The 70518-nt window shown below is 41.5% G+C and overlaps 4 protein-coding genes and 1 non-coding gene across 8 annotated transcripts; 3 read left to right on the top strand and 2 right to left on the bottom strand.

Moving 5' to 3' along the window:
- Positions 1–2726: 2726 nt before the first annotated feature.
- Positions 2727–9405, top strand: EIF2B2 (eukaryotic translation initiation factor 2B subunit beta). Its single transcript, XM_021679572.2, has 8 exons — positions 2727–2947; positions 3061–3181; positions 3311–3459; positions 4362–4525; positions 5382–5477; positions 6215–6352; positions 7383–7449; positions 8719–9405. The coding sequence occupies exons 1-8, from the start codon at positions 2785–2787 to the stop codon at positions 8874–8876; spliced, it is 1056 nt and encodes a 351-aa protein (XP_021535247.1). The 5' UTR covers positions 2727–2784; the 3' UTR covers positions 8877–9405.
- On the top strand, positions 9124–9196 carry TRNAE-CUC. The gene has a single exon. It is a non-coding gene; the product is annotated as a tRNA-Glu (tRNA).
- Positions 9406–17149: 7744 nt separating the features above from the next.
- MLH3 (mutL homolog 3) lies at positions 17150–43850 on the bottom strand. Of its 3 annotated transcripts, XM_021679573.1 has the most exons (12): positions 40553–43850; positions 37853–37951; positions 37077–37162; positions 36218–36322; positions 35025–35097; positions 29184–29255; positions 27804–27915; positions 26612–26771; positions 19942–19965; positions 19757–19835; positions 18535–18686; positions 17150–17522 (listed from the first exon to the last, which is right to left on the bottom strand). In XM_021679573.1, the coding sequence occupies exons 1-12, from the start codon at positions 43848–43850 to the stop codon at positions 17400–17402; spliced, it is 4383 nt and encodes a 1460-aa protein (XP_021535248.1). In that variant the 3' UTR covers positions 17150–17399. The 3 variants fall into 3 exon arrangements, with proteins under 3 accessions (XP_021535248.1, XP_044773892.1, XP_044773893.1); XM_044917957.1 differs by lacking the exon at positions 29184–29255; XM_044917958.1 differs by lacking the exon at positions 37853–37951 and having other exon boundaries at positions 40553–40883.
- A 3126-nt stretch (positions 43851–46976) lies between these two features.
- ACYP1 (acylphosphatase 1) lies at positions 46977–61007 on the bottom strand. Of its 2 annotated transcripts, none has more exons than XM_021679574.2 (3): positions 60723–61007; positions 54816–54913; positions 46977–47389 (listed from the first exon to the last, which is right to left on the bottom strand). In XM_021679574.2, exons 1-3 carry the CDS (start codon positions 60883–60885, stop codon positions 47174–47176), a joined length of 477 nt encoding a protein of 158 aa, XP_021535249.1. In that variant the 5' UTR covers positions 60886–61007; the 3' UTR covers positions 46977–47173. The 2 variants fall into 2 exon arrangements, with proteins under 2 accessions (XP_021535249.1, XP_021535250.1); XM_021679575.1 differs by lacking the exon at positions 60723–61007 and adding an exon at positions 55327–55401.
- Positions 61008–62138: 1131 nt separating this feature from the next.
- Positions 62139–69223, top strand: ZC2HC1C (zinc finger C2HC-type containing 1C). The gene is made up of 2 exons (XM_021679576.1): positions 62139–63440; positions 68960–69223. The coding sequence occupies exons 1-2, from the start codon at positions 62139–62141 to the stop codon at positions 69221–69223; spliced, it is 1566 nt and encodes a 521-aa protein (XP_021535251.1).
- The last annotated feature ends 1295 nt before the right edge of the window (positions 69224–70518 follow it).

Raw genomic sequence — 70518 nt, 5'->3', positions numbered from 1 at the left:
ACCACTTTGGAAGACGAGCACTATTTGTAAAGCTGACTATTCATATAGACTATGCCCTAGTTGTTCCACTTGTATGTATGCCAAAATACACGTAAGAATATTTATAGTTTATATTCTCCCACCCCCCCCCCAAAAGATTGGAAACAACCCAAATATCTGTTGAAGAAAAATGAATACATAAATTGTGGTATGGTCACATGATGAAATATTATGCAGCAGTGCTAACGAGAGAACCACAGATACATGTAAGAACATAGATGAATTTTAGGAATGTCATATCAAGTGAATAAAGCAAATTGTAGAAAATTACATTATAATGTCATTTGTAAAAAAAAACCTCAAAACCAAGCAGAACTAAACAATATGTTGTTTAGGGATTATAAATATATAATACATTTTTTTTTATAAAACAAAGCAAAATCAATCAAAATTTAGTGGTTATCCTTGGGTATTCGAGAAGACAAGGAAATGGAATAGACAAACACACCCATCAATGAGATGGTTTTGGCAGTATTTCAGGGTTTTTTTTTGGTATATGTCACATATTTTTTTTTTAATTGTGGTAAAATACACAGAACATAAAATTTGCCATTTTAACCCTTAAGCGTGCAGTTCCGTGGCATTAATGTATGTCCATCATCCACCATCCATCTCTAGAACTCCTTTCATCTTGTAAAACCGAAATTCTGTACCCATTAAACAACTTATGCCTCCCTCCAGCCCCTGAAAACCACCATTCTACTTCCTATGTCTATGTATTTAAGAATCTTTGTTTTTAAGTTGAGAAATGGGTTCATGTATGTTCATTTTGTTGTCATGTTTCATAACTTGTATATATATATATTATATATACACACAACATGTATTATTTTGTATATATAAAATAGTACATACCTTATTTTGTAATGGCTTGATGCCTGGAAAAATAAAGAACAATATCCAAAATTGGCCAGAACATGGTGTCAGCAAGCATGTAAATTGGTACAATTTTTAGGACAATTTAAACTTAACAGAAACAAAATTGACAAATATATTATAGCTTTTGGGAGGTATGGTGTTTTCAATTTTGGTTTCCAATTATTCATTGCTAGTATATAGAAATAAGATTGATTTTTGCGTGTTGAGCTTGTATCCTTGCTATATTCACTTACTAGTTCTAGGAGGTTTTTTGTCATTGTTATTGATTCTTCAGATTTTCTGGGTGGACAATGTCTTCTGTGAATAGGGAGTTTTCTCTCTTTCTAGTCTCTCTGTTTGTAAAATTTCTTTTTCTTTTCTTACTGTACTGTCTAGGACTTTTGAGTATCAATAGGAGTGGTGAGAGTGGACATCCTTATCTTGTTCCTGATCTTAGAAAGAAGGCAGTCTTTCACCATAAAGTATTATGTTCAGTGCAGGCTCTTGGAGATGCTTTTTACTAAGTTAAAGAAGTTCCCTTCTATTCCTAGTTCTCTGAGTTTTGTTTTGTTTTTTTTTAATTCAACGGCTGTTGAATTTTGTCCAATCCTTCTTGCATCGATATGATCAAGTGGTTTCACTTTTTATATTGTTAATATGGCTTGTTAAATTGATTAATTTTTAAATATGAAAAGAGCTTTGCATTCTGGGTTTGAATTCTATTTGGTAATGATGTCTTAATCTTTTTTATATATTGCTGGATTTGATTTGCTAATTTGTTACAGGTTTTGCATCTGTGTTCGTGAGGGATACTGGTCTGTAGCTTTCTTTTCTTGTACTAGCTTTGTCTGATTTTGGTAATGATGTATCTTTTTGGAGGGCAATTTGTCAATAGTAACAAATGTCTTTAAAATGTGTGTGTCCAAAGATTCTAAGAACTTAAAGAAATAGGGATTCTCATTACACACAGACTTTGCATTCAGATAGAGATTTAAATACGAATGCATCCCCTTACCAACTGCTTAAATTTTGTGGCTGTTTTCTAACCTGTAAAATGAGGATAAGAGGACCTACCTCATAAATTGCAATAGATGAGATCATTCACACACAGTGCTCAACACCTAGTGAACTTTAAGTCAATAGTAGCTCTTGGTATTGTTATGCTTCCCAGCCTCTGTAGTCTGTCCAAATAGAAGGACATCATCTTCGCTCCCATGTAAGCTCCCCCTTTGAATCTCCTTACTGGGGAGTATTCGGTCTCCTCATCCCTGATTCCTGTCTTACATTAGGTGTGTGAGGCGTTGGGAATGCAAAGACAAAAAAGGTTTGGTCCCCGCCCTGAGGGAGCTGAATCTATCAGAAACACAAAGGCGCAAAGGAACCAGTTCCATGCAGTAAAAGAGCATTATGACGCGTCTGCCCAAAGTGCAGCGGGTCCTAGACCCGCAATCTGAGCGTCTCGGTCAGGAGAGCGGGTGCTCGCTTGGGGACCAGGACCAGGGCGGCAACTTGTGCAGCGCAGCCCCGGGTCTTGGGGGGTAGGGGGACGCCGAGACTGGTTGTTTCCACAGCAACGAGACAAGCCACCCTCATGGGGCCTCACTCCTCACCTCTATTCCGCGTCTGAAGAGCCACTAGAGGCCACTTCCGGTCCTCCCGCCTCCGAGACTCGTGGTCGCTCTGCTGTAACTCAGTAACTCGAGCTCCTAGCCTCTGATTGGCTCAGGCAGATGAAGGAGGCGGGATGTGGCACCGAGGGGGCGTGGCCTGTGGACCCTGAAACTGGAGTTTTCCTCGCGGAGCGGAAGTCGACTTCACCCGCCCCGGAAGTGCAAGGACTGAGGTCGTACAGGTGTGGATTCCGCCGGCGAGGCGGCTTTTTTCGAGATGCCAGGAGCCGCGGCTAAGGGCTCGGAGTTGTACGAGAGCATCGAGAGTTTCGTGGAGGCCCTGAAGCGGGACGGCGGGCGGCGCAGCTCCGAGGACATGGCTCGGGAGACCCTGGGGCTGCTGCGCCGGATCATCACGGACCACCGCTGGAGCAACGCAGGTAAGGCAGGTCTGGTTCTGTCGCGTCCCTAGCCACTGTCCGACCCCGATCCTCAGGCGGAGAGTGGCCCAGCCTCATCGCGCTCGTGCCCTCTCTCTCTCCCTCGACTGCAGAGAAACTGATGGAACTGATCCGCCGAGAGGGCCAGAGGATGACGGCTGCGCAGCCCTCAGAGACCACAGTGGGCAACATGGTGCGGAGAGTGCTCAGGATCATCCGGGAGGAGTATGGCAGGTCAGGATGTGGGCCTTTTTGCACAAGCCCCTCTCCCTGCTTGAAGCCTTTAGTGGAGCTGAGCAGCTCCTCTTACTTAAATTACTACACCTCCGCCCCCTCCCTGTTTGCGTCTTGTTGCCTCCCTAGACTCCACGGGCGCAGCGATGAGAGCGATCAGCAGGAGTCCTTGCACAAACTCTTGACATCCGAAGGCCTGAGCGAGGATTTCAGCTTCCCATATGCCCAACTCCAGTCCAACATCATTGAGGCAATTAATGAGCTTCTTGTGGAACTGGGTAAGAGTCCTGATCCCTGATGGACAGGCAGATGAGGGAAAAGAAGACCCTGGAAGTTGTTCGTCAGTAGAGATAGGAGATAACCAGTCTCGTGGTTCTCTGAGCTTTGTGCTCCATCCTGATTAAGAGAAAGGGTTGGAACGGGTGGCAGGACTAAGATAGCCCTCTCTACATGTCCTTACAGACCAGCCCTTGATAGATTGCAGATCCACTGCTGCAGAGACTGTTAGGACAGAGCTTTATTTTCATGTTAAAGATGAACTCCCCAAAACCACAGATGGTAGACTCTTCTTCCCTAAATTTCCTCTTGAATTTTATACACACAGATGCACCACCTCCTTTCCCCTTGTCTTTGTGACCCAGGAGACCTGCATGTATTCATTACAATCAGAGTTCCCCAAGGGAGGAAGAAGCTGGGTCTGTGTGTCTGTAGCTGCTGCTTCCAAATTCCTCCCGTTTTTCTTCTGTGGCCTCCTTTTCAGGTGGGGGTGTTGCAGCCACCTTTTAGAGTTCTTTTAGGGGGAAACTCTGTTTACTCCACTCTCAGCACCTTACAGTTTCTCAAATTGGACCATTTTTTTGCCTGAATTCATTGTCTTCAAAATGAATTCTAAGGAGCTGGTATCATGTGGGGCAGAGTTGGGGGTAAGTGGATGAGTAGGGGTTCTGCTGGGAAAGAAGGTAGGCTAAGAACTTGGGAAGTAGAAGATCCCAGAGGAGCGCGGCTTTTAAGAAAAGGTGACCTTCACATTAAGTCCCTTCACCCTGTGTTACCACTAGGTCTGCTAGGTGGGCTGTCTGTGTGAAGGGCACCTGTCTCTTTCCATGTTCTGTCACGATTGTCTTGTGTTGTGGCATATGGCAGTTTCACATTTTCCTTGCCAAACCGGCTGTTCTTGCAGAAGGGACTACAGAGAACATTGCGGCCCAGGCTCTGGAGCACATCCACTCCAATGAGGTGATCATGACCATTGGCTTCTCCCGGACAGTAGAAGCCTTCCTCAAAGAGGCTGCCCAAAAGAGGAAATTCCATGTCATTGTGGCAGAGTGTGCTCCTTTCTGTCAGGTAGGGGGACTGCTGGAGCTGCTAAGAAAAATGAAAAATGAGGAGAGAATAAAGAAGAGATAGATGGGCTCCATGCCAACTTTGACTTGATAAGTAAGACATTGAGAACACAAAACCGTGAAGGGAATTTTCAAGTTGTTCATCCTGTCAACATTCTTTTTTTTTTTTTAAGATTTTATTTATTTATTTGACAGAGAGAGAGAGAGAGAGAGCACGTACAAGCAGAGGGAGGGGCAGAGGGAGAGGCAGACTCCCTGCTGAGCAGAGAGCCCAACGTAGGGCTCGATCCCGGGACCCTGGGATCATGACCTGAGCCAAAGGCAGACACTTAACGACTGAGCCACCCAGGTGCCCTCATCCTGTCAACATTCTTAAACATTGGTTTAGGAAAGTTAGAGGAAATGCTGGGCCCAAGAAAAGAAATATATTGGTTCTTTTAGGAATCAAAATAGGGTAAATTACCTTGGGGATGACTGATGCTTGCTCTGACCTCACTCAATCCCTACGTAAATAATAGGTCTCTAGAAAGGAAATATGTAAGGATGCAGGAGGTCATAAAAGAATGAGCCAGGAGCTGTGCTGTCAGCGCTCCCTAATTACACAAGCAAGCAGTATTTCCAGTTTTCTGGCTGCGCTAGTGCTCCTGTGGAAAATTCAGCATTTATTGGCTTCTCCTGGGCTTCTCTGCAGTGTACCAGAGAATACCTACCATGAGTAGAAAAAGGAATTACCTGTTGGCAGGTGTGTGTTGGCTGTGCCCAGTATCACAGAATTCTCCAGATCCAGTTCCACTGGAGATGCCTTCCACTCTGTCTCACCCTCTCTCCTAACATCAGGCCTTTCTCTCCTATTGTAGGGTCATGAAATGGCAGTCAATTTATCCAAAGCAGGTATTGAGACAACTGTCATGACTGATGCTGCCATTTTTGCTGTTATGTCAAGAGTCAACAAGGTGGGTGTATTTGGAGTTATACTGAATTCATGAAGATTATACTTCTAAAATACTCATTTTTTTTTTCTCCCTCCTATAATATACATGAGAAGAGAAGAAAAGTTCTAGCGCCTTTTAAAACTACATGCTGGGCCTTTTTAATATATTAACCTGATTTCTTTTCCCTTTATCTGTATCACTGTTCCTCACTTAGAGTAGCTTCTTTTTGTTTTTGTTTTAAAGATTTTATTTTTAAGCAGTCTCTACACCCAACATGGGGCTCGGACTCACAACTCTTGAGATCAAGAGTCCATGCTGTACTGACTGGGCCAGCCAGGTGCCCCAGGGTAGCTGCTTTTTGGTGAAAGCATTGAAGAGAATGAAATAAGGCTAAGTGTGGCAGCTGCTAGGGATTGGGTAGAGGGTCCCTGCCTTCTGCTCAGAGAGCTTGACAGTGATGGATGGTGAATAGAAAGGCTCTTAGCTTTCTCAGGAGGTGTGGCAAATAGCTTCCAGAAAAGGCAGGGCTAAGAGCAGGAGATAGTGAAGCTTCATGTCACATACAATATTCATTCTTTCTTTGGGAAGTCACTCTTGAGCTAGAACTCATGGTTCTTACCATAGAATCCCTTTTCCCTGACTAGCGTGTGACGCTCACAATGTTGAGACTGAGGCCTGAGCATTTAGCCTGTGGTGCCCAATGGCCCATTTAAGGCTCCATCCCTAGGATGACTCACATTTTGCTTCCTGTTCCAAAGGTGATCATTGGCACAAAGACCATCCTGGCCAACGGTGCCCTGAGAGCTGTGACAGGAACTCACACTCTAGCACTGGCAGCAAAACACCACTCCACGCCGCTCATCGTGTGTGCTCCCATGTTCAAGCTTTCCCCACAGGTATGTCTGTCTGTAGCCAGCAGAGAGAAGGAAGCCAAGGAGTAGACTTGAACTCTGGGCCTTCAGCCTGCTCACTCTGGGGCTTCTCTTTATCTGCGTTTACTAAATGGATTAGACCCCATAGAGGCCAGAAAAAGCCACAGAAGTCTTGAACCAGGAAAAAAAAAAAAATTGATAGTTATAACTTGTCAGTTTTGAGAAATCAAAATTGTAAGGTCAGGATAGTACATAGCTGGGGAAGGCCCTTTGTTGACATTGCCACCATTGCCCATCACGCTGATCATTTCTGAAAATGCCGAACAAGCTGAAACCCAGAACACAGAATCAGTTTTATTTTTCATCGTTGGAGGGACTGTCCCCTATAGCCTAATACAAGCAGTATTACAAAGTGAAGAGCCACTTCGTTAGCAATAGAAGCTGTTTGCTTTGAAATACCAACCTATTTGCAGTTCTCTTTTTTAAATTGAGGTGAAAGTCACATAACATACAATTAACCATTTTAAATGTACAGTTCAGGGGCATTTATTACATTCACAGCATTGTGCAACTACCACTCTCTGGTTTCAAACCTTCATCATCCTAGAAAAAACCCCGTACCCGTTATGTAATCACTCCCTATTGCCCCCTCTGCCCACCTCCTAGGAATCGCTAATCTGCTTTCTGTCTCTGTGGCTTTGCCTGTTTGGGATATTTCATATAAAAGGAATCGTAATATGTGCCTTTTGTTTCTGACTTCTTTCACTTAGCATGTTGTCAAGGTTCCCAGCTGTAGCACAGCACTTGGTTTCTTTCTGTGGCTGAATAATACTCTGTTGCAGGGACCTACCACAGTTTATTTATCCATTCACCTGTTGGTGGGCAGTTGGACTGTTCAGCCCTTTGGCTTTTGTGAATGCTGCTGCTGTAAGCACTGGTGTACCAGTTTCTGCGTGGACGTACCTTTTTTATTTCCCTTGGGTGTATACTTAAAACTGAAATTTGCTGGGTCTCTCTCACTCTTTTTTTTTTTTTTAATTTTTTTCTTGTCTAGTTCCCCAATGAAGAAGATTCATTTCACAAGTTTGTGGCTCCTGAAGAAGTCCTGCCTTTCACAGAAGGTACAGAAGGGTGTGTTGTGTGTGTGTGTGTGTGGGCGTGTGCGCGTGCATGTGCACGTGTACGTGTTTTGGTCTCTGCTTTTGTTTTAGTAGTCAGTGGGGATTGAATGCTGCCCGGTTGTGGTTTTTATCGTAATTCTCTTGGGGACTTCTCTTTAGCATCTTAGAGTGTGGGGGCACCTCATCTAGTCCATGTTCATTTTGTTCTGAGACTAATATATTTCACTGAGTACTGGGGCTATGGTGGGTTGGACCATTCAGCATTGATGGGGTCTGGCTTCGCACATTGCTTGACACACACACAGCAGCCCAATGGGAAAATGTACTCATTCTCATTTGCTGTAGGGAGTCATTTTGGTGACATGGCTGCCAAAGGAAGCATGCTCTAAAATGTTCCTAATATAAAACTTGCCTGTAACCTGGATACCTTCATGTGTTGGGGTCCTTTTCTCTGATTTCTGAAGGCAGCAGCTGTGCTCAGTGAGCCTGCCACCTCATCAACATAAGATGGCCTTAAACGCCTTCTGGGAGGCACCATACTTGGGGTGTTAATTCTTAGAAGTTGAATAACTTCATCCATTTAATCACACATGCATTTTTTCAAGGATTCTTTGTATCTTTTGAGTACCCACTATGTATACAGCACTATTCTAGGTACTAAGGATGTAACAATGAACAACACAGGCCCTGCTCCCACGGAGCTTATGTTCTGTTGCAGAGGACAGACACGAATATGTCAGGTCATGGGATGTTTTGGGAAGAAAACAAATAAGGATGATGGGATGGAAAGTGGTAGGAGACTATGTTAGTGGGGGAAGGGTCTAAATGAGAGGACATTTCAGCTGAGTGCAGAATGAATAGAGCCCCACCATGTAAAGATCAAGGAGAGTCTCCCCCCAGGCGTTGGTGCAAAAGGCCTGAGTTAGGTCCAGGCTTAGCCAGTTGGAACAAGATGGCCATATGGCTGGAGAGTAATGAGCACGAGGGAGAGTGGGATAAATTATAATTAGTGTAGCACAGTGGGGAGGGGCCAGATCTTGAGGGCGACTCTCCCAAGATGGAATTATTCCTAGGGCTATGGAAAGGCATTGGAGAGTTTGAAGCAGGAGTGCCGTGACGTGAAGTCATCTCTTCTGGTTTGTACTTTGCTGCAGCTTCCCTTTCTTGGGGTAGCAAGTATGCCTGCGTTATTGAGCCTAGAATCTGTGTGCGCTTAGTTATTAGAGCAGGACCTCGGTTTTATCTTTAGCACGTGTGATTGCCTTTCAGGGGACATTCTGGAGAAGGTCAGCGTTCACTGCCCTGTGTTTGACTACGTCCCCCCAGAGCTCATTACCCTCTTTATCTCCAACATTGGTGGGAATGCACCTTCCTACATCTACCGCCTGATGAGTGAACTCTACCATCCTGATGATCATGTCCTATGACCACCACCTGTCCTAAGCAGAAGCTGCTTAGCCAAATACAGAATGGAGAGGGACTTCAGTGTGACTGCTGAAAACATCGTCCTTGTAATGGGGAGTGACCTGGAGTCAATCTAAAAAAACTTAATACTGTTTCCTGCTCTTTTAGTCATCCCATGACAAGGATGCACATTCAGGACTGTCTCTTGCCTTTCTGATCTTAACAGAAGCAGCAGGGCTTGACCTATAAATTTTGGAAGTCTTTTGGGGCACCTGGCTGGTTCAGTTGGTAGAGCATGTGACTCTCGATCTCAGGGTCGTGAGTTTGAGCCCCACGTCGGGCATAGAGTTTACTTAAAATTTTTTTTGGTGGGGGTACCTCTTAGCCGCTTAGTGACCTGGGGAGTCTGGAACTTAAGTTTCAGGAACTTAAACTTTCTGGTTCAGTGGGGTGTTAAACTTAACACTGAAGACCTTGCTGGGATACAGGTTTTTGCTCAGAAATGGCTACCACACCTTTTCCTGGGCTGTGCCAATAAAAGCTTCTTAAAGATTCCTGAGTTGGTTTATTTATTGTTCTGCTGTGATTGAACTGCCTGAAACAGTGGCGGCAGAGCCCTTTTTGTGCTTTCATGGAGTGCTGTAATTAGAGGGAGCCAGCTAAAACAAATGCAAATGAAAGTATTTACAGTTTCCTTCCTAATTCACTGGCAGTGGTCCCAAACAACTTGTTAGTAATCTAAGACAGTGGTTCCAAAACCTCTCTGATCATCAGAATCATCTGGGAACTTAAAAAAATGTACCATCTTGGGTTCTATCCCAGACGTACTTCATCTGATCTTTGGGATGGCACCTGGAATCTGCTTAAAGCAAGTAAGACATACTGTGGAACATTATGTATACACTGCAGTAGAGGTTTCAAAAGGGTGGCTTAAGGGCAGTGTTTGGATTAAAGACGTTTTTGGCTGGTTCACTCTGTATTTAATTTGAATTAGTTACCAATATTTAAAAATGAAAAAAGAAAAATGTGAGCTTGCACATTAAACAAATTCGGATTTCTTGCTTCTCTTGAAAACAGAAGCTTTGGCAATTCTGGGCCCAGTTTCCCAAATGGCAGCAGCTGACTGTAGCTGGGCAGCTTCTGACTCCATTAAATGGAAAAACCTTTTCTGCAGTCCCTCCCATTTAACTCATTTACGTTACCTGCTTAACCCCTCTCCCATTTAACTCATTTAGGTTACCTGCTTAACCCCTCTCCCATTTAACTCATTTACATTACCTGCTTAACCCCTGTAGGCACTTGCTTTGTGAGCCTCGTGTTAAAAAGAATGGGACAGATAGAACAAGCTAGGAAAAAGTCAAGCTGCAGAGCACTATGCATAATATGACCTTTACTTCATTAAAACAAAACATTATGTTCCTGCAGTAGGATAAAAGTCTGGAAGAAGGGGCACCCAGGTGGCTCAGCTGGTTGAGCGTCCAACTCTTGCTTTAGGCTCAGGTCGTGATCTGGTCCTGGGATTGAGCCCAGCATCAGCTTCCTGCTTAGCTCTCTCCCTCTGCCCTTCCCCACTGCTCATTCTCCCTCTCTCTCAAATAAATACAATCTTTAAAAAAAAAAAAAGAAAAAGAAAGTCTCCCCAGGTAATCCAGACCATCTGTCATTTTTGGGAACCACTGGTCCAGAGGTCCAAGGCAGACTTGGTGTGCTGAGAACCCCTGGGATGCTGGTCAGAGGCCAGCTTCCTGTCTCCTGCGGCATTGTCTATGGGGTGGAGGGAGGGAGCGCCAGGAGTCTGCATGTTTAACAAGCACGCCAAGGGATTTTAACAGGTGATTTGATAACCACACTTTGGTAAACAATGGCCAGAGGTAGGCTATGAGGGAAAGGCCTCTACTCTTTGACATTAACTTGAGGTATATCTTTGCCTTAGGGTCCTTGTCTTCCCTGAAAGAGGGTGAAAACAAGATTGAAGAGGTCAGTCTGAAAGATGGACCTAAAAGCTCTATGACTCAGAAGAGCCTGACTCACTCAGGCCTCAGTCTGTCAATTACTTCTTAAAGCATCTAAGACCCCGTGCTTTCTCAGTGAAGTGGCTTATAGCTGCCAATTATGAGCAATTGTCTCTGAAGGCACCAATTCTTACAGCAATTCACTTGGGTACAACTGTGTGGTCTGGAGTAAAAGCAGCAGTGAGTCAAGGAACTTAAATCTGTTTCTGGCTCCAAAAATGCTTTATGATACTTGTCCTTTGTGCATCTTAGTCTCTGGGTCTAAAATTAGCACCCACATTCTTCCCAGGCATAAGTGAGATGGACGAAGGTTACAAGGGTAGAGGCTCTGTCTCGTTCTGGTCAACTCTTGAAGTTCCTGGGACAGAAGAACTGCACCAATGTGTATTCTTTAGGCTCTTTAGGACCTCAATTAAGCAAATCCCACAAAGCTATTTACAGGCCTCAGTTTTGTATTTCCCTCTCTCCCTTTTCCTGTTTGAGGAAGAGTAAATACTGGAACCGGAGAGCCTGATCTGAACAGGGAGAGACAGCGGCTCCATGTTAACTTCCTATACCTATTGGCCTTTGTGCCTGTCTCCCGCCCCTGCTTTCGCAGGCGGGACCCGGAAACGAAGGACAAAAACTTGTAGCTTTAGCTTGAAGAGAATTAATAGAAAGAGGATTCCGTGGATGTGAAAGGCTTCCTGGATATGCTAAATAAACCAAGTTAGAGAAATTACTCAATACAGTGTGTAAAGACACGTTTCCCACGGTTTATATCTTCCAATTTGGGCGGAGGGCAGGAAAGGCACAATTCTTGGAACTCAAATAAGGAACAGAAATTCCTAATTTAGCCTCAGAAGAGAAGTCTCTGAAAAATACTCCACCAAGGAAAACTTCAGCGTAAAGTGATACCTCCAAGAAATACATGCCGGTACCCGTTAAGATCATACATTTCACAGATGTGCTTCGAAAATCATTTCTCAAAGCAATCCGTCGTCCCAGTCTTGGGCGTAATGAAGGCTGCCAGTCCCGCGGTTCCATCATCGAGCTACGTGACTCTGTAACCCCACATATGTAGAACTCAGTACATCCGAGCTGGCCATAAAGATAGTACCAGACGGTGATGTAATTATTGTAAAGGCCCCATACTATCCACCTGTCCTCGCAAAACTCCTTCTGCAGACATGCACCTCGCTGACACAAAGGAGCTCTTCTGAAATGTGGTTTGGAAGGGTTTTATATCTGGCCTACTTCGCTTTGAATTATTCTTTCATTCACCAAACAGCTGTTCCAGGTTATTGTGCAATGGCTAAGCAATTATTATTAATAAAGAGCTTATAGTCTAAGCTTTCAGTCTTTTGCACGATGGAGGGCCGCCTTTGAGCCTAAACCACACAACTCTGACTGCCTGATGTTTATATTAAATACTGAGCTGAAGAGAAGGAGCCTTTCGGGAGTGTTTTTTCAGGCATGTTACATTTAGAATTAAGACCTGCCTCGAGAAGAAGGAAGCTACTCGAAAACGTGACAAGATTCCTAAAATTCATAATGTGTATGTAAAATTCTGCCGTTTACCGTAAGAGCACGACGAAGGGGCGCCTGGGTGGCTCAGTCGTTAAGCGTCTGCCTTCGGCTCAGGTCATGATCCCAGGGTCCTGGAATCGAGCCCCGCATCGGGCTCCCTGCTCTGCAGGAAGCCTGCTTCTCCCTCTCCCACTCCCCCTGCTTGTGTTCCCTCTCTTGCTATGTCTGTCAAATAAATAAATAAAATCTTTAAAAAGAGGCACGACCAAGTACCTTGAATAAATGATACACTAACAGCAGTAGTGAACTCCGACTCTGAACCACCTTTTTTTCCCTTTTGCGGGGGGGGGGGCGGGGGCGTGGATAGGCCACCACCACTGCATACTCCTTGCTTTTGCCGTAAATAAGATTAAGTTGTTCAGTCGGGCAAGTTGTAAGGGGAAAGTCAGGCCAAACCTAGCTCCTTCATACGGCTGCTGCAGTCCCACTAGCTTGCGGGCGCCACCGACACTCAGATCCCCCAGCCCGGGATCCGGTTGCCTGCACTTTATCAGATGTTTCTGAGCACAGAGTGCTCTATGACAAACGGGGATGGGGTGAAAATGATCCAAGGGTCTGAAAAATCCTAAGCCAGGGGAAAGCCTCTTTTTTTTCTTTATATCTCCACAAATTCTGATACATTTAGAAGGGACTCATACACTTAGTTACTGAATGATGAATAAGTGGAGAAAGAGAAGGAAGGGTTTAATTGGTACCGATTATCTAGATTTTCGGTTTCCCAGACTTCCTCCTGAGTCCACCTTGTTGCTATCTTCTTGTCGCTAAGCAGCTTCAGCTGAGAAAGGGTGAAAGGGCATGACAGATAATGGCAAACCCAGCGGTCAGTTCACTAGCCTGCTTGTGTGAAGGTTTTCCTGGAATGGTGTGGCACTTCAGGTAGAAAACAGGTAGGAGGAGTCTGGCTCTTTGTTCCAGAAACGGCTCGTCCCGCTTCCTTCGGACATGCCGCCGGATACGCCACTGCGGGCGCCCACTTGAGGCTCCAGCCGAGCACGGCTGTCAGTGCGTTCTAGGAACTTAGAGGCTGCGTCTGTTCTGCTCACCGGGCATGGCTTCCTCGGCCCCCTACACATCGCTAGAACTTGGTCTTGGGCCCCCTCCTGCTCTGCCCATTTTGGCTGCTTTGTTTTTTTCCACTGTTAGGTTCAGATCCCATCTGTTCATTTGTGTCTGACCTTTTCTTTGCCTTGCTCTGATGTGTGATTGCTAGAACCTGTCCATTCTCAACTGCTCATGGAGTTACAGATCCCCAGCTAGGTTCTGGATCTTTCCCTAGCCTTCTCCTCAGTCTCTCCCCTCCCTTCTATACTCTAAGCTTTGCCTTAAGCTTGTTTTTAAGATTTTATTTATTTATTTTTAAAGATTTCATTTATTTGACAGAGAGATAGAGAGCACAAGTAGGCAGAGAGGCAGGCAGAGGGAGAGGGAGAAGCAGGCTTCCCGCCAAGCAGGGAGCCCGATGCGGGATTCGATTCCAGGACCCTGGGATCACGACCCGAGCCGAAGGCAGCCGCTTAACCAACTGAGCCACCCAGGCGCCCCTGCCTTAAGCTTTTCTGATACTAGTTCCTATTACCATCTATAGCCTTACTTTCTGACAGAACTGTTATTTCCCCTTATCCCAGTAAAAGCTACATAGCTGGAACTGAGTGACCCCTAAACCTAGAGGAAGTTACCGCATTCAATCATCAGTTTCCTTGTCCTCTCCCTGACTAAAGTTAAGCTTCTTGCAGGCATGCACCCTTATTGCTCAATAAAATTGTGATGAATATTCCCAAAAAAGGAACCCTGGAGGGTGGCTTCATTGCACATTGCATCTGTCAAGTTTTACTCTGAAATTAATGAAGTCTCCACCAGCCAGACTCTAATAAAGTTGAACTGAGTTGACAAACTGGTAAGTCCCTTGCAAATTAGAAATATATGGGCAGCATGGGTTAACAATGGGAAGCCACGTGAAGGAGAGTGCCACGTGAAGCCACATGGACCTGGGTCTGAATTCTGACTCTCTTAACGGAAGGGGAAACTACTCTGAGGCTCAGCGGTCTCACTGTAAAAGAGACACTAGCTTGCTAACAGAACTGTTGTAAGGACTAGAAATAACGTACACAAAGCGTTGGGTATATTTATTCTTGTTATTGAAGCCAGAAAACTTATTTACCATTCTCAGCTTTACTACTTACACTTAGTACCTATGTGATCTTAGACAAATCACTTAATATATTTCAGCCTTTGTAAAATGGGGAGCATAACATCATCTTATCTCACGGGTTGCCAAGAAATTCAAATAACATATGCAAAAATTATTTTATAAACCTTAAGGCACCATAAAGGTGTTAATGATTACTATCATGTGTTAGAAAACTAAATATATCTTTGCTCTATGGCAGGTAAGTTAAAAACAAAACAGAACAAAACAAAATCCTAATAGGCAACAAAAGCAATGTTAGATATTTTTGGTTGATAGGTTGGTTTTATGCTGATGTATGCAACTGAGTTTATAAATTATTAAAATAGGATAATTATCTCTTCCATTACTTGAGTCAGGCTAGCCAGGAAGATTGGTTACATAATTTATGGAGAACTTTTTCTAATCCTCTGCTATTAAAAAAAGAAACAAAAAAACACGGTGATTTGGGATTATAGCAAAACTCTTTGAAACTGTACCCCATCATCCTACTATGAGAGGTATCATAACACTTTTTTTAATCCCACAAATTGGTCTAACCTAAAAAAAATTTTTTTTTTTTTAAGATTTTATTTATTTATTTATTTGAGAGAGAGAGACTGAGAGAGCACATGGGAGGGGGGGAGGGTCAGAGGGAGAAGCAGACTCCCTGCCGAGCAGGGAGCCCGATGTGGGACTCGATCCCTGGACTCCAGGATCATGACCTGAGCATGTCGCTTAACCAACTGAGCCACCCAGGCGCCCAACCTAAAAAAATTTTTAGACTCCCAGGACAGCTGGCCTCCGTATAGCTCTGATGAGTGAAGACCGAGGTCCAGAGGCCACAGCACCCCACTGGGCCTGGAGGCAGAGTCCCTGAGAGCCTTGCAAATCCCCTGAAAACACCCTCCTTTTTGAAGGTCATGTCTCTCAGTCTATGAAGCCGTTTATATGTATTGAGAAGAATAAAGGCCATTTTTAGACAGTGGTGCCTATTCTTCAGGATTCCAATTACGTAATTCTACAAGGATCCCCTTGAAAACCAGTGAAGGCTTTTCCTGAACCTTCTCCGAGACACACACTAATGAATGCAATACTTCATTGCTCCTGTAAGATTCACTGCAGGGCTACTGGCAAACAAACTTTTCTTCCATGAGCACAAATTTGTTTCCTGTATTAAAAATGAGAAAAATCGGGCGCCTGGGTGGCTCAGTCGGTTAAGCGACTGCCTTCGGCTCAGGTCATGATCCCGGGGTCCTGGGATCGAGCCCCGCATCGGGCTCCCTGCTCAGCAGGGGGTCTGCTTCTCCCTCTGCCCCTCCCCCCTCTCATGTGCTCTCTCTCTCTCAAATAAATAAATAAAATCTTTAAAAAAAAAAAAAAAAAAAAAAAAAAAAAAAAAAAATGAGAAAAATCGTTCCATTGATACAAAGGCCAATTTGAGCCGGCTGCAAAATACAACAGTGGAAATTCTCACTGCAACGTCTTTCTCATTGTACGGTATCCCAATTGCAGTAAACACTGCCAGCTGGTTTTTTGCTTTTCTTTTTGTCCTTCTATAAAACTTTAGTCTATTGAGTCTTACTAACCAGAAATCAAACCTTCTAAAAAGGTAGAGGAAATACAGCTTAAGGATGGCATAACAAGCAAAGATCAGTTCTGGTCCCAAATGAAATTATGAGGTCATTAGATAGGCATAGCGTAATAAAACCAAGATAGGATTTGGAAGGGACCAAAAGAACCATTGTCTCCTGAAAAAATGTAGAGAACATATCTGGTTAGGTTGAAAGAATAAATGCTGCATTTTGATATGAAAATTGCTTTCACATAGAGAGATTTTTAAAGTACCCCCCCCAAAATTGTATTTTAAAAAACAAGTTCATAGGGGCGCCTGGGTGGCTCACTCGTTAAGTGTCTGCCTTCAGCTCAGGTCATGATCCCGGGGTCCTGGGATCGGCCCTGCATTGGGCTCCCTGCTCGGTGGGGAACCTGCTTCTCCCTCTCCCCCTCCCCCTGCTTGTGTTCCCTCTCTCACTATATCTCTCTCTGTCAAATAAATAAATAAAATCTTTAAAAAAAAAAACAAAACCAAGTTTGTAGTACTTTCACCATTTTACCAATTGGGATATGAAGAGTATCAGATTCTGAATGAGATTTTAAAAAGAGGCAATAAGACAAACAACCAGGACAGGACTTCAAATTTTCTCTATTCTATCCTTGTCCTTGTTTCTCTTTACCAATAGTTTTTATCCCTAAAATAATCTAACTATAGGCCTGATGGAAGACTGCAGGGGACGTTTTTACTGGGTGTAGAGAAACTCTTTAAGTCTGAGATTTAGAATGTACAGCAGCAGGAGCAGGAAGTGAAGAAGACTGGGCGGAAGGAGGGGACCAATGCAGCGCGGCTTTGGGCTGTGCAGGAAGGCAGATAGGATCCTGGGGAGTTCAGTGTCAGGCAAATCACATCAATGCCAACTATAAGGCTGGAAAAAAATTGCAAAACCAAACCAAACCACTTCCACCCCCCCCAAAAAAAACTCCACAAATGAACCAATTAATCATTAAATTTTATCTCTAAATAAGTTATAAAAAGTAGATATTATAGGGCAACCTCCTGTGTCCAGGGCTGCAGATGAATGAACTAGCTTTAGCTTGAAGGGATCATCTGCTCAAGACTGACCGGTCACGTTGCCTGGGGGCACAGGCCAACTCAAGACTCTGCTGGTACCTGCGGCTCATGATCTCTGCAGAGGCATATAGGTAGCATCCCTTTGGTTCCTTACAGATCAGTAAATCTGTTCTCATGGTGGCTCACAAGGAGGCACGGATGCCTCCAGGCTTTGCCTTGTGTCACATCTTTCTGCTTTTCCAAAGAGATGCCAGGCCTGGGCCATTTTGCGAAGTTTAGCCAGATTGGGTTTAATCTGTGGGAAGAAAGAGAATAACTCCCGTATGCAGCATGAAAAGCCAAGGAGCATATAAAAATTTCCTAATTATGGCTATTCCAATCTGTTCAGATTTCTAATTTCTGGCTTCAGAAAAGGTGAGAGATTTCCTTAGGATAAGTGGGGACTGTAAACTGTAAGTCTACATTTCCATTTCTTCAGGAATGAGGACAAAACTTTTTTTCACTATCATGTGAAACAGTAAGTTTTTAATGGAGTAAAGATGCATCTACTGGATGCATCAGAAAACAAAAGTACCAGAAAACTCCATGCAAGGAAAGACTTTCTAGCCCTTACAAGGAGAGGCAAGCAAAAGAAAAGATTTTGGAAAGCAGCAACATGGACATTCCTATGATGCTCTCATGTTCTGTTTCATTTAAGATTATAACAAGAACAGAAAATGTTCTTTAATTTAAACCACTCTGGGCCTTTATTGCATTATCCACATCATTGTTCCTGAGCTGCTGAGTAATCAAGGCCAAACCATAATGTGAAAATCTAAGCTTGGTTTCCTGCCTGATGATCCCCAAATCATAACTCTAGAGATCCTTGGAGATGGCTACCATTCCCAGCAAGGGCACCACTTCCAGCAAGTACCGCCAAGCACACGGCTGCTGAGACTGTATTTGCTAGCAGTGGATTTGCTGTGTCTCTACCCACTGTCTGGAGCCCCACAGAGAACTTCTACATCTTATTGAACCGACAGCCAGGAGGCAACAGATGTTCAGGGTATGTCAGTCTGTCCATGTGTTAAGCTTATAAAATACAAAGGCATCCTGCGTGTAATCTGACAGTGCAGCCTAAGCTCCGTGCTGAATTTGAGAGAGAAGATGAAATGGTGAGATTTTATATAAATAAACTTTCAATGCATACTCTTCAAAACTCTCGTACTTTGGAGAGGATTAGGGTAGACTGCATTTGGCAAACAAGAACTGGACTGGAAAGAGGAGATAAGCCTCGCCTCCTCCTCTCCTGTCGACTGTCACTGTACCTGTCCTTCCTGCCCCAAGTGCTCCGTGTCGGCCAGTGGCAGCATCGAGGGCCTCCCATGAGCACACTGGAATGGTAGCTGGCACCGGGACAGGCCCTCAATAAGGCGGCGGCTCTCCTCTGGGCTCAGCCCATCATTAAACTTAATGGCCCCTAAAAGAAAGACAGAAACAAGAAGGTTATGGTGTGTATAGTGGGAAACCAATCCTGACCCTGGGCCAGAGCCAAATATCTGGGAAAAGTAAAAGGTTTCTTAGGCTTCTTCATGTGACTTTAACACTACTTGAAATTGGCACTTACTGACCATGGATGAAACTAAGGCTTCAGGACCGACCTGTCTCTCAGCTTTTCCTTATGGAGTCATTGTCTTTCTAATCCCTCGAGGAGGCATTCCTTAACTTGTTAGGAGTTTGCTTTCAGAGTTTTTCTCAAGAGGCAGGGGCAATCTTTTCCTACTTTTTACAGGCTGTGAAATCAAGGTCATCTTTTAGCCAATCTATCACCAAGATCTCTGATTGTGCCCTACAATGTCCATTTTATTTGCTTTTTTCTATTTCCATAATAATCTTCCTGATCTAAACTCTCATGTGGTCAGAACCTGCCTTTATGCATGCATTAATTCTCTCGGTCAACAAATATTTATAAGTATAGACTTCCTAGCAGGAGCTATGCCAGGCAGTGAATGAGACAAATGGTCTCTGCCCTCACGGGCTTATGATCTAATAGGTCTAATAGGTGAGAGACAAACATTAAACAAGTAATTATACGATAATTATAAATTTTTGTTGTAGGCTTCTGATTTTTCTTACCAGTCTAATTTCTTGGTATCCTTGGTATTCTTTGCTGCTCCTCATATAACTAATTTGTTTCTGCCTTTGAGTCTGTGCACAGGCTATTTTTACCTCTTGTGGTAAACTTTCCCTTCTATCCTGTGAATCCATGTCCCTCAGCTCATTCAAAGCTTGACTCAAAATGCATCTCCTCCATGAGTGACTCCTCCACTTATATATGTCAGTCAGAATTATGGTCAAACGTACGTGTTGGTATTTTGCTTTGTAAAAGCAATTTTTAGTGTTCACTTCTGGTGTATCCAACTTCTTGATCCAAATTGTACCCGCCAAGAAGTGAGTAGTAAATGTGCCTTCTACTTCTTTCATAACTGTTACACCCCTGCCAGTGCTTAGCATTTGGAAGCACTTACTAGCTGGTGGGTTGAGTCTTACCGTGGCAGGCCTGGGATGCCAACACCTTCTGGACAGTCAGTGGCAAAGTCCCTTGGATGGCTCCTGTGGTCTGGAGTAGCTAATGCATAAACATATTCTTCATTAATGGGACAAGGAAATGGGACCACAGAGCCTTTTGTGTGTGGCGCCTCTGTGTGAAACCCCCAAATAAGAGAAAGGCTTACCTCCACTTGTTCTCGAATAAATTCCTACAAAGCAGAAAGAAAAACAGGCTTTACTCTACTGTTATAATTGTCCTTTTATATCCTTTTATAGTTTAAAAATACACCTCCTAAAGAAGAGAGTTCCAGCGATATAGCACTTAGGTGCAAATAATTTATTTGTTGAGAGGCACTCTGAGTATGAAAATACCAAGACAATTTAATAGAACTCCTACTGAATAGGAGAATATATTTAGCTACTGAAACCTCCTCCAGAGATCACTCATAACTCATGAGGTTATGTAACTGCTGAGAGTAGCCTTGATGATTCAACTGAGTCTAAATATCAGGGAGGCTTCTCACTAAGAGGCTGTTTGTATTTATGATCTTAGCCAGTACGAGTATAATATTACACACAAACAGAATAAATACATAACGATCATCAACACGACTGGGCACTGAGTCTGACACTCACTTAGATATATCATAAACATAAACAGTCACTTCAGTTCCCACAGGCTTTTTTTTTTTTTTTTTGACAATTCCCTTCAGGTCAAAAGCTTATTTTCTGAGGCATTTTGTTCAGAAGTTTCTCCTCACTAGCATCTCTGTCCCTCGGGTAGCCTTTTCAATAGTTATCCCTGCAGATGTTAATATTTACAAAAGGACTTCAAAGAAATTTAAAGCAGACGCTATTTTTCATGCTACCAATCTGTTTAACCTCTGGAGATGAAAAACTGTTTTGCGATAAGGCACATTTAATACTTTCTTCATAAGAAAACACAAGATTTTTTTACTCCTAGAACTGGTGATGTATAAATCACCTTCCTAAGAGTACAACATGATAGATCTTCTTTTTAAACCAGACTCAGAAAATTCTCCCCCTTTCCTCACATACATTCTAGTCCACCATGCTCGTAAATGAGCACAGTTACTAAGAGCTAGGGGATAGATACCATGTATTTTTCAAAAGCCATGTACTTTTCCAAACAAATCTACACAGAAAGATGTCTCATAATACTTGACCCACTAACAGAGCTCAATGTGGACAGTGATCAAACCTAACCTCTTTGCAATTTTCTCTTGTGCTTGTTCATCTGGGACATGTGAAATACCATTTTTTAAGCGTGGCGAGGGGGAGATAGATCATATTCTCTGTTCATTTCACATTTTAATGGTTCAATTAATGCTAGATAATTTAAATAATATTAAAAAGGCTTGTTCATCAGGCTAGAGGACAGAACTTTATAGAAAATATTCATGAGCTTTCAACTGTTAAGATCCAAGTAGCGGGCGCCTGGGTGGCTCAGTTGGTTAAGCGACTGCCTTCGGCTCAGGTCATGATACTGGAGTCCCGGGATCGAGTCCCACATCGGGCTCCCTGCTTGGCAGGGAGTCTGCTTCTCCCTCTGACCCTCCTCCCTCTCATGCTCTCTGTCTCTCATTCTCTCTCTCAAAATAAATAAATAAATAAAATCTTTAAAAAAAAAAAAAAAAGATCCAAGTAGCTACCTCCTTTTTTAAGACACCAAAACCTCCAGCTTCTTCCAGAATCAACAAAATCTTTCCTGATCAGTGTGACTTAACATAGTCAAGATTTTCTGAAGCCATAAGTTTTATTTCAATTTGAAGTAAACTCCTTACCAGTAGTCTTTGAAGTCACTTTGGGAAAAGTTTTTATTATAATTTTCTGGTTAAATACTTAGGGATTGAATTACAATAAAAGATTCTAACAGATCCTATCTTTTGGATTTAAGACAGTTTGGAGGAAGAGCCTTGGAGAACAAGGCTGTGTTGGGAAAAAGAGCACTGCAGAAAGCAAAGCAAAGATTGATCAAAGGGCAATTTTGGAAGGGCTAAACTCTTGGTAATCCAAAAGCTGGCACTATTAACTGCCTCTTCCTCTCGAATGTCTTCTCACCCTTAGCCTACAGACATGCTTAAGTCTCTCCCATCTGAAAACAATCAAACATCTTTCCTCAACCCTGTGTCCTGCCCCACTCTTCAGACTACCCCTAACCTTTAGCTATCACCCTCTCTCTCTTCTTCTGAATGCAGCCAAAGATCTTGAAAGAGCAATACCTAGCTCCATCTCCTCTCCCTCCACCCCTCCTGGACCCATAGCAATCTGTCTTCTGCACTCCCACTCCCAGGAACAGATTCCACCATGGCACCACTGTTCTCATGATTGTCAAATCCAACTTTTCAAGCTTTATGGCTATTGTAGACCATTTCCTTCTTGCTTAAAACTTCCACTGGCTTTAGCGATATTACTTTTTCCTGATTTTCTTCCTTTCTCTCCGACCAAATATTTTCAATCATCCTTTCCAGTTTCTTCTTTTCAGCAGTAACTTTCCAGACCTATGCCAAAACATATGCACCCTGAATGCTGGTGTTCCATCAACTCCACCCTTTGCTCTCCTCTTTTTATTCTTCATATTCTCCCTAGATACTCTCACTTCCTCTAGACCCTTCTCCAGCTTCTGATATCATCAAAATATATACACTGTTAACTCCCAGATAGGTACATACAGCCCAGGCTTCTTTCCCAAGCACTAGATCTGTAAGTCTGCCTAACCATTAGCAAATCCCCATTTGAAGGCACATTCACTGCGTCTAAACCCAGGCTCATAATCTAACTCCCCAGCAGGTGTACTCCTCCTCCTCTACTTCCTTCTTCTGGCAATGGCACCACCATCCTTCCAGTCATCCAAGCTAGAACCTTCAGAATCCTATATTATCTTTTCTCCTTTATCCCCTTTATACTTTCTATTGCTCAGGTCCTCTTGATTCTGCCTTCCATCTTATGTTTCAAATATCCCTCCTCTCCATTCCCAATGCTATTGACTTAGGCCCTCATCCTCTCCTATTTGAACCAGTGCAATAGCCTCTCACCTACTCTCCCTGCCTCAAACCTTTCCCGTATCAATCTATCACATAATTTATCCAAATTGATCTTCTAATTTTTTTATTTTTAGATATGACTAAAGCAATTCAGATTTCTGGAAAAATGGTAGACTGAGTTCATGTGGATTTGCCTGTGCTCCAAACAGAAAGAGTTAGAAATAAATAAGGAGTAGAAACCACAGTGAATTAAACAGGACACTATGAAAAAAGAACAGAGAGATCTGAGAAAGAACCTAATCATAATTCTGGAAGTAAAAAAATACAGTCACTGAAATAAACTCAGTGGATCAGTTAAACATCTGATTAAACAGTAGGTGAAGAGAGAATTTAGTTCACTAGAAGATAAATGAGGGAATTTCCCAGAATGTATCACAAAGAGGTAAGACAATGGGAAATATGACAGAGAAGTTAAAAAGGTAAGGTGCAGTAGACATCTGACAGGATTTCTAGGAGATGAGAGAGAATGGCAGAAGAAGTAGTGCTTGAAGTGATAATAATTGTACGTTTTCCAAATGGAAGAAGCATGATGAATCTCAAGAAGGAAATGGAAACAAGATATATCATGGGGAAATTGCAGAACACCAAAGGCAAAGAGAAAATCTTAAAATCCACCAGAGAGAAAATCACATTACCTACAAGGTAATGATAACTAGGTTGACAATGGACTCCAATGGCATATAGAATGTCAAAGTAATGGAATGTTCTCAAAATGCTGAGGGATGACTGACAATGTGGAATTCTGTTTTTAGCTAGACAATCATGCAAGTGTGAAGGCAAAAATAAAGACATTTTCAAAGACAGTTTATCATTTATGGACTCTTTTTTTTTTTTTTAAAGATTTTATTTATTTATTTGACAGAGAGAGACATAGTAAGAGAGGGAACACAAGCAGGGGGAGTGGGAGAGGGAGAAGCAGGCTTCCCACTGAGCAGGGAGCCCGATGCAGGGCTCGATTCCAGGACCCTGGGATCATGACCTGAGCCGAAGGCAGACGCCCAATGACTGAACCACCCAGGCGCCCCATTTATGGACTCTTAAAAGAACCTTTAAAAGATTTTGGTAAAAAGAAAGCCGAACACGGAATGAACAGTGGGATTCAAGGACCAACAGTGAACAAAGACTCTGGTGAATATTTTGGTTAATCTAAATAAACATTGGCTAGCCAAATGCAGAAGAATGAAGCTGGACCATTTTCTTACACCATACACAAAAATAGACTCAAAATGGATGAAAGACCTAAATGTGAGATAGGAATCCATCAAAATCCTAGAGGACAACACAAGCAGCAACCTCTGTGACCTCAGTCGCAGCAACTTCTTGCTAGACACGTCTCCAAAGGCAAGGGAAGCAAGGGCAAAAATGAACTATGGGACTTCATCAAGATAAAAAGCTTTTGCACAGCAAAGGAAACAGCTGACAAAACCAAAAGACAACTGACAGAATGGGAGAAGATATTTGCAAATGACATATCAGATAAGGGGCTAGTATCCAAAATCTATAAAGAACTTATCAAACTCAACACCCAAAGAACAAATAATCCAATCAGGCCATGGGCAGAAGACACGAACAGACATTTCTCCAAAGAAGACATACAAATGGCCAACAGACACATGAAAAAATGCTCAAAATCATTTGGCATCAGGGAAATACAAATCAAAACCTCAGTGAGATACCACCTCACGCCAGTCAGAATAGCTAGAATGAACAACTCAGGAAACAACAGATGTTGGCAAGTATGCGGAGAAAGGGGAACCCTCCTACATTGCTGGTGGGAATGCAAGCTGGTGCAGCCACTCTGGAAAACAGTATGAAGATTCCTCAAAAAGTTAAAAATACAGCTACCTTATGATCCAGCCATTGCATTTACCCCAAAGATACAAATGTAGTGATCCAAAGAGGCATCTGCACCCCAATGTTTATAGCAGCAATGTCCACAATAGCCGAAGTATGGAAAGAGCCCAGATGTCCATTGACAGATGAATGGATAAAGATGATGTGATATATATATATACACACACACACACACACACACACACACAATGGAATATTACTCAGCCATCAAAAAAAGAAAGAAATCTTGCCACTGGCAACGATGTGGATGGACCTAAAGGGCAGTATTATGCTAAGTGAAATAAGTCAATCAGAGAAAGACAGTTATATGATTTCACTCATATGTGGAATTTAAGAAACAAAACGGAGAAGCATAGGGGAAGGGAGGGAAAAATAAAACAAGATGAAATCAGAGAGGGAGACAAACCATAAGAGACTCTTAACCATAGGGAACAAACTGAGGGTTGCTGGAGGGGAGGAAGGTGGAGGGATGGGGTAACTAGGTGATAAACATTAAGGAGGGCACGTGATGTAATGAACAAGACTGATGAATCACTGAACTCTACCTCTGAAACTAATAATACACTATATGTTAATTGAATTTAAATTTAAAAAATAAAATAAACATTGACTATAAAATTAATGACTGCTAAGGAGATTAAAAACAAGGTGGAGTTAAAATACTGAGCAACAGCATGGAAGATGGGAGGGGAGTGCTAGAAGATAAAGGGTTGTAAAGTTTTTGTACAGTTTAGGGAGAAGACAGAAACAAATTACCCGGAAGTTTGTTAAGGCTGAAATTCAAGGCTAATCTAAATGAATACAATGGAATATGTAACTTCTAAACTAGCAGAGGGAAAAAAAAGGAGAAATAAAGAACACTCTAATAGAAAACCATAAAGGAGGAAAGAAAAGGCAACAAAGACAAAATAAATTGTCTGTTGTAAAAAATAAAGTGTAGGGCGCCTGGGTGGCTCAGTCCATTAAGCATCTGACTCTTGATCTCAGCTCAAGTCTTGGATCTCAGGGTCATGAGTTCAAGCCCCACAGAGGACTCCACACTGGGCATGGAGCTTATGTTAAAAAAAAATAAAAGTGAAACACATAAAGTAAGAAGTATGGTTCTCTTCAACACCTCCAATGCTACATCCCAGCAGGAGCTTTCCAGACCTTTACCAAAACATATATGTAGAGGATGAAATGCAAACTACTTAGCGGAATATGCTGAATCCCTTTATGACTTGGTCTTTTTTTTTTTTTTTTAAAGATTTTATTTATTTTTTTGACAGAGAGAGACATAGCGAGAGCAGTAACACAAGCAGGGGAAATGGGAGAGGGGGAAGCAGGCTTCCCAGCAGAGCAGGGAGCCCGATGTGGGACTCGATCCCAGGACCCTGGGATCATGACCTGAGCCGAAGGCAGATGCTTAACGACTGAGCCACCCAGGCGTCCTATGACTTGGTCTTGATGACCTATCTAGCCTCATCTAGTCCACCACCACATATATATCTTCATTCAAGCCATATATACAGGTAGTTCTCTAAACACAGGATCTGCTCCGTGTTTCTGATATCGGTTGTTCTGTCTAGAATGCCCTTCTCCACTGTTCTGTACTTGGCAGGCTCCTACTGTTCTACAAGATTTTTCCTAAGGAAAAAAAATAGCTTTTCTGTGATAGTTTCCTTGACCTCCATCCCCCTGGGCATGGTAATCATTCTGTATTTCCATAGCACTTTTGAACATACCTCTACTTGGCCAAATTTCATTATATTTATAATTACTTAAATGTCCTTCCTCTTCCCCTTGAGTTAATTCATCACTGAATCTCTAGCACCTGGCACACAGCAGGGATCTCATAGATGCTTGTTGGATAAAAGATGAATATAGAGAATTTCTAAAGAAAACAGGAGGTTACCTTCACTCAGCAATTTCCTCAACATCTGAAGCTCTGTCTTACCTCCACGATACTCTTGGTCACAGGAGATCTTCCTCTTCGAAGTTCATTGGCTTCTCTTTCTACAAAACAGAGTGGTACTTTTCCTACAAGGACCAGAGAATCACTGGTGTCTGGAAATATAATTTCAAGGCCCAGATCTTCCAGATTTTTGTGGTAACACCTAGAGAGAGAACCTCAATTACAAAAGTATTACTTCATTTGCATTTCAGTACTAGTTCCAAACACTGAATAGTTTCTCAAAAGCAGCCACAAGTTTTACACTTGATCTTAGCCAAAAGGCCGAGAAGCGAGCCACAAGTTTTAAAAATTGTACTGTTCTTCTCATACTTATGGTCATTTGTTTTGGATTTTATTATCAAATTTCCTTTTTTGAGTTATAGTAACTTTCTTTTTTTTTTTTCTCTTTTCCATTGAGAGAATCAATTTGTTTCTAAGTCCTGTTCCTAAGTTTTTATTCTTCACTGAGGAATTGCTAACTTCTCATTGCTGGCAGTTCAAGGAGTTTGGCACAAATAAAAGGGCTGAGAATGTTTTGAATCAGCATTGAAGCAGGGAGGTAATTAACAGCCCTAGGAACTGAGAAGTCCTGAATAACGGCATGTAAATAAATGGATCTGCCTCTATTATGCCTCAGGGAAAAAGATTTATTGGCAGTAGCATATTCCCAAACCTGACATAAATTCAGAGACAATTCTTTCTTATTTCCAATAATCTGTGCTGCTCAAAAGTGGGAAAATGCCCTATCTTGTGACTCACCATATGATTTACCCCTTCCTTGCGGCCCAGTGTTTTACTTTCTTCCCAGTATGATTATGGTAATGAAAACTAAGAATCTAGAATGCACCAAGGCAAAGCACAATGGAAGCAATTACTGCAGTAATGTTGCTTTCAGAAACAGCACAGCATAAACATGGACTTTTCCAAGAAATTCTAAGCCAACTGCTGGAAAAAATTATCAAGGAAACCCTATCCTATACTCAACAGCTGTGATATAGTGGAAAGAAGAGCATTTGGAGTCAGAAGATCTGCATCTAGAAGCCTGCTCCACCACTCAAGAGTTGTTACAACCTTGACCAAGTTACGTAACCTCCCTTTGGTCTCAGGTGCCTCATCTGAATAAAGGAACAATAATTATACCTCAGAGAATTACTGTGAGAGCTTATAAGCATCACATCCTCATGGTGGTACTAACCGTAAGAGTCTCCTTTGTTCCTCTGTCACTCTTATCTCTAGTGGAGGACTTACAATGGAAGACAGTAATTTTTTCCGACCAGAGCCCTGTGGCTGTTGCTTCTCATAGGAATCTTTTGGAAAAAAAGATGAATGGGTTAGAGTAGGAAGTGAAGTCTTCCAGAATCAGATTAAAATAAGGCACGGTAAGGTACAGCCATGTTAATTATTATTATGCTTAATGATATCTGCAATGTTCAGTCATAGGCTTTGAATTTCCATTATTAAAGTCAAACTAGTAAATATCCAGTCCATTTATTCATTTCACCAGTATTTTCCAAAATAAGAAATGTAAGACTTAAGTCTTACATTGAAATGAACAATGCAGTGTTCCTGTAGTCAATAAATGTGGTTTTAATAATAGGGGGTGGGGGAATAATGTTGATTACTGAGGAAATAACATTGGTTTACTATAAAATCCTATGGCTCAAGATTTCCCCACTCCTTCAAAAGGGTTTCCCAGTCTCTGAAGACTTGGTCAGTACTGTTCTCAAATGGTCCTGAGCCTATAGCAAGTTCTCCTAATGCTAATTTTACTGTATCTTTCCTAGCAATTAGGTCTTCATCTCATAAGGAAAAGTGAACGGAGTAATATCATTGCCATTCTAGTCCATGAACTATCTCCCTAGGTCCTCCCCTAACTTTTTGACATTAGTTTTCCATTACTTGACCACAGGAGTGAAGATCTTCCTGGGATTTTACCATTTGGAGAACATACTACCTCATGATGAGAAAAGAGGGCAGCAAAGATTAAAAAGCACATACTAACTTTGGAAAAATACATAACAAGTTAGTGATATTGGTTGTCTCTGGGGAGAGAAACTAGGTGGGATGAGGAACAAGGGTAAAAAGGAGACTTTATTATATTATTACCTTTTATACCTGTCAGACTTGAACTTATTTGATTATACCACCTATTCAAAACAAATTTTATAATAAAAATAATATATTGGGTCTTCTGAGCTGGTGGTAATCTCTGCCTGATGAACTGTGAAGAAGATATATATACCAAGATCATATGGGCATACAGAGGAGCATATCTTTATGCTGGATGTCATGATAAAGTAGCCTAATTCTTAGGTACTCAACCCTCAGGGTCAATGATAAATGTATGGCAAATATATCTTTGACCATGTAATGCCACCAAGTTTGAATCAGTAAAGTGAATCACTACATTCTTTCAGTTATAAAAGAAGCCAAACCAGAAGACTTCAGCTTAATTTTTTAAACATATAATTCATCTTTCCTCACAACAGTCACAGTTAGAAAAACTCCTTCAGTATACAAATTCAAGTTCTGCAGGGGAGTCTCAAATCTTTTCCATTTCTAAACAGATCCTTACCAGTAATCAGCTGCTCTAAACGGACACGCTCATGGGCAGCATGCTGATCCACTAAGACTAGCAGATTTCCACCTAGAAGATGAGCAAGGATTACTGGAGTTTCAAATTCTCACATCTAGATTAAAATAATCATGTCGTGTGGAGGGGGAAAAAAAAGGTTAATTCAAACTATTTAACAACATAAGCATAAGGGAACCATACATACTTAGTAGTAACAACTGTATCTTTCATTTCATAAAAAATTGAAATTATGGGGAAAACTACAACAAATTTATCCCTGATGAAAAACTCTTTAGTTCATGGTATTTCATTTCTAAAACAAGGTTAAAGCCCTATATTCCTAATGTTTAAATACTGATCCTGCTTTATTAATTCAAACTGATACAATGAAGGACCTTAAACACATTATCATAATCAGCTGACTTTGATTTGCAAGCTACTCTGGAGCCTACGAAGAATGTAATTCTAGTACACTTTTTTTTTCCCCCCAGAGAGTACACTTTTAATAAATGACAGATGTGATTTGCTTTAAGAAGCATTATAACCAAACATATAAATTCAGTTTGTTGGTTTAAATTATATAATAATTATATATTTTAAATTTAAGTGTAATCAGAATTTTTTTAAAAAACAGGCTTCTTCTGGACAATTTAAACTTTTCTCACAAACCATTTACATATTAAAAAGGTGGCCGCCAGATCTAGTACACTTTATTTTTTTATTTATTTATTTTTTAAAGATTTTATTTATTTGACACAGAGAGAGAGCATAAGCAGGGGGAATAGCCGGCAGAGGGAGAGGGAGAAGCAGGCTTCCTGCTAAACAAGGAGCCCGACACGGGGCTTGATCTCGGGACCCCGGGATCATGACCTGAGCTGAAGGCAGACGCTTAACCGACTGAGCCACCCAGGCACCCCTCTAATACACTTTATTTTTTTAAAGATTTTATTTATTTATTTGACAGAGAGAGAGATAGCGAGAGCAGTAACACAAGCAGGGGGAATGGGAGAGGGAGAAGCAGGCTTCTTGCCGAGCAGGGAGCCCGATGTGGGACTCGATCCCAGGACCCTGGGATCATGACCTGAGCCGAAGGCAGACACTTAACGACTGAGCCACCCAGGCACCCTCTAGTACACTTTAGAGCAGAGGTCAGCAAATTTTTTCTGTGAAGGGCCAGGTAGTAAATATTTTAGGCTTTTTAGGACATACGGCTTCTGTCACAACTACTCAACTGTTCCTTTTGAACCAAAGCAGTCATAGACAATATGTTAACACTGTAGTTTGTGTTCCAATAAAACTTTTATTTGTGGATACTGAAACATTAATTTCATATCATTTTAACGTGTCAAGAAATATTATTCTTTTGCTTTTTTCAACCACTTAAAAATATAAAAACCATTCTTATCTCCCTGGGTGCACAAAAGCAGGCGATGACTGGATTTGGCCCTCAGCCATAGCTGGCCTTGCGTTAGACTCAGGCTTCTCAAACTTTGATCCAAACCTGTGGATCTTATTAAAATGCAGATTCTGATTCAGCAGATTAGAGATGAGACAAAGGATTCTACAATTTTTTTTTTTAAGATTTTATTGATTTATTTGAGAGAGAGAGAGTGAGCATGAGCTGAGGGGGAGAGGGAGAAGCTGACGCCCCGCTGAGGAGGGAGCCAGATACGGGCTCCATCCCAGGAGCCTGAGATCACGACCTGAGCCAAAGGCAGACGCTTAACCAACTGAGCCACCCAGGCGCCCTGAGATTCTACAATTCTTTTTTTTTTTTTAAAGATTTTATTTATTTATTTGACAGAGAGAGAGATAGCGAGAGCAGTAACACAAGCAGGGGAAATGGGAGAGGGAGAAGCAGGCTTCTTGCCGAGCAGGGAGCCCAATGTAGGACTCGATCCCAGGACCCTGGGATCATGACCTGAGCCGAAGGCAGACGCTTAACGACTGAGCCACCCAGGCGCCCAGATTCTACAATTCTAACAAACTCCCAAGTGATGCTATTTACAGACCATGCTTTTGAGTAGCAAGGCTTTTGACTTTTAAGTGCAAGAGAGAAGGCAGAATGTCCTGACCCTAAAAGCCAAACCTACAGGAAAATCCCTTTCTCATTGACAGGAGGACTGACTCTCAATTACGTTAATACATCTTTTTATCTTGTAATTTTATTACTTTGGGCCAAAGGGTGGAGGTCTATTGCTATTGGCTATATTGAAATAAAAGTTCTCCTCTTGAATTTGATCAAAATAGATAATTCCTGTTTTTCCTATTTCTACTAAAGAATCTAATGTTTCTATGACACCATCAAATTCATGGCATGAGAGTTTAAGACTTAAGGGGAAAAAGGAAATAATTTTTCTGACAGCATGTTCAACCACGGGAATAGGCCCCAAAATGTTGAATTTTAAATTCCTTTGAGGATAGGAGGAGTTGCAGCTGGTTGTGATGAATAAGGAACATCCTGTATTGGCAAAACAATGGAATAAATAAATAATTGTCAGGGAGTAACCTCAAACTTAAAACTGGAGGCACCCAGTGAATTACCAAGAGTCAGGGACCCTAGGAAATCAATTTTGTACCTGATGGTGGCAGACTGATTTATAGTCTACATAGGGTTCACAACATTTTCCATTCCTTGAATAAAGCAGAATATATGAAGGTAATTTAATCTGACATGTCAGAAGCTGTATTTTTGATATCCTAACACAACAGAATAGCAGTTTCATAAGGGCAAGGAATTTTATCTGTTATGCTCCCAGCCATGTATCATAGTACCATTTATTGAGTGTCTCAGACACTCAATAAATATTTACAGAATAAATGAATGAACCCTTATTCTTTCGGGTATCATAACTGAACAACTGTATTTTATCACAGGTGGAAATATGCAATATAAAATGCCAATTTATGATTATATGGCATTAATTTCACTATAATTTAAAACAATATATTTGTTGATTACAAAAATATGTACAAATATTAAAATAAGTCAATTATAGGAATAAATTGCTTTTAGTATTCATGAGTGACAGTAAAAACACATTTTGATTTAAAAAAATGTATTTATCTAAGAGTACTCTTTGGTGGTATCTAACTAAAGTCGACCATTGAACAACATGGATTTGAACTGTATGGGTCCACCTATGTGCAGATTTTTTTCAATAAATATAGTACCGTAAATGTATTTTCTCTTCTTTATGATTTTGTTAGTAACAATTTCTATAGCTTACTTTATTGTAAGAATACAGCATATAATATATATAACATACAAAATAGGTGTTTATGTCATTGGTAAGGCTTTGGTCAACAGTAGGCTATTAGTAGTTAAGTTTTGGGGGAGTCAGAAGTTATACATGGATTTTGATTGCGTGGGGGTTTGGGGCACCTCTGCATTGTTCCAGTGGTCAACTATAATCCAATGATAATACAGAAGCTCAAGAGAAATTTAAATAGGTCCCTTTTGCTTCTCTGAACATCTCAGATTTTGTGGCTACACTCATCTCAGGTGCCATTAGTAGAGATTTTGGTATTAAACAACAAAGAGGGGCACCTGGGTGGCTCAGTCAGTTAAGCGTCCGACTCATGATTTTAGCTCAGGGCTGTGGGATCGAGCCCTGCACTGGCTCCACGCTCAGTGTGTGCAGAGTCTGCCTGAGATTCTGCTTGGGATTCCCTCTGCCCCTCCCCCTGCTCATTCTCTTTCTCTCTCAGATAAATAAATAAATAAATAAATAAATAAAATCTTTAAACAACAAAGAATTCCAGGTAATCAAAACCTTGGAAAAAATCTATTTATTTTCCCGAAACAGTAAAACTACTAGAATTTGACTTTCACTTATATTTATAACAATTCTGACAGAACTTTTAATTTGCCTTTGATCTATGATGACATTTACGAAATAAATCTACAATGTAAGCAATGTAAAGGGAATACTTTGAAATACACAGAGAATAAACTGCTTCCAAACTTCCAAAGCACTCCCCTGCAGGTCTACCTGTCTGGACCCAAACCCTCCACTGGTGCTCAGGCCTCTCAGCCACCCGCACTACCAAGCATTCCTTGTAAATGTGTCCAAGAGTCTTCTAGGTAAAAACAAACAAACAAACAAAACCAAGCCTTTCACCCCCACCCTCCTTCAGTCCCTCTCTTCCATGTCACAGATTTCTGAGTCTCTCCTGGGGATCTCTGTCACCTGGTCCTGCAAAGTCATCCATTCAGTTCTGGAGGTCAGAAAACGAGGAGTCATCTCTGATGTCCCTGGCATACCCAATGCATCACCAAACCCTGCTGACTTTATCTCCTACATACCTTTCCGATGCACTCATTTCTCTCCAGTCCACCCTGGTCTTTGTCAACTACCATTTTTAGATATTGCAATATCCTCCTACAGTCTCTCTGCAGTTACTGGGACTCTACCCCATCCCCAACCCATTCTCCATACTGCAACCAGAGCAATATTTTCAAAGTACAAATGTGATGTGACATGTGCCACTGCAAAAACAAACGATAAAAAAAGAATACAAAAACTTTCCATTGTTTCCAATTGGTGTTGAGACCAAATACAAAGCTTGTAACTGGCACTTAAGATCTGGCTGCGACCTACTTCTCTGGCCTCATCTCCATGCTCTCACTCCAGCTGCCCTTGTTCTGCTTCCTCTCACGAGAGGAGAGGAAATCACATGTATGTCATTTGTCACTCCTCAGCCTAGAATACTCTTCCCTCCCTTCTTTACCTAGTTAGCTCACACTCATACTTCAGATCCCACTTTACCAAGAAAACTTTCCCAGGCTTCCCTGACTAAATCAAATCTCTCAGTACAGTTTCTTACAGCATCTTGTTTCTCAGGGCGCCTGGGTGGCTCAGTCGGTTAAGCGTCTGCCTTCGGCTCAGGTCATGATCCTGGGGTCCTGGGATCAAGTCCCGCATCGGGCTCCCTGCTCAGCGGGGAGTCTGCTTCTCCCTCTGACCCTCCCCCACATCGTGCTTTCTCTCTCTTGCTCTCTTAAAAAAAAACAACAAAAAAACAAGCATCTTGTTTCTCTCTTCTGTAACGTTAGCTAGAATTAAAATTTTAATGTTTATGTACTTATCTGTTTCTCTTATATGTGTATTTTTCCCCACCATTGTAGTTCTAGGGCCTAGTACAGTCCCTTTGATGCAATAGGCACTCAATCAATATTTGTTCAATGAGTTAATGTTATTGTTTACAAACTATTATTGTTTTATTAAGGCAGGTCACCAAGATATTGTATGTAACTTTTGATAAACCTAGCAGAGTTCATTATATAAACTTTCTATTATTATAAAGGGAATACATGAAAACATCATAAAAAAGTCAAACAGTATAAAATATTTTAGAGAGTAAAAGATGAAATTTCCCCTTTCCCACTCTCAATGTCACTACTATTAATAGCTTAAAATGTATCTTATATATGTATGTCTCTATATATGTATACAAAGCTAACGTACTTTAAAACTGTTCTTTCATAATATTAATTTAGATTGGTTTTCCCAATTGGTTTTAATCTGTCCAAATCATTGCAACTGTACTGTATATAAAAAATACCTTAAAAGGAGGCTATCAGAAGACCAGGTGCTTATTAATCAAGGCTAAACTCCAGTCTTTTTTTTTTTAAGATTTTATTTATTTATTTGAAAGAGAGAGTGAGCAAGAGAGAGCACAGGAACAGGTGCAGAGGGAGAGAGAGAAGCAGACCCCCCTGCTGAGCAGGAAGCCCAATGCGGGGCTTGATCCCAGGACCCCAGGATCACGACCCGTGTGGAAGGCAGCTGCTCAACCAACTGAGCCACCCAGGCACCCCCTAAACTCCAATCTTACCTGCCTCACCATTCTCTTCAGTCTTGGTGCTCATTAAACAGGCAATAAACTTGTTATCCACTTGTTGGAGAACCTGCCATACATTAAAATAAGTGGTACAACACTAAAAAAAAAAATTAATGAAGTCTTATCTGCATATAAAGAGATAAAAGTGTACTTAAATAAGAGTCATTTGCATTATAACATTCATATCTAAGACTATGGTAAAGTGCTGGTGAACCTGAGGGAGTCATTAGGAAGAATTTAAAAATGGGCAAGTAGAATGATCAGAACACATAAAGGAAGGAGACTACAGGCTAAGGATTCTAAAAGGGACATGCTAACAAACCTTAGAGCAGACCTGAAATGTTCCCAATAGAATGACTCTTATTAATAGGTAATATGACCAGAGAATTATTAATATGACCAAAGACTGCTAACAAATGGGGCTGAAATAAATTTTGAAAATCTATGCAAAGGCAAGGAAAACCATTCTGGAGGAGCTAGTCCCTTAAAGCAGTAAGTTAAAAGCCACCAGGGGCTTGAAGCCTTGGTGGTTCCTCTCTGTCCAGGTACAGATAAGGTTCTCCCCGTACTTCCCTGCCCCACTCCCCTAATTCTGGATCAAGAGCTTACTTTGCTCTGGCACCAGGTCAGTGCCAGTTTAGGAGTTTACCTATATCTGTCTAACTTCCTAATTTGTTTCCATACTGAAAATAAAAGAGATGAAGACAGCCTGAGTGGTATAGGGAGAGGGCAAACTACCAAAGCAGATGAGACAAGGGGTCCCTTCTGTTAACAGAGGTCCTCAATCTGGAGTCTCCTAAGCCATGTCATTTATAGCCTCACACAATAGAAGGTCGTTTACAAAGGGGCACTGTCGTACACTTAACGACAATGTCTCTACAGCATTTACTTGATTTATTAATTATTGTCAAAATATAAAGTCAATATATATAATCCTTGAAACTGTGAGCCTCAATCCATAATTCATCCCTCCAAACCTGCTCACACTACTAAAGACATTTTTTCTTTGTAATTAAAATTAGTACTTTGCTTTTTCTTCCGATAATAAAAGTTCCAGTAAGATTTTAAAGAACACATGTGCCTTGACCAGGGTGGTCTAGATCATCAAATAAATCCAGTTTCACAAGAGTTAGTCCAGCTTAGGTCTTACATATGTTTTTATGAGATTTCAAAGTCAATTTTTTTACCTGCATTGAATGAATCATTTCTTTGGTGAAACGATAAGGATACAAGACATTGTGAATTTTAACCACCAGGCTTTTGGCCTGGCCACTGCTTACATCAACAGCAACCTAGAAAGACCCAGCATAAACATCATTTAAATTTTAATTCTTTATATCTGCAGAACTGTTTTACTAAAGGTCTCAAAGTGCTTTAAAACATTCATTTTCATAGAACCTATTAGAGGTGGGTTGAATTCAGGGAACTTACAGAAATTCCAAAAGCTCTGTGAATTATTAGTCTTAAATAATAATTTTTGGTTATAAATGAAATTACTAACCAAAACAATATTGTTTCAGAATAACAATTTGTTTATGCGCCACGATCAAGTCCTTAAATACATCTTATCTGAAAAGTCAGTAAATAAATGCTTATTTATTCTATATCTTCATTACAATACATGAAGTACATTCTGTGATAACCCACTGAGAGAACATAAATTCACATCTGACAACGAACTGTCCTGCCAGTAGAAAACTCACTACTTTATATAGTGATTTAATGTGTTTTTGGTTTTTTTTAATTATCACCCCCCTAAATACTTTGCCAAAGCTGCAAGTCAGGTTTTCTAAGAGTGGCAAACACATTCACTATTCACACACTGATTACACATTACACGTTTAATCCAAAATGTGTGAGCTCCCAAAATGCTATGAATTCTGATTCCTCTTCTCTACATTAAATAGTATTTCCAATAAATTATTTGGAAACATGCCCACTATCCATTTGTAATTAAAAATTAGTACAGTCATTCATGCCCATAACTAACTTAAATGAAATTCAAATTTTAAAATAATAAGCAAAGAAAAATTGCTGCAGACCCACCTCTGGATAACGGGCAAATACTGGATTTTCCCATTCTGAGAACAAAGACTGAAGTGATTCTCTACCAACAGTATCATCCACAGTATCTAAGGCAAAAGGGGACACGTATAGTTGGCATCAAGAGCTCAGAAAACAAAAGTAAATGGCATCTCATATATGGTGTGGTGCAGCTTCAAGACCAAAGATCAGACATACTGTTCCAATAGTCTACAAATGTTCAGTGTTTGCTGGATCTCTAAATTGATTTGATCTGTTGCTTTTTAAACTAGAGTTGATGACTGTATCTTCTGGCATTATAGTTTTTCTCCAAAGTATTTTCAAGATATATTTCAGAATACAAGTCGAGAAGAAACTGGTTCAAATTAGTAGTCTTGCTTTCTTTAGATGAAAACATACCTTACGTATTTTTAGAAACAAAGAACAAACATAATGTCTGTAGCTTTTTTTGAAAATAGGAATTTTGCTTACATAAAACTACTACAATATGGAGCACAACTCCAATCTTTAAAAATCAGAGGTATTTTCTCAATCACAAGACACCACAGACTGTGCAGAATCACCAGTATTGACTTCAAGTCTGGAAAAGTAATTTCTGATCTAAATGCATGCACTGAATTACTTAGTTCTGCTGTTAAATAGGACTGTGGGGAATGCCTGGTTCCACAGCTGGCGCTGATCAAGCTTAATAATACAACCTGCTTTTTTAAAAAAAATGTTTTGAGTTAGGTGCTACAGAACATACCAGGTGTCCCAGCAATCTCTGTTACTGCCCCTACCTCTGTTCTTCTGTCTCATCACAGTCCTCTCTTCCCGAGCTCTTGGAAGGAAAGGAAGAACGAGGTCGCTTCTAAAAGGATGACACCTGTACTGAGATCCTAAATGTAAAAAGGAAACCTACACATTTGAACTCAAAATATAAATTATTAAAAAATCAAGTTGCATAAAAAATCTTTCGGCACAAACCAAATCAAGATATAAGGCAGACTACTAAACACTAGATTGACAGAGTTCTTTAATGAAGTTATGCTGCTCACTTAGGAACCTACATTAATGCTTCGTCCCATTATCCATCTATACCACACAATGAGCACCGAAAACAGATCACCGATTCTCAACGGGCACAATTTTGTATGCGGGACATTTGGCAACATTTGGTTGCCCCAGCTTGGGTGAGGGTGCTACTGGTATCTATCAGATAGAGGCTAGGGATGCTGCCAAACATCCTACAATGTATAGGACAAAGAAATATCTAGTCTAAAATGTCAACAGTGTCATGGTTGAGATAGCCAATATTAAATATATAGTGGTACTTGATTGTTATCCTTCACTACTTGGTGAAAACTTCACAAGTCCCCAATTTATAGGTCTCTTATACGTAAAATATGTTTCTATTATAACATTTATCCTCACCATATTATGTTTAGATAGCTGTCTTCCCTAATAGATTGTGAACTCCTAAAAGGCAAGTCAGTGAATCTGCAACCTAGCACAGTATGAACAGTCAATAAATGAATGAATACATGAATAGATAAGAGAATGAAAAGTTCTCAATATAAACTCCAAAGTCCAGTAAGATCCGGCCCAAATTCTTCCCTCTCTCTGAACGATGATTTTGAGTTTTAGAAATAATGCCTTAATTTGACAGTTTTTGAATAGGGGCAAAACATGATGAAACTATTATTTCAAAAAGATAAATCTGTTGAGCAAGGATTGGAGAGATTCATTCAGAATGATAAAATTAAAGGATAAGGAGAAATAAGGTTGTGTCACCATAATAGAAAGGACAGAATTAAAGGCATTTTAAAGAAAAAAACTGCCAGGGCTTGCAAACTTGACACTACTCCTTAAAATTACCTTTATAGATCTTCTCTTCTGTACAGTTTAATTTACCTCTTAACAATTCCTCTTAGGTAGCATTTTACGTATGGTTCAACAGTGTTCCAATGTCCTACCATACATCAATCCTCTCCAGACAGGTAACATTCCATGTGAATAGAGGGCGCTTAGGGGCCATCTTTCCATGGAACTTGTTTCTATACCCAACACACTTTATTTTTCCTTATGAAATTGAGTTAACATGATCCTTCAAAGTTCACTACCAGACTTGCGAATCCAGAAAGTTAAGTAGGTTGAAGTGTTTTAAACATCTAGATTGATTTCACAGGAGCAGATGTTTATGTTGAATATGGCAGCCGAGATTCCCCCTTTGTTTTAGCAACAACTGCCTCAGTTTAATGTAATCAAGTTCTTTTTTGTCACCATTTTAGAAGCAGTTGCATTTCAGGAAGATGAGGTGCCAGTGCCTTAGGCTTACCTCTGATAAGCATTCAGTACAAATCAGGACATTAAGTTACACAGATTGAAAAATACATGTCTTTAGGAGCAACCTGAGAGTCTCAGGAGCAGTACTGAAAGACAAGGGTTTTCTCCTACTTAATACTTTGTAAGTTACTACAGTAATTATTTTTTCACAAGGAAAAAACTGGAAACCACTGAAAAATAAAGGTTTTATTTAACCTTGGATAAATCGAGCCTCCTGCTAGAGATATTCATCCTAGGGAGAATTACAAATTAATTTGCAATTACATTCATACAATTTACATTCTTTTGCAATATTCAAGACTTTTAATATGGATGCACATTTAATGTTTATCCTCCTGATGCCAAACCAAGATTATAGCCAGATGGAAATCAGCTTTACCATCTCCCAACATCTGGCTCTCAACACACTGCCGAAACCATGTCACTTTTAATGTTGACTGGGACCTGAGAACTCAAGAGTCCCAATGTAGGCTCTGATGGAGCCTTGTGGTACAATTTAAAAAGCTCCATTGTCTTCCTGAATAACAGCTACTTATAGCATAAACAGATCAAATGGGTTAGCATATGTATTATAATAAACTATATTTGAAAAGTATAGTTAGGAAAGTACATACTTTATCTACATTCCAAAAAATTTATGGTCAAGTCCTTTTTTCTAAAAACACAAAAAAAGTTCATCAATATATAGTACTGTACTGAGCCATAGATTATCTGGGAAACCTAGAATGATAACAGGATCATCCTGGCCCTTTACCTGGGAGCTGCAGAGAGCAACTTCCAGTAAAATACCATGCTGACATTGCAGAAATTTTATGTTTAGGAGAGAGAAGAAAGTGGGGTAGGGAAGCACTGTGGATCTTCTCATCTATTAACAGTATCATTTTCATTAAAAACGGTCTCATCCTCCTATACGTCCACACACCCATAGACACATATACATACACTTCCATTCTATTATCAGTCATTCATTGTATTTCTAGATATAAATAGTATTGGACCTAGAAAATCTTCATATACCATAAAACACATTTTATAATTAAACTTCAAAATGTTCCGTCAGCGGAGATAATCTCTTTGGGCAATGATTATCTCACCCCTTGCCCATTATTTCCACCTTTAAAAGCATTTCGTGCCAGTGAATACTACATGCTTACCGTTCTCATGTATGACATCCACAGCTATGGTTGTCAGGTCTTTAGTACAAGCAGCCCGAACATCCTCAGTAGGAGCAGTGAATGTGCTGAGTCCAGTTATTTTGTTGATGTAAACCATTCTTCCCAGGGCTACATCAAAATGCTGCTGCCAGTCTGGAGAGCATGTGCTTGACTTCTCATCTCCAGAACAAGTTCTTGCTATAGATTCTTCACTCTGAAAACATGTTCCATTTTGGTCAGAGGTGGAATCCTCTACATGACTCACTGACATTCTACGGGGAGAGTCAGGACCTCCTCTCTGTGGTTCCAGAGCTACAAGAACATCTGAATCCTTACTGACAACTTTAGAATGATTACAGAGTAACACCAAAGGAGTTTCTGGTATCACAGAATTCCCTGTTGTATTGTTGTTAGAGTATGTTTCACTATCTTTATGGAAGGAATTATCCTGTGTGACAGGGTCCAACACTGGAATGATGCCACGCTCTGTTTCTTCATACTCATTTGGAAATAACTTACAAGAATCTAGGGTTAACCCACTGCACAAGTCATGGTCTTTGCTCCTGGAATCTGATAGTGGAAGTTCATCAAAATGACTCATCATTTCCATTGCTTGAGTCTCTCTTTCCGAACCTTTCATTCTGGATAATTTAGAGGCTAAAGATTTAGGAGACTGCTTGACACACAAAGGTTTTCTGTTAAAATGAGGTAACTCCCTTAGAGTTATAGGACTTTCTCTTAAGCAAGGCATCTGTTGTTCCAAACAATCTTCTTCATTGGAGAATGGAAACTTCTTTGAGTAAAGGATGTGACTTACTGATTGACAACGATTATTTGAGCCATTATGTTTCATAGTAGTGACTTTACAAATGTCTGAGTTGTCTAAGTGATTCTGGTCTGTCTGTGGAATGTCAGGTTCAACTTGAGGACTGAGACTAGTAGAGATTTCAAAATTATTATTTTCTTCCACTTCTATATTCAGAGGATTTTTAACCTTCCCATATTGCCTCTTAAACTTCTCTAAAGATCCTAGTTGTGAACTTAAGCTTAGCTTCTTATGGGCTATGGGTTTGGAGGAACCAATCAATTCATCTATTTTCTTACTACAATTTGAAAGATGTGTACGCCACAGGGAAGAAGAGGATGTGTCAGGTAATAAGCAACCTGCGTGTGGTTTTTTACTACTTTCCTGAGAAATAGAAACATTTTCATAAGTTGCTATTGGTTTGTTCTCTAGCCCCAAATTTATATTTGTTCTGCACAATATTTTGTTAGACAGTTGGGCAAATTCTTTACTTAAAGTGCTGGTTCTATCTTTGATGTTTGGAGTCTCAACTGAATGGCATGCTCTATTTACAAATGTTTCTTTGGCACTCGCAGAACCAGGTTGAATACAGTTTTTAAGTAAATGTTCTCCTTCAGTTGATCTAGTTTGCTCATTTTGTACCACATGTGTTATAAAGCCAGTGGAACATAATTTAACTTGTCCATAACTAAAAATGTTTATTCTTCCACAATCACTAGATTGTTTTTTTCTTTTCTCTTCCTCTCTCTGGGCACCATGTACTCTCAGTAACGTTGTCGCAAAAGGCAGAGGCTGGCATCCCATTTCAGTAGCACCTTTAAATCTCTCTAGTTGATTCCGAGTTCCATTATTTGTCAGGATACTGGTAGCCCTGCCATTAACAACAGTACTTGCATTCTGGATTTCTAGATCATCTCCACTCTTCTCAAAGCAGTATGATGTCTGAAAAGGGCTTGCCAACATTTCTGAACTGGTTCCACAGGGATTTTCTAAACAGTTAAGTTCTAAGCAAAGTTTTTTATGTTTTTCATTTTCTCCTGATTCTGATACTTCAGCTGTCTGTTGTTCCAAGATCCTTGATTCTGAGCAAGAGCTATCTTTGATTTGTAAAGATGACTCCGTCACTTTACTATGGCCTGGGCCATCTGATTCATAAATGCGCAAAAATGAATCATTTGTCTTTTTTCTGATACCTTCCGAATCTCTAGAATTCTGTGTGTTTCTTCTGTTTTCTTCAGTAGCTTTTCTTTTCACAGCTTTTGACTGAAAATTAAACATTTCATAGGAATCCAAAATACTATTACATGCCTCTTGGAAACTGACCTGGTCACCCTTCTCATCAGACGACACATGCTTCTGAAGAGTAGCACTAAATAAACTAAAATCATTATCTTCACTAAATTCTTTAATGTCCTCACCTGATAATTCCACAAATAATTTTTCTTTCTTTAAAAACATTTTCATTCCTTCCTGAATGCAAACCAAAACAGTATCCCAGTTCTGAAATTCAATGAGCGTTTTTGCTGGCTCCATGCATACATCATATTCACAGGACGGGCCCTGCACATTGATTACATATATCCCGTGGAGCTCTGGGTGAGACCGATGCCGAGGACTTGAATTCATTTGTCTGGCAGCAGAGCCATTCTTTGGCTTGCATATAATACTTTCTTTCCTCAGTAAAAAGTCAATGAATTTATGAAGCTTTGTCCTTAAAATTAGTCTTTTGTTCACAAACAAAAATTGCATATTCTTATTATAATGCGCTTCAGAGCTGACATAGCCACTAAGCTCAAATTCCTTATATTTAAATTTTATTTCTCTTAATTTTTGGGACTTACCCAGTCCATAAATTTGACAAAATCGGGAACATACGTCTTTGGTTTTGGGGAGCTGAAGAACCATGGAACCAGAAACATCATTTCTCAAAGAGAATGAAATGGAAGGGTGCATGAGTGAGAGAGCTTCTATTCTCTGCCTAACCTTCTCAAACTCCAGTCTAGGATCCATGCATTTCCTTCTTACAGGTAACTGATAAAATAGGTTATATATTGTTACTGTTGTCCCGGCACTTGGTCTAGTCAAGTCAGCTTCACAAGCTTTCAGGGCTTTTCCATTCTGAAACAGTTTCACAAAAGTTTTCCCTGTCCTGTTTTTCTTGGATGAAATTTCCACAGCACTGGCCATGTCAGCTATGCTTGCCAAGGCCTCCCCTCGGAAACCATAAAACCTAGGACTCTCCAAGTCCTGTACAGAGCTGCATTTACTAGTGAAATAACGATTTCCCACCTTGTCCATATCATCACTCCCCATCCCCAACCCATTGTCTATCACTTGAACTTGGAAGGTTTCCATATTCACCCTGACAGCCACACATTTCGCTTCAGCATCAATACTGTTGAGGGCAAGCTCCTCAACACACTGGCCTAAGGAGCATATAGCCAAACCAGAACGCAATCTGGCTTGTACTTCAACTGACAAGCACTTGATCATGGCAGGTAGAAAGCTGGTAAGAATGCCAGGCACTGGTTTCCTTCCCTCACTGGAAAAAATTGCCTATGGGAGAAAAAAAAAAAAAAGCACACACACTATCAAAGCCTCAGAGTTACACAGCATTATCCATTTCTCTCAAGCATTACAAAGAAATGCCATTTGAGGTAAATTAAATCTCTTATTAAACGTCACTGTAAAAAACAAAACAAAACAAATTACAGCTTTGATCTCTAGGCAGATCATACAGCTCATGTTTGGTGCAATGGATTTAATATCCAAAGCAGCATTTACAATTTCATAATTTTCACTGCTCCCTTCTAAATCCCACATGCCCTAAAGTGAAATCATAATCACAACTGAAGTTGACCCGTAAGGCAGTGTTCAAAATTCTAATCACTTCACCAAAAACAGATGTCTAAATTAAATTCAGCTAGAAATTCACGAAAAAAATGTCCAAGCTAGTTTCATAATATTTATACATTACACAATAACCATGACTTTTAGTGAAAACTCATCATGAAGTGTTAAGACAGAGGAAATTTCAAAAATCAAGCTGTGTATCAAGAAGAAATGGGCATTAAGAGATTATTATTCATTATTATTATTGGTTAAATGTTGCCTCAGAGGAAAGAGACTGGGAATGGAAAAGGGTAAAGCAGGACTTGCCTTTTCATTATCAACTTTTCTGTATCAGTTGATTTTTACATCTTGTTCACACATTACTTTGATAAAAAGTTTTCAGAAGGTCCCTGTATTAACAGTCTTTTGGTATTTACAGATGGCTACACACTACCTTCACAATAGTGATGGTCTGGGGCTGTCTGAACTTGACTTTACGTTTTCCTGTCAGGTATAAAATATTAAGATTATAGTGCCACTAAAGGTCTCCTCCCTTCTTCATAAGTGAGACAGCAGCAGGAGCTGCACCTCTCGCAGGTGGTAGGGCTAGTTTTCCAAACCCGGGAACACCAGAACTATAATCGCAGATCTGATGTTTTTTAAGGTAGGGAACTTTGCAGCCGGCAGCAACTGAGAGGTAAACATTTAACTGGTATTCCGACTGTTACCCAACTTAACGACTTCTTGATGACATCCCAGTCTTTCCCAGGCCACAGTCAAAGGGGGACAATTCGGTCCGGGCCTCCATCGGCGAAAGCTCCGCGGGGGCAGGACCATCCCCCAGGCTCAGGCTCAGGCTCCACCCCGTCCCCTCCCCCCGACTCCCAGGCCGAGCCCGGCCGCCCTAACGCAGGAGGCCTCCGGCAGCCCCTGTGCAGCTGGGTCCCAAACACGCCCGCGGCGGGCGTCAGGGCCTTTCCGCCGTTAGAAGGGCTCCCGGAACCGGCCCTAAGACGCGTGCTTTCCCCCAAGTCACCTCGAACACAGCTTCACCAACTCCCGGTTACCAATCGCCTCGGACGCGGGGCGCGGGCACGTTGGCTCGCGAGGCTCATGCACGCGCCACGAGCATGCGCTTCCGAGGCGACTCGCGAGGAACGCGCGTTTGTCGGTGACACCCAAATGCGCATGCGCACCAGCTGTTCTCTGATTGGGAAACTAGGTGGGTGTGTGTATGTGGGTGGGGGGGTCTCTTCACATTGGTACCCGAATTCTCAATAGTCATACCCCTTTAGCATGGTGTGAAAAGCTGTTTCCAGCAATTTTCACTTTTGCTTTTCTTGTGTTCCTTTCCCCCTTCCTCCTTCGTACTACCTACCATTTAATTCAATATATATGTTATTTTGTGCTTTGTAGGTCTTCTCTCACTAGAATGTAAACTATTTGAAGGTAGGGATTTTATCCATTTTGTTTACTTTACAGTGCCTGTCCTGTTAGGCATTCAGTGGATGAATCACAGCCTTCCATCTTATACAGTTGTAGCATTTCAGAGGTGGAAAAGACTGAGAAACTAGCTCGACCCTCTTAACTTACAGGTAAAGACACTAAGACTCATCTACTTTTTTGGTATGTTCCTAATGCCACCGCAGCTCCTTTTCTGACTGAATGAGAACTGTAGAACATTGCGAGAATAGGTGTTTGGGAAATTATTAACCAATCCTCAGTTTTTGCTTTCTGTCTCATTTTCATCGAAACCTATTATTTTCAAAAATTGTAATTTATGACAAACTTGTTAAATCCAGTAATCATTTCCTATATACCTGTTTAATGGCTGACCAAGCCAAATTGGGAAACATGAAGGGCTGATGAAGCAAAATCCTGATTATTGCTTGTAGGGCTGCCCTAACAAAATACCAGGCTGAGTGGCTTAAACAATAGAAATTTATTTTATCACAGTTCTGGAGGCTAGAAGTCTGAGGTCAAGGTGTTGACAAGTTGATTTCTTCTGAGACCTCTCTTCATGGCTCACAGATTGCTGTCTTCTCCCTATCTTCACATGTTCTTTCCTCTGTGCACATACATGTCTGTGGCCAATTTCCTCTTTTTTTAAGGACACTGGGGCATACTGCATTGGGGCCTTCTCTCATGACCTCGTTTAACCTTAGTTACCTCTTTAAAGGCTCTATCTCCAGATTGGCACATTCTGAGGTACTGAGTGTTAAGACTTCAACATATGAATTTGGGGTGGGCTGGGGATGTGTGATGTAATTTAAGCCCATAACATAGCTTTATATGAAATCCTTGCCCAGAGGAAAGGAATGACAGCAGAAACTCCAGAAAAGTAAAAGTAATTAGACCAAAATGTCATTTGAACACCTAACAAATTGCAATTGTGGTATTTGTTATCATTAGGTGTGCAAGTTCCTGAAGAAAACTTCATGGAAACCATTTTAAAAAGTGATTCAAGGGCGCCTGGGTGGCTCAGTCAGTTAAGTGTCTGCCTTCAGCTCAGGTCATGATCCCAGGATCCTGGGATCGAGCCCCACATTGGGCTCCTTGCTCAGGTGGGGAGCCTGCTTCTCCCTCTCCCTCTGCCGCCCCCCCCCACTTGTCCTCTGTCAAATAAATAAAATCTTAAAAAAAAAAAGGTGATTCAAAGTAACTGTTTTCTCTTTCAGCTCTCTTTAAATTACATCGAAATTCTCTTCCCATAGATGTTTACTGAATAAATACCTCTTATTTTGCCCCAAATGAAGTTCAGCAAAGATAAAGACAGTACCTTATGCAGAAGGTTCTAATGTATTTTTATTTAGAATTGTGTAGAGTCTGTCATCTTTCTATCATACATATAATATACAGTAATATTCAAATATCTGATACTAACATAACTTACTGACAAATTCTAATACTGAACACAGACTGTTCTATATTAACAATAAAAACAAAACCAGTGAGTTTATCTTAGAAAATTTAAATTCAGGTCATTACTTCACAATCTGGAAATCTGAGTAATCCAACTTTACGATGACTTTCTCATTCCTGAAGTTTGCTCTGTCGATATGTGATTTGGGACTTCCTCTTGTCTCAAGCCATTCCTGCATATGACGCACTTTAGAGATGGGACCTTGCAATTGTCCTTGCACTGTGCCCTCGTCAGTGTTTTGGACCCAGCCAACCAATCCCAGCTTTTTACCCTCAGCCTAAGGGAAAGAAAAATAGGAGAGAAAAATCCAGTGAGATTGAACAAAACAGTGAGACTACAATGTGTTGTCAGAATCTTGGCCTAGAATCAAGCCACTGAAACTAATTTGATGTTGTCCAGAACAGTCACAAGAGAACTACAGCAAGGAGAATCTCACTGACCTTAACATGAAGTGTTGGCCATTTGACTCCATTTCCTTTTACCCTATAAAACCTAGGCACTAGAAATTTTCACTACGTAGTCAATTTGGTTAAGTACTAAAGACTTAAGTACTAAAGCAAATCAGATGCTTTTAAAATGATTCCCTAAGGCTGATTGTTGTTAGGATCCTGGGCTGTATCTTGCTCATTTTCCCTTCTCCTAATCAAGAATCTAGTGGGTATATTAAATAGAAAAAGCATGAAGTTATCTGATCCTTCTCTTTGTCTTCAGCCAGGACCACACCTAAACAAATCCAGATGAATGAGTGTCCATTGTATCTTTAAAGATCATTATTTCCTGGGCAACTCATTCCTTTGTTCTCACTTTAGAAAAATTGTCTAACCCAAGGTCTTTATGATGCATCCAAAGCCCACGTTCCGTCCTCCTCCTACAGAAGGAAAAAGCATGTAGTGATCAGCCTCTGAACATCAAAGTTTCATAAGACTACATAACTATTAGGTTTTTACTTGACTTTCTTCTCTTCTGTCTAAATAATCACACCTTTAAAGTTGAATTTATGAAGACCATCTAATCATTGTAGTTGCTTTTCTCTTAGCCTTTCCAATGTTCTTTCCTTTAAGTCATGAAACTGTGGAATGACTGAAAACTGAGAAAGGTAGCAATGTTTAGAGGTAATTTTTTTTAGTTTGCAAGCAGAAATATTAGAAAAGTTATCATTTAAGTAACCTATCTAAATGGAAGGAATTGGATTACAAAAGAAAATGGGAGTTACCATGACTGCATGCCCAAATGCCAGAGGAATGACCTAGTAAATATGGGAAATTGCTGCAGTTGGCCAAAGAAAATGTTATGCACAGCAAAACCATGTTTGATGAGAAACTAAAGTACCTATCAAATCAGTTATGTTCAAAACAAAGACATGCTTGTATAATGAACAAAAGAGACTGCAGTCAAATAACAATTTAAGGAATACAGAGGAAATTAAGGAAGGAAGAAAAATAGAAGATACCTATAGCACGCATTAAGTGCCAAAGATGAGGGCATAAAAAAGGATGCAGAGAATGGATTTTAAGGAAGACTACATCCAATTTACTTTGTATAACAATTGCTCTCTTCTGCTTCAAATTAACCTAGGACAGTCAGCTATCCCCAGCTCTTCAAAGTTACCTTATATGGTAACTAGCTATAATAATGATTGTATTGAGTTTTGAGCAGGAGTTTACAAAGTCAAATAAGTTTTTAAATTGCAATGTGATTTATCTGAACTCCTAAGAGTGAAAAAAACACTCCCAAATTTGATTAGTGTTGAGAATGGGAATTTCCTGTAGGTTTTATTTGTGCATTTGATTCTGTTTTTATTTTTAAATACCATAATGTTGCTGACTCATGTTCCATTTTGAGTATCTATCTAAAGAAGCAAATAGTGTTTGTTCCTAAGAAAATTCCAAAAAGCTAATTCTTCCTCATAACCATATTCTGGAAACATTATTTTAAGTAATATAATCACCAACTCCAGTTTCAATCTAAAAAGAAAGTCCCTTCAGATCAATAACCTAGACTTCCAACTTAGGAAACTAGAAAAAGAAGATCAAGCCAAACTCAAAACAAGCAGAAAGGGGGCGCCTGGGTGGGCTCAGTCATTAAGCGTCTGCCTTCCGCTCGGGTCATGATCTCAGGGTCCTGGGATCGAGCCCCACATCGGGCTCCCTGGTCCGCGGGAAGCTTGCTTCTCTTCCTCCCACTCTCCCTGCTTGTGTTCCCTCTCTCGCTGTGTCTCTCTCTGTCAAATAAACAAAATCTTTGAAAGAGAAGAAAAAGAAAAAAAAAAAAACAAGCAGAAAGATAAAAATAGTAAATATTAGAAAGATCAACTAAGGGCGCCTGGGTGGCTCAGTTGGTTAAGCGACTGCCTTCGGCTCAGGTCATGATCCTGAAGTCCCGGGATCGAGTCCCGCATGGGGCTCCCTGCTCGGCAGGGAGTCTGCTTCTCCCTCTGACCCTCCCCCCTCTCATGCTCTCTCTATCTCATTGTCTCTCTCAAATAAATAAATAAAATCTTTAAAAAAAAAAAAAAAGATCAACTAAATTGCCAAACCTCTAGCTAGACGAATAAAGAAAAAAAGAGAGAAGGCTCAAATTACTAAAATCAGTAATTAAAGAGGGGACAGTACCACCAACCTTACAAAAATAAAAAGGATTATAAGGGAATACTATAAACAACTGTGTGCCAACATATTAGAGAACTTAGATGAAAAGGGAAGATTCCTAAAAAGACTCAAACTACTAAAACTGACTCAAGAAGAAACAGGCAATCTGAATAGGCCTACGACAAGTAAAGAGATTGAGTTAGTAATTTAAAACTTCCTACAAAGAAAAGCCCAGGACTAGATGGCTTCACAGGTGAATTATACCAAATGTTTAAATCTGACTCTTTCACCAATCCTTCACAAACTCTTCCAAAAAAACAGAAGAAAACTCTTCCCAAATCATTCTATTAAGCCAGTATTACCTTCATATCAAAACCAGGCAAAGACATCACAAGAAAACTATAAACTAGTATCACTTGTGAATATTGACGCAAAACTCAACAAAATATGAGCAAATCAAATCCAGCAACATATAAAAAGGATGGCCCACCATGAAAAACTGGGATGTATCCTAGGAATGCAAGGTTGGTTCAACATAGAAAAATCAATACACTGCAGTTTAAAAATCATATTAACTAAAACACAGTATTAATAAAATATAACAAACCATATTAATAAATAAAACAGAAACCAGATGAAAACAGATGATCAACTCATTGATGAAAAAAATTTTGACAAAATCCAACACTCAAACTAGGAATAGAAGGAAACACACTCAACTTGATAAAAAGGCATCTGTGAGGGCACCTGGGTGGCTCACTTGGTTAAGCGACTGCCTTCGGCTCAGGTCATGATCCTGGAGTCCCCGGATCAAGTCCCGCATCGGGCTCCCTGCTCGGCAGGGAGCCTGCTTCTCCCTCTGACCCCCCCCCCCCATGTGCTCTTTCTCATTCTCTCTCTCTCTCAAATAAATAAATAAAATCTTAAAAAAAAAAAAAAAGAAAGTAAAAAGAAAACCCACAGAATAGAAGAAATATATGCAAATCTTTTAAGTAACAAGGGACTAGTATCCTGAATATACAAAAATTCTTACAATTCAACAATAAGAAGACACAGCTCACAGCAAAGGATTTAAATAGACATTTCTCCAAAAATGATATATTTTATTTTCTTTCATGTGCCAATAAACACACAAAAAGATGCTTAACATCATTAACTATTAGGAGAAGGCAAACAAAATCACATACATATACCAAGTATCTTACATACACCAGAATATTATTCAGCCTTGAAAAAGAAGGAAAATCAGATACATGCTAGTGAAATAAACCAGTCACAAAAGGACAAATACTGTATGATTTCACTTACATGAGGTACCTAGAGTAGTCAAATTCATAGAAACAGAAATTGTGATTACCAGGAGCTAGGTAGGGAAAGGGGGAATTAGGAGTTATTGTTTAATGGATACAGAGTTTCAGTTTTGCAAGATGAAAGAGTTCTGTGGATGGATGGTAGTGATGGGTTGCACAATGATATGAATGTACTTAAGGTCACTGAACTGTACACTTAAAAATGGTTAAAATTATAAATTTTACATTATGTATATTTTACCACAATTTTTTAAGAAAGTGTTTTGCAGGGCGCCTGGGTGGCTCAGTTGGTTAAGCGACTGCCTTCAGCTCAGGTTATGATCCGGGGGTCCCGGGATTGAGTCCCATATTGGGCTCCCTGCTCAGCGGGGGGTCTACTTCTCCCTCTGACTCTCTTCCCTCTTGTGCTCTCTGTCTCTCATTCTCTCTCTCAAATAAATAAATAAAATCTTTAAAAAAAAAAAAAGTGTTTTGCACAGTTTCCAGGTATTTGAGATTTTCTAGTTTTCTTTCTGTTATTGATTTGTAGTTTAGTTCCATTGTGGACGGAGAACACGATTTGTATGACTTCAATCTTTTAAAATTCATTAATACCTTAAAATGAAATAAAACAACAAAAAATCACAATGACATACCACTTCATACTCACTAGAATGGCTCTAATAATAAAGATAGACAATAATTATTGACAAGGATCTGGAGAAATTGAAATTCTCATACATTATTAGTGAGAATATAAATGGTACAGCTGTTTTGAAAAATAGTTTGGCAGTTCCTCAAAAAGTTATACCTAAACTTACCAGGTGACCCAGCAATCTGCTCTTAGGTATATATACCAAAGGGAATTGAAAACAATATTTACATAAAAACAAATACATAAATGTTCACAGAATCATTATTCATAATAGCCTAAAAGTGGGAACAACCTAGATGTCCATCAATTGGTGAATGGATATATAAACTGTGGTATAGCCATACAGTGACATATTATTCAGCCATAAAAAGGAATGAAGTAGGGGCGCCTGGGTGGCTCAGTTGGTTGGGTGATTGCCTTCGGCTCAGGTCATGATCCCAGGGTCCTGGGATCGAGTCCCACATCGGGCTCCCTGCTCGGCAGGAAGCCTGCTTCTCCCTCTCCCACTTCGCTTGCTTGTGTTCCCTCTCATGCTGTCTCTCTCTCTCTCTCTGTGTCAATTAAATAAATAAATAAAATCTTTAAAAAAAAAAAAAAGGAATGAAGTACAGTAGTCCCTCTCCATCCGTGGTTTAACTTTCCATGGTTTCAGATACCCTCAGTCAACCACAGTTCAGAAGATGATCATCTAATGACCCTCTGAAGTGTCATTAGAAGGTCAGCAGTAGCCTAATGCTACATCACAATGCCCACATCATTCATCTCAATTCATTTCATCATATAGGCATTTTATCATCTCACATCATCACAAGAAGGGTGAGTATAGTAAAATAAGATATTTTGAGAGAGAGAGAAAGACTACATTTACATAACTTTTATTATAATATATTGTAATTTTTCTATTATTTTCTATTATTAGTATTGTATTTCTATTATTTTCTATTATTAGTATTAACCTCTTACTGTACCTAATTTATAAATTAAATTTTATCATTGGTAGGTCCATATAGGAAAAAGCATAGTATATATAGGGTTTGGTACTAACCACAGTTTCAGGCATCCATTGGGGGGCTTGGAATGTATTACCTGCAGATAAGGGGGACTACTACACTGATACATGCTATGATATGGATAAACCTGGAAGACACTGTTAAGTGAAAGAAGCCAAATATAAAAGACCACATATTGCATGATTCCATTTACATTAAATGTCCAGAATAGGCAAGTCCATAGAGACAGAAATGAAGTTAGTAGGGGCTGGGGGGAATGGGATTTCTTTTTGTTCTGGAATTAGTGCACAACTTTGTGAATACACTAAACACCACTAAATTACACACTTTTATTTAAAAGCGTGAATTTTATGGGATGTCAATTATATTCCAACTTTTAAAAAAGTTCCTTTGAGTACTCTCATCATTCATTCCAGGAATGAGTGATTGATGGGATTGAATTCAGAGGCCAGATGATATCAACATATAGACTGTCATGAAAGAAAACTGTTAAAATGAACACATGGTTAAATGACTGTAAGCGGTAAAGAATAAGCTACAAGTCTAATTAAGAAGAAAAAGAGATGGCATTTTCTTTTTTTTTTTTTTTTTAAGATTTTACTTATTTATTTGACAGAGAAAGAGCACAAGCAAGGGGAGCAGCAAGCAGAGGGAAAGAGACAAGCAGACTCCCCACTGAGCAGGGAGCCCGATGTGGGGCTCAATCCCAGGACCCTGGGATCATGACCTGAGCTGAAGGAAGACACTCAACCGACTGAGCCACACAGGAGCCCAGAGATGGCATTTTCCTTGTAGTTTTCCAAATCAATATTTGTTGTCTGTTTCTTTTATTGTCTCTCTGAACTGGGGGGTATGGGGACAGTAGAGAAAGAGATGGGCTATACTACTGTCTGGTCCTTTTCCCTCAACAACTTTAATCTTTGAAGCTGTCACCCCCATCTACTAAGTCACAGGAATTTACCCTGCATAATTGGTACCAAAGCTAACTGCAACATAGCTCTTGCTATGATTTTTCAGCAATTCTCTTTCAACAAGCACTTCATATATGAGTATGAAACAGGAGGAAATGATTTGCAAGTGATTGGAAAAAAGAGATAATGACATGTAACATTCATTTTTCAAAGATTTCAGGATTGAATTTTATGTACCACAGTAAGGAATGTGACACTTGGAAAGTTCCGCAGTCTTAACTCATTATTTTTGGGATTGGCCATACATTGGGAAGGCAATAGCCTGATATCCCCTTAACAGAGACAGAAGGGAAATTGAGATTGCAACTGCATGTGCATGTTGTGGGAAGATTAGTGACATTAAGGCAGAGGTACAGGCTGTCCATGGTTTGTTCATCCCCACAGTTACTCCATATTACTCTAATAGGAACACTAGACTGCATGTTCAGTGTTAACCATTACTTACCCTGGAGTAAATCAACTATTTTCATGAGAAAAGCTTTAGCTTAAAGAGGTAACTCTTCTTTCAGAGCCATAATGAATAGAAAGGAATCAAGTGGGGGAATGGAGAAGGTTGAAGAAATGAAAGAGGTCTGAAGAAAATGCAGCAGCTACAGAGGAAGCAATTACGTAAATTTCATAACTATCATGAGTTCACCTAAACGCCATCTGATTGGGACACCTGAGTGGTTCAGTCGGTTAAGCGTCTGCTGTCGGCTCAGGTCATGGTGCTGGGAGCCTGGGATGGGGCCCCAAATCAGGCTCCCTGCTCAGCGGGGAGTTAGCTTCTCCCTCTCTCTCTGCCCCTCTCCCTCACTCATGCTCTCTCTCTTAAGTAAATAAATAAAATCTTTAAATGCCATCTGATCAACATTAGCCCTCCTACAAGAACTGTGATCTGGTTTGATGAGGCCACAACAGGGTGAACTGGGGAATCCCTTAATTCCCCTTGGGAAGAGAGAAGCTCATTAATATGTGTCTAGGTGCCCTGGTACCACTGTCAGAAAAGAACGATAATAACAGCACATGATTCTGCCATTTACATTGTCTTTCATCCACTGCAAAGCATTTTCATTCCCATTGCTCTACAAACCACCATGCAGCTACCAAAAAGCGGGCTTCTCCCAAGGCACATTTATTTGTCAGGAACACGGTCTCTTGTTCCCCTACACGTAACCTAGGTATGTCCCCAAAGCCTGTAGGCCACATACCTGAGTGTACTTGCGGAAAAACACCCCTTGGACCTTCCCAAAAATTTCATAATCCACTGATATCAGGGTGTCCCCTTCTGCCATGTTCATGCCTACACCTGTCAGAGACCAGAAAAGTAAAGGGCTCATTATCCTATTCCAGGACCCCAAATCCCGAGGAAGAAAGGGCCAGACCCACACTTCTCCATCTGTAACCACTGCGACCTCACCCTGACATTATGGTCCTCCAACGCCAGAGCACGCAAGCGGACACGTGCAAGCCCGGGTGTGCGAAGTAACAGGAAGACACCTGGGCCAAGGAGCTTTGGGTCTCAAGTGCCCACAGAGGCCCCCTTTGGGGCAATGACCTGCTTATCCAATTGCCTCCCCACACCCGTCCCGCGTCGGGCTTCCTCTTCATCCCTTCCTCTTCCCAGGGACCCAGCTTCCATTGGCCACCAGAATCCCCTTCTACTAACATTTTAGGGGTATCAAACTATGGACACGCCACGGGGCCCTATCTCAGGCTCACCCTCCTCGTCCTCCTCTCGGGCGCCCGTGATTACACCGGCGACCAGCACGCCAACGGTTCCCACAGCCGGGTAACCTCGGCGCCCGGAAGCCTAGAGAGCGGCTCCTCCTTCGCTGTCTCACGCCCATCACCCCCAGCAACCAATCAGAAATGGCGCGCTCAGCCCAGAGCCCGCCCAGAGGGTGGGATTTCCAAACGCTCTTGTCTGAGAGAAGTGGCAAGCCTCAGGTTGGGGATCTGTCCAGAGTCTTAGCTCCGATTCTACAGACCCAGGCCTCACCCCACCTCTGTCACTAAGCACATTTTTTCTCACTTTTTTCGTGGGGAGAAAGGCGTAGATGAAGAAGGACTTGAAATAAATTCAATCACTCAATAAATATTTACTGAAAGCCTTCTGTATGCCAGACACAGTTCTAGGTGGTTGACCTACATTAGTGGACAAAAAGGATCACTGGCCTGGAGGAACTTAAATTCTGGAGGTGGGAGATGTAAAATAAACATTAAATACATAAATAAATTGAATAGGACACATACAGGCATACCTTACCTTACTGCACGTCACAGGTACTACGTTTTTTACAAACTGAAGGTTGGTAACCCTGCATTGATTAAGTCCAACACACCATTTTTTCCAACCACATTTGCTCATTTTGTGTCTCTGAGTTGCACTTCGGTAATTCTCACAGTATTTCAAACTTTTTCATCATTATTATATTTGTTATGGTGATGTATGATCAGATTACAACTCACTGAAAGCTCAGATGATGGTTAGCATTTTTAAGCAATTTTTAAAAATTAAGGTATGTACATTTATTAAAAAAGTATGTACTTTTTTTAGATATAATGCAAATGCATACTTAATAGATTACAATATAGTGCATGGGGAAACCAGTGCATATAAAAGCTATATTTCTGGGGCGCCTGGGTGGCTCAGTTGGTTAAGTGTCTGCCTTCAGTTCAGGTCATAATCCCAGAGTCCTGGGATAGAGCCCCATATAGGGCTCCTTGCTCAGCGGGGAGCCTGCTTCTCCCTTTCCTTCTACCACTCCCCCTGCTTATACTCTCACTCTCTCTGTCAAATAAATAAAGAAAATCTTTAAGAAAAAGTTTTATTTCTATTTGACTCACTTTATTGCAGTGATCGGAACAGAGCCCACAGTTTGTCTGAGGTATGCCTGTACCTTTCCGCCCTGACTTCTTCTTTCAGTTCTCCTCAAATTTGGGGCCATGCCCCAGTCTGGAATTGGTAGCAAGGGAGATATGTGAATAGGAAGGCCCAGAGGAGGTTATTCCTCCTCCTGTGTTTCTGGAAGCTGCTCTACCTTACTAAGAAAAATCTAAATAATGCTTCTCTAAATCAATCACAAGCACATGCAAAATAACCCATGGCTCCAGAATCACCACTGAATCAATCGAAGCCAAGTGACCAAAATGCATGAATTTCTTTTGAGAAAACGGAATTGTCAAGGGAATTGTGGCTGATGATTATTAAAGGTACAGTTACCTTGCAGGCATTTGAATCCAGCTACCCTTATGATTAAGAATGTATGCAGGAAAGCTGTAGTATTTATTTTTCTTCTTTGAATTGCTTGTATACATTACATCCCTTCATAACATAAGGCTCCATATGTGAATATTCCAGGTGGGCAGACTTGGTGAAGTGAGATGGATTTGCAACGGAAGCCATAAAGATTAATCATTTCACTTGTTCCCCCACTGAAAAGTGAGGATCCAGAGCCTGAAGAATCATATAACCTCAGTGCCAGAGTGGGGGTGGGGTGGGAAGCTGGACTGAATGTTATTCTTGGCAATATTTGAAAATAATGGCTAAACAGGGGCGCCTGGGTGGCTCAGTTGGTTAAGCGACTGCCTTCGGCTCAGGTCATGATCCCGGAGTCCTGGGATCAAGTCCCACATCGGGCTCCCGGCTCAGCGGGGAGCCTGCTTCTCCCTCTGACCCTATCCCCTCTCATGCTGTTTCTCGCTCTCTCTCTCAAATAAATAAATAAAATCTTTAAAAAAAAAAAAAAGAAAAGAAAAGAATGGCTAAACAGAGTGCCTGGCTGATGTTATTTCTTTCTCCAAAATTCACTTTTATTTTTATCTTTTTTATTTATTTTATTTATTTATTTATTTTTAGAGGGGGAGGTGGGCAGGGGGAGAGAGAATCTTAAGCAGGCTCCACATCCTGTACAGAGCCCAATTCAGGGCCTGATCTCACAACCCCGAGATCCTGACCTGAGCTGAAATCAAGAGTCCCTTATCTTTATTTTTTAAAGATTTATTTATTTTAGAGAGAGAGCACTAGCAGGAGGGGCAGAAGGAGAGGGAGAATCTCAAGCAGGCTCAATCTCTCATGACCCTGAGATCACGACCTGAGCTGAAACCAAGAGTCAGACACCCATCTGACTGCGCCATCCATGTGCCCCTAAAATTCATTTTGAAAAAACAAGTTTCTCGATAGAATTAAAAAAACTATTGTCTACTACATATGAGACACTGTAGGCTATACAAAGATGAATGATATAATCTTCGTCTTCAAAGAGTTTTTTATTTAGTATAAGGGACAAATATGCATGCACATAATGACAATAAAGTGCACAACATGCTAGTCAATCCCATGAACATCCATTGAGAGCTCATCATGACTCAGCCCTGTGCTACAACAAGAACAGAAAATACTTGAGAGTACAAAGGAGCAAAAAGATTCATTCTGACTGAGAAGATTGGGAAAGTGTTCTTGGAGGAAGCAGCACATTATCCAGGTTACACAACCACAACCAGTAAGTGATGGAGCTGGGATTTATTTCCAGGCAGTCTGAGTACAGAATGCACTCCCATAAATGTTATGCTCTACCACCTCCCAGTGCATGGAGCTTGGGTCAAGGTAATACCACTGAGAAGTAAGGAAGGAAGGAAGGAAGGATGGAAGGAAGGATGGATGGAGGAAGGAAGAAAGGAGGAAGGGAGGAGGAAGGGAGGAAGGGAAGAAAAAGAAAGGAAGGAAGGAAGGAAGGAAGGAAGGAAGGAAGGAAGGAAGGAAGAAAGAAAGAAAGAAAGAAAGAAAGAAAGAAAGGGAAAAGAAAAGAAGAGAGAGAGAAAAAAAGAAAGGGAGAGGAAGTGCAAGCAGTCAGGTGTGGCTAGACTAGGGGTTCTCAACCCGGGCTGCACATTAGAACACTGGGGGAAGCTTTTAAAAATACCAATACCCATGTCTTGCCCCCAGAAGTTGCTTTCCAGGGAGTCCTAAAGCTCAGCTAGGGTTGATATCCACTGGACTAGACTCTGGGGAGGCAGGGCTGGAAAGGTAGGCTGGACCTAATCTGGCAGATTGAAATACCATGTTAAATTATGTGTTTCAGCTTGAAAGGTAAAAGTAAAGAAGGTATAGGCAAAGAAGAAGCCACTGGGTAGGAGAATGATGGGCTCAGAGGTATTTAAGATAATTACCCTGGCAGCAGTGTAAAAAATGAGCTTGGGGAGCAGATGTTGAAGGCAAGAATAGCAGTTAGGAGAGTGATGCTGTCCCAAAAGAAAAGTGAGGAAGAACTCACCCAGGGCAGTAGAAATGCAAAGGAACAGTCATATATGAGACATTGCAAAGTACATTAAACAGAGCCTGCTGACTAATTGGACAGAAGGGGTGACAGAGAGAGGGAGGAGTGCAAGATGACTGATGCTTTCAGCACAAAAGAGAACACCGGACAAGGGGCACCTGGGTGGCTCAGTTGGTTGGGCGTCTGTCTTTGGCTCAGGTCATGATTACAGGGTCCTGGGATTAAGCCCTGAGCCCCACATCGGGCTCCCTGCTCAGTGGGGAGTCTGTTTCTCCCTTTGCCTTTGCCCCTCCACCCACTTGTGCTCTCTCTCTCAAATAAATAAATTTTTTTTTTTTTAAACGGGAACACTGGACATGTAGATGGGGAAATGGGGAGATGATCATGAGTTTGTTTTCTGTCATATTGAGTTTGAGGTTCCTGAGGAACATTCATGTGGAGGTGCTAAATGGGCAGCTAGAAATTTGAGTCTGTAACTAAGGAGAGAGCTCTGAGTATCATTTAAACATAGGAGAGACCTGAAATTTCAGCATTTGGTTGAAATCATTAAGGAAGAGAATGTCTGGGACTGTGTGTATATGAGAAATAAGAGGGCTTTGGAGAACACCCAAATTTGGTGGGCAGGTGAGGAAAAGACATAAATGCCCGAGACCTGGAAGAAGATGGAGCAAAAACGTAAAGAAGAAACCAAGAAGGCACAGGAGCAAGTGAGAAGAGAGTTCCGAGGGAGTGAAAAATCAATGATGGCAAATGAGTAGGCTAAAGAAATAGCAGCTTTTGTCTTTGGCCATTGGGAAGTCATCAACAGCCTGGCAGTTAAATAAAATGGAAAAGGTGGGAGCCAGACCACAGTGACTGGACACTGAGGAGCAGAGGAGGGAATGGGGACCCCAAATGCACAGTTGTCTATTAAGAAGGCTTGTGGAGAAGAGGAGAAATAAATGGGACCTTAAGATGAGAGGCAGCAGGTCACAGGAAATAAGTTTGTTTTGCAGGGGAAAGTAAAACATTTTAAAACCAAAGAGAAGGGGTGTGTGGATAGATACAACTTGAAGTGAACAAGATGGAGGGATAAAGTGATGGAGTCAATTCCTGGAGGGTAAGGGAAGGGACGAATTCAACAGAACTCACGGAAAGAGGAAGATTCTTTTTCCTTGGATACAAGAAGGAAGGAATTCAAGATGGAGGGAGGCATTCTGGGGAATTCAGCCAGATTGGAGGGGAGCTGCAGGAGTTGATGACAGGCAGGCCAGATGCTGAGATAATTAGGACCTTGAGAGTGGGGGAAATGTCTGAAACTGCGTATATAGAGAAGGCGACAGAGTCAGCTAGGAAAGAAAACAAGGACTGCCCTGGAGGGCCCACCAAGGAATTTCTCTGGAACATGTAAAACTGTAATAATGACATGTTGAAGCATTAACACTGACTACTGCTGTCCACTTTATTTCCCATGTGCCTGAATCTTCTGAGTAGTTACAGGAAAAAAGTAAACTGCCTGTTCCAAACAGCTTACACAAACGAACTAAAGCATGAAGACAAACGCTCTTCTAATGTTAACAAGTTATAGAATATTATTTAGCGTTGAAAACCAGGTTATACAGATTATTTTCAATCTGGTAGTTAACTTTATTATCATTACACTTGGCTGAGTCACTCTCGGGCCCCACGAAGAGACGGCCAGAGTTACCACGTGAGAGTAAAACATTGTATCAAAATAATTAGATTGGCTATAAAAACTACCTCGGAAAGATACTGAGTAGCAAAACCTAGCCAAGTTGCTAAAATTTGACCGCAAGCTCCAAACTGTTGGCTAGGAAAAGCACGGAGGGACAGCCATACCTGGGGCCCGTACCAAGCAGCCGAGCGTGCTAAGAAAGGCTAGCAGCAGGCCCACTCCCGCTAAGTGGGCGGACACCGGAATCCTGCGGCAGGATGACTCTAAGGCACATCTAGGAGCGCCGTCTTTTGCCAGAGAAGGGCACACCCCAAGGTCTGCGAGCATCGTTCTCAGAAAAATACAAGCTCTTTGATGGAGCCCCAGAAAGCCTCTCCCACCCCCTCTCCCGTTCCCCAAGGGCAGGGCGGGACCGAGCTGCAGAGTTGGCGGGACACCGGGTCAAGTGAAGCTCAAACTGACCACACCCCCCTCGCGGGCGTCTCCGGACCGCGTGCGGGCTGCGCCTGCGCGCGCTTCCGGGCGGCGTTCGGGGCTAAAGAAGGGGCTGGGCGCGCACGCGCTCCGTCTCCAGGCAACGAGAAAAACAGAGGCCAGCAGAGAGCGCCTGGGCGGCGATCGGTTGAGGTGGGGGGAGGTCTGGTCTGGAAAACTAAGTCCTGGGGTTTTCCCTGAGCAGGAACCGTCCGCCAGAGCCTCAGGTACGCGGAAGGGGGGGCAGACATGGGCTCAGCACCTCGACTTCCCAAGGGCCCCATGGACAGAAGAGCGAGGGCTTGTTCCCAAAGCGGAGTCCCCAGTGGGGGCGCCCCGGCTGACCCTGTGGGACAGTGCGTGACTTCAGCGTTCCGGATCTAAAAGCTGCGGCGGCCAGGTCAGGTGGCCTCCACCTCTCAGGTTACAGACCTTTCGCTGTCCGCGCCGCGGGGACTTCTTGGGTGAGGGTTTCACAGCCAGGCACCTGCTGCAGGCCACGAGCGGCCTTTGTGTTCTTTGGAGTCAAGCACGGTTCCAGCAGGAGGGAAGCTGGAGAGCTCTTTGTGCCAGTCACTTACCTCTAGGCCGCAGTTTGCTCACCTGTGAACCGATAGGGCTGGACTCAGAGTCCTAAGGTTCCTAAATGCCAGTCATGTAACTCTGAGCGAAACTTCAGTTTACGGGTGAAGAAACCAGCCAGGAAGGGAAAGTTGCTTGTCCTGTGTCACAGGCCTAAAACCTGACTTTCGATCCAGTAAATCTTTCCCCCAACTAGGGAGTCTGCTGTGTATGGCAGGAGTATCACTGTGTATGGCAGAGACTGGTACTGGAATAAAGCTAGGTGGCAGGAACACCCGTGTCACACTCGTTTTTCTATCCTCAGGACATAATAAGCACCCACAGGAAATAATGAGCATTCACCAAATGCTTATTGAAGGAAAGCTCTGGCAGACCCAGACCACTGTCCCTAAAAAGTTCAAGAGAATATGTAGGTAGGACAAATGTAGAAACAGTTTTACTTTAGCAGTGGGGGGGGAAACCTCAGACAAACTCCTCACATATATCTGGTTTAAATCTCCTCCAGGCTTCAGTCCAGTCCCTGAATGGCTGGCCTCCAGTTGGCACCACCTCTGCCTGTGGGCGTTATGCTTCCTTATAATAAAACAGAAGCTCCAGGGCTCCTCTCAGCTAAACAAAAGCCCTATGAAAAAGGTGACTCTCCTCAGCGGTCCTCCATGGGGCATCTGAGGAACAATTCCCGGCAGAAGCTTTTGAGCAACAAAGAGCTGACACTGGATAATCTCTACACTCACTCCAAGTGGAACACCTGCACAAAAGCCCGGAACTACTCCTATCCCCACTGTGTTGGAATCAGCCAGCAAGATTCAAGAAGCAATCCCCAGGGCCAAGCAAAGGGTTTGTTTTACTCATCAAGTCCTCAGTCCCGGTATTCCAAAGCAAATAATCAGGAATTCATCCCCTTCACAAAGAAGCGAGTTGGGGTAGACCGGGCATACCCCCTGAAACCCATGTTCCATACGAAGTCTCATAGTACATGTGAGGCTGGCATTGATGGGGACCAGAATGTCTCTCCAAGACCCCCTGAACCAAGAGAGTTTCCATACAGCAGTTTTGATTCAAGGAACTGGGTGAATCCAGCTGTGGTTCGTGCTGTTGTTGCAAACCCCAACAGGACTGAGTGGGTGCAGATCCAAAGACTAGAAGCTGCAGGGGAGAGCTTACAGGAGGAAATCCGAAGAAAAGAGACCCTTCTAAGGGAAAAGCTGAAGAAGACAGAGGAGGAACTCAGAAGGATCCAGAAAGAAAAGGAACAGGCTAAGGAAAATGAAAAAAGAGAGCTACAGAGAATGACACTCCCCAGGAGGAGAGGTAAAGGTAATAGCAACACCACATACAAACCTACCTTCTCCCCAGAATTCGGGTCTGAGGAGGTCTTCAGTAGAGACAGGGGGGAGGATGAAACTTGGGGACGGTCTCGAGAAAATTCTAGTCCATTTCAGCTCTCTGATTATGGAATACAGAAGCTCAAAAGGGAAAGACTGGTGGCAAGCAATTACAAAATCCGAGACCTAGTCTCAGAGCCATCAGAGGAGTGTCCTCAGTCTTCAGAAGGGCCTGGCCATGCTTTGCGGGGAGCCACCAGCAATCCTAGTTTGTCTAGGGTACCAGACTCCTCGGTTTCCAGCTGTTCCACTGAAGAGCCCGAACTTGGCGAATGTAGCCACTGTGGACGCAAGTTTCTGTTGCTCAGGCTGGAGAGACACTCCAACGTCTGCCGCAGGATGCAGGGTTCCAAGAGGAAAGTGTTTGACTCCTCCAGGGCCCGGGCCAAGGGCACAGAACTAGAGCAGTACTTGAACTGGAAGGGACCAGCCTCAGTCAAGGTAACAAGGCAAGGGCCTTATGGATTTGACTTTGAGTGGGGATCATTGTAAAGGGGATGTTATATCAGTTTTCTTTAGAACAAATTCATGTGTCATATAGGGAGAAAGTGAGAATTAACATTTATTGATTACAACTGTGTGCCAGTCACTGTGATGGGAGCTTTTCATAAGATCTTCACCACAACCCTGTGAGGGTTTCGTTGTCTCTTATTCAATCAATTCAAAAATCAAGTCGCAGAAAGTTTAACTTGCTTAAGATCACAAACAGCTTTAAATGGCAGAGTCAGCACATATGGGGAGCCTGGCTGGCTCAGTCAGTTAAGTGTCGGTTAAGCATCTGACTCTTGATGTTGGCTCAGGTCATGATCTTAGGGTCCTGGGATCGAGCCCCACGAGCCCCACATTGGGCTCCCGCATCAGGCCCCAGCCCTACATCAGGCTCTGTGCTCAGTGGGGAATTTGTTGGAGGATTCTCTCTCTCCCTCTGCCCCTCACTCTGCTTGTGTACTCTCTCTGAAATAAGTAAATCTTTAAAAAAATAATAATAAATGGCAGAGTTAGCATATAAATCTGGGTCAGAATGACTGCAAAATCTAGACTTAAAAAATATATGTCCTATTGATTATAAAAGTAATAAATGTTTACTGTAGAAAATTAAAAAGGTTTGAAAAATATAAAGAAAAAAATGATGCAGCACTTCACCCCTGGGAGAGAGTTCCTTGCTCTTTGCAATATACTCTGCCACCTCCCAAGATCAGGATTCGTTACAACTCCTATAACTGTATCTACCTTTTCAAGATTAGCTCAATTCCGATATACCTTCTTAGTAAATACATGAAACACAATTAAGTTTGCAATCCTTTTCCTCCCCATTTAGAGTGTAAACACCTTAAAGGTAAAGGATACTATTTTTGGTTAACATTCCAGCTGCAGAAAAACTAGATTGTAAAGACTGTGAGACACTTGCATGGTAAGTTTAGGGGTACTTCACAGGCATATTTGGACAGTCAGATCTGGAGACTGTCTCATGAATAAGTCTACCACCCTGTCAACGTTATGCCTCTTGGCTTGTAAATGAGTGTTTCTCAAAGTGCAGTTTGCTGGCAAACATTTTTTATTTTAGTGTGTATTAGAAAAATGTAACAAGATATGAAGCCCATGGTTTTTAGGAAACATGAACTTAAAGAAAAATATTAAGTAATTTATGGTTAGGGGGATAAAGTGAAAGTGGTATGCAAATGACCAAAGTTTGGGAAAGCCTAGATCACATGATCTCAAAGTCCCATCCAACTCTAATTTTCTTTTCTTTTTTTTTTTTTAAAGATTTTATGTATTTATTTGAGACAGAGAATGAGAGACAGAGAGCATGAATGAGAGGGAGGAGGGTCAGAGGGAGAAGCAGACTCCCTGACGAGCAGGGAGCCCGATGCGGGACTCGATCCCGGGACTCCAGGATCATGACCTGAGCCGAAGGCAGTCGCTTAACCAACTGAGCCACCCAGGCGCCCCAACTCTAATTTTCTAACAAAATATGAGAGCATATTCTGTCTTCATTTCTTTTTTTTTTTTTTAAGATTTTATTTATTTATTTATTTGAGAGAGAGAGCAGGAGAGGGGGGAGGGTCAGAGGGAGAAGCAGACTCCTTGCCGAGCAGGGAGCCCAATGCGGGACTCGATCCCGGGACTCCAGGATCATGACCTGAGCTGAAGGCAGTCGCTTAACCAACTGAGCCACCCAGGCGCCCTCTGTTTTCATTTCTTTCCAATCGTCCCTATGCTGCACTAGCACCTTTTGTCCGCTAAGCACTTTACAGTTTATGGGCTACAGTACTTGCTGGGGCCTTTAAAAACCCAAATTTATGTGGTGGCTGTTAGGAGAAGTTGATTGCGGTTATTTCTTTCAGTACAGTTTGGAAGATAAACACAAAAAAGTCCCTTCTGTGTTCAGAGAACTGGTTCCCGTTCTTTCCTGTTTGCTTTCTGGTCAACCCAATAATCCACCGGGGTCTTCTCTATCCTACTAGAGTGTGTTTCTGGCAGGCCCCTGAAAGAATCTTGTGTTTCTTAAATTCCTAAATGCAGTAACGGTGAAGCAAAGGAATTGGATTTCTGAGATCAGACGCCTGAGCTTTATGGAAACTAGTTTTGCGGGGGAATATGATGCATTGAGGACACCGAAGCAGAAAGGATCTGGATTGAGATGCACTCCCCTCCTTGGAATGTTCTAACTCTTATTCCAAAGCTTTGTGCCTTTGGAAGCCAAGTGGTTGTGTCTCCCTGTTATTCCTCTAGTGTATTCACAAGAACAGGTGACTTTCCTTCTGTCCTTTAATTTTCACATAGCTTCCAGCAGACTCCTAGCTCTGGTCTCATTTGAGCACAGAGACCACATCTTTGTGCTTTGTGATTAATTAAGTGTTAATTGAATAAGATTTCAATATGATGAATTAATAGTTCATTCAATATGATGAACTATCATATACTTTTTTTTAAAGATAAGTTGGATTTTTTCTTTCTTTTTTTTTTAAAGATTTTATTTATTTGACAGAGAGAGACACAGCGAGAGAGGGAACACAAGCAGGGGGAGTGGGAGAGGGAGAAGCAGGCTTCCCACAGAGCAGGGAGCCCGATGCGGGGCTCGATCCCAGGACCCTGGGATCAGGACCTGAGCCGAAGGCAGATGCTTAACAAATGAGCCCCAGGCGCCCCAACTATCATATACTTGAGGAATTTCCCCCTAATTCTTTTAAAAAGTTCTTGGATACCGTCTCTAACACACAAATTCTCTTGCCTTCTTGTCTATTTCAGTAACACTCTCTCCTGAAGGATCCTTTTGCTTTGATAATATCTCTTCCTGTCATTCATCATTAATGATATCAGATCACCAAACAGCTACTTGCCTTCTTTCTTTTTTCTTTTTAAAATTCATTTTATATTAATTTAAATAATATTTGAATACATTTTAAAAATCATGTACTAAGTGACCTATAAGGGCAACGAGTAGGATCCTGCCTCACCCTTTTCCAGCCTAATCGGGCCCCCAGTGGCAGTCTTCAGCTCCTGATAGATGACTCTTCTGGTATGCGCTTCCATATTTCTCAGTAATATGCTTATTTTCTTGGGCGCCTGGGTGGCTCAGTTGGTTAAGCGACTGCCTTCGGCTCAGGTCATGATCCCGGGGTCCTGGGATCGAGTCCCGCGTCGGGCTCCCTGCTCTGCGGGGAGCCTGCTTCTCCCTCTCCCACTCCCCCTGCTTGTGTTCCCTCTCTCGCTGTGTCTCTCTCTGTCAAATAAATAAAATAAAAAATCTTTAAAAAAAAATATGCTTATTTTCTTGATTAATAGTTTTGCACATTATCTGTTGATTTCCTCCTATGAATGCTTCGGGTTAAGCTCTTTCACATCTCCTCTCCTTTTACTTTTCTCCTTCCTTCTCCTTCCATTGTAGTGGAATCACAATTTTGGGTTAAACCAGTAGTCAGCTTTTACATTATAATAACCATGTAAATTTTGTTCACCGATGAGTGAACACATGTACCTGGAATTAACAGCTGACTCATGTTTTCATTTGCTTGGTTTCCTACATACCTGTCTTTAATTTTTTTTTTAAATAATTTTTTTATTATGTTTTAATTTTTTTTTTTTTCCTAAATGATCCGTCTGATGTCAGGCACCTATTAGTGTTTTTGTAAATGCTCAAACACCTAATCCATTGGTTTGATTTTTTTTTTTCTTATTCTGGAAACTTCCCTCCCATCACTCCTTTCTCCTCCTGCACCAGTCTGGACTGGTTATTCTGTAGGCCTGGTGCAGACCTATTGTTTCTCTTTGCTTCTTTTCTGTCTTGGGTCCTGTTTCCAGCTTTTTAGGTCTTCCTTTTTTTTTTTTTTATCCTTGCTTTTCTTAAGCTTTTAAGAAACGTGCATGGGAAGCATTTTTTTTTTTTTTTTTTTGGTCTCAGAATGAATGAAAATATCTATACAATAGCTTTATATTTGATGGATGATTTGACCAGGTATAGAATTCTAGGTAGAAAATTATTTTCTGTTAGAACTTTTAAGGGGTTTTCCCACTAGTTTTTAGCATCCAGTGTTACTGTTGAGAAATCTGATGCCATATTGCTTCCTGCTCCACTGTATGAAACCTCTTTCAGTGTTTCTCTTTTTCTGAAAGCTTACAGGCTTCTCTCTCTATTCTGAAATTCTGAAATTTTACAATGATTGTGTTGGATACTTGGTAGACTATTTCAATTTCAAGAGCAGTGACCTTAATTCTAGGAATGTTTATTGTATTATTTATTTAATAATTTCTTCTGTGTGCTTTTTAAATTCTTTTTGGAACTCCTTTTGGTCAGGTGTTGGACTTCCTGGATCGGCTTTCTAATTTCCTAATCTTTTCTACTTTCCATCTTGATCTTTTTTCCCATTCTGAGTAATTTTCTTGACATTTTACATTTCTATTTTTATTTTTAGCTATCACTTTTTTTTTAATGGTCTTTTTTTTAAATAAAGATTTTCATTTATTTATTTGAGAGAGAAAGAGCGAGAGCAAGTGATCAGGGGGAGGAGCAGAGGGAGAGGGACAAGCACACTCCGCACTGAGCATGGAGCCCGACATGGGGCTCGATCCCATGACCCCGAGATCATGACTTGAGCTGAAATCAAGAGTCAGATGCTCAACCGACTGAGCCACCCAGGTGCCCCTTAGCTATCACAGTTTTAATTTATAATAGTTCTTTCTGGTTCTCTGGTTTTAAGTTTTCTTTTACCTGTCTTATCCCTGTTTCCTGAGAGAGAGCGAGAGAGAATTCATGTACCTGTTTTGGTTTCTCTCTTGTTAGAGCTTTACTCAAATATCTGATGATCCCAGGTTGTCCATTCATATTTAAGCTTAAGTGGGGCATGTTGACTAAAGGCCTTCATATTAGGGTTATCAAATAGTGAGCCTTTTCACTGGAGTCACTCAAGGTCAGCATCTAATGGCTTTTCTCTCGACTCCGTGGTGCATTCAGAGAACTCCTATCTCCTATGAGGGTGCCAATGTGTTTGATATCCTGGGAGCTGAGTGGGAGAAGGAGGCCAACAGTTCCATAATTCATCACGTATACTTGCACTTAAACCCAACTTTCAGCCTCAATATTACCCTGTTCTCCACTATGCCTGGACTTTCTGAGTCTGAAACCTGTCTGGTTCAGTTTCTCCAGAGAATACACCCCCGTTCTCCTGTGAGTGTGTGGGAAGTGACAGACACTTGGATGTGCAAGATGGGAGAGGGGCCCCAGGGATCCAATTTATTCTCAGCCCTGCACCTCTTCCCTCTCCACTGCCTGTACCTGTAAGCACCAAGCAGGCCCTTAGCTTAAGTGCCTCCACTCTGGCAAGTCAGCTCTGTTGCTCCCTTCCTGTTCTCTTTGATCTTATGGATGAACACCCTTTCCATTTCCTTACTGTCATTCTGATGAAGACTCAGGAGATGTGGTAAACACCAAGTTGAATGATCAGTCTTCCTCACACTTACAGGCTGAACCTCCTCAGAAGAGCAACTGGAGACAGAAGCATGAGTCTTTCATCCGTACTCTCCGTCACGCTCGAGAGGTCCAGCAGGTCATTGCCAAAGGTGGAAACCCCTCAGACTTGCCTCCCATCCTGCCTGCAGAAAATCCAGATTATATTCAGTGTCCTCACTGTAGCCGCCACTTTGCTCCCAAGGTGGCCGAGCGGCACATTCCCAAGTGTAAGACCATTAAGAACCGGCCTCCACCTCCAAGGAAGCATTACAGTTGAGTGGACAACAGTTGGAAGCCTCAGAAGGCTCTGCTTCTCTTCAGCAAGAAATGGGAGTAGAATAATTTGATGCAAAACAGAACTAAAACTTTTACATCTCCCACATCTGCCTGCAGAGCTTAAATCAGTGAGGAGAGACCCATTGCTAAGCAGCGGGAGGCAAAAGGAAGCCTCAGCTTCCCATGAAATCACCGCCTCAGGCTGGTGTGCCTTGTTAGTGCCCTAAGAACTGATGGGTGAAGACTCAGTAGTGAGCAGGCTACATTAAAGCTCTCTTCTCGCAAGGCTGACCTGTGGTTTGTGCTAAGTGCCTGTGTTTGCTGTGCCTTCCTGCCCTGCTCTGCATGTATGCGTGGTTCCTGTTCACTCTTCTTGCTCTTGCAAGACGTCGGTGCATGAGACTGAGTTGGTGTCAGAGGATCATGATTACCCAGGTGGTATCTCATAAAAGATAATATGATTTTGCTGTAAGGCAAATGGAAATTCATCCTTGACCTCCGTGATGTATGGTCCTGGCCAAAAGCCAATACCAGTATGTAAAGTTAGGGCGCCAGTATATCCTGAACCCTCCTTGCGGTGTACTGTGCCATAAAGGGAACCTCATCTTTATGTGCTTTACATGGTAGGGCTGGGAGAGAGCATCCTGTATGCCTCAGTAGTTGCACTTGGCTAAAGGATTTCATATGTTCCCTCCCACCACCCCGCAAAAAAAAGGAAGGAAGGAAGAAACTTCAGTTTCAGCTATTGCTGGCATTCTGCTTTGAAATCAGGTTGGGTGTATGGCTTTTTAAATGCGGCAGTAAAATCTACCATCAAAGCAAGCTGGGACATTGCCGTATCACATGTCCCTGCCCATTATACCACAGTGAACTTCTCTTTTATTTTATTTTATTTTTTTAAAGATTTTATTTATTTATTTGACAGAGAGAGACAGCGAGAACAGGAACACAAGCAGGGGGAGTGGGAGAGGGAGAAGCAGGCCTCCCGCTGAGCAGGGAGCCCGATGTGGGTCTTGATCCCAGGGCCCTGGGATCATGACCTGAGCCGAAGGCAGACGCTTAACGACTGAGCCACCCAGGCGCCCCTGAACTTCTCTTTTAGAAAGTAAACTCTGATGAAAAAGATACCAGATCTTTTAAATTTTTTCTGTGCAGAATTGTGCATGCTGCAGGTACTCTTCACAATTAGACCTTCAATCAATGGGTTTGGGGATTTAAAATTAACTAATAAAATGAGTAAGTCCTAGATTGGTCAGATGGGAGAAATGATAAGGTAATGCCTGTCGGCGGTAGTAT

The sequence above is a fragment of the Neomonachus schauinslandi genome, chromosome 9, assembly GCF_002201575.2.
Source record: "Neomonachus schauinslandi chromosome 9, ASM220157v2, whole genome shotgun sequence".
Taxonomy (NCBI): Eukaryota; Metazoa; Chordata; class Mammalia; order Carnivora; family Phocidae; genus Neomonachus; species Neomonachus schauinslandi.
This window is presented reverse-complemented; position numbering and strand designations above follow the sequence as displayed.

What these genes read in the sequence shown, in the direction of transcription:
- EIF2B2 (XM_021679572.2), top strand. Translation starts at nt 2,785, where the DNA reads ATGCCAGGAGCCGCGGCTAAGGGCTCGGAGTTGTACGAGAGCATCGAG. An exon ending in AGTGTGCTCCTTTCTGTCAG is followed by an intron (nt 4,526 to 5,381) that starts GTAGGGGGACTG and finishes CTCCTATTGTAG; the next exon opens with GGTCATGAAATGGCAGTCAA. An exon ending in TTATGTCAAGAGTCAACAAG is followed by an intron (nt 5,478 to 6,214) that starts GTGGGTGTATTT and finishes CCTGTTCCAAAG; the next exon opens with GTGATCATTGGCACAAAGAC.
- MLH3 (XM_021679573.1), bottom strand. Translation starts at nt 43,850, where the DNA reads ATGATCAAGTGCTTGTCAGTTGAAGTACAAGCCAGATTGCGTTCTGGT. An exon ending in GAACAAAGGAGACTCTTACG is followed by an intron (nt 26,772 to 27,803) that starts GTTAGTACCACC and finishes TTCTCTCTCTAG; the next exon opens with GTGTTACCACAAAAATCTGG. An exon ending in GGCATCCCAGGCCTGCCACG is followed by an intron (nt 18,687 to 19,756) that starts GTAAGACTCAAC and finishes TCTTTCTTTTAG; the next exon opens with GGGCCATTAAGTTTAATGAT.
- ACYP1 (XM_021679574.2), bottom strand. Translation starts at nt 60,885, where the DNA reads ATGCTCGCAGACCTTGGGGTGTGCCCTTCTCTGGCAAAAGACGGCGCT. An exon ending in CTGCTTGGTACGGGCCCCAG is followed by an intron (nt 54,914 to 60,722) that starts GTATGGCTGTCC and finishes GGTCTCTGACAG; the next exon opens with GTGTAGGCATGAACATGGCA. An exon ending in TTTTCCGCAAGTACACTCAG is followed by an intron (nt 47,390 to 54,815) that starts GTATGTGGCCTA and finishes TCTTTCCCTTAG; the next exon opens with GCTGAGGGTAAAAAGCTGGG.
- ZC2HC1C (XM_021679576.1), top strand. Translation starts at nt 62,139, where the DNA reads ATGGCTGGCCTCCAGTTGGCACCACCTCTGCCTGTGGGCGTTATGCTT. An exon ending in AGGGACCAGCCTCAGTCAAG is followed by an intron (nt 63,441 to 68,959) that starts GTAACAAGGCAA and finishes TCACACTTACAG; the next exon opens with GCTGAACCTCCTCAGAAGAG.